Raw genomic sequence first — 72,089 nt, 5'->3', positions numbered from 1 at the left:
ACCCATTTTCACTGTACCAAAATCTCCAGCTTGGTACGTACTGAAGAACTCCTTCTGGGATGTAGCGTGGTAGGAAGCTGCTGTATCTACCACCCACTCGGTGTCGTTGTCTGACATATGGAGGCATTCTTCTTCTTCAACAGAGAATAATGCAATATCCTCTGAGACAGAAACTGCAGTGGTCCCATCTTCGGTCTTTGGCTGTCTATTGCCTTGTTGTTGTTCTCCCTTCAAGGCATAGCAATACTTCTTTATGTGACCCTCCTGGCCACAATGGTAACATTTGAACCTTGGCCGGCTCGTTCCTTCTTTGAATTTCCCTCTGTCTTGAGATCTTCCTCTGCTGCGTCCTCTACTTTTGCTTCTTCCCCTGCCCCTGCCTCTGCTTTTATTTTCTGTGACGAGGGCATGGGATTGATCTCCACCCATTTCTTTCTTTCTTGCCTCTTCACTAAATAAGGCATCTGTAACCATGCTCATGGTCAGTTTCCCTTCTGGGGCAGAGTTGCTGAGAGACACCACCAATGTCTCCCAACTGTCTGGCAAAGAACTGAGCAGCAATAGGGCCTGCATCTCATCATCTAACTCCATTTTGACAGTTGTTAGTTGGTTCACCAAATTTTGAAACTCACTGGTATGTTCAGCAACAGAGATACCGCCTTTCAACTTCAAATTCACAAGTCTCCTCATCAGGAGGGCTTTGTTCCGAGCAGTCTTCGACTGGTACATGCCTTCTAACTTTATCCAGAGAGCATAGGCATCAGTCTCCTGGGCGACATGGTGGAAGACACTGTGATCAATCCATTGTCTGATCTGGCCAATGGTCTTTCGGTTCTTCCGCTTCCAGTCTTCGTCTTTTTCCGTTGGTGGTTTAACTCCATTAAGCTCAATGGGGTCAAACAAATCTCGGCAATACAAGACATCTTCCATTCTAGGCTTCCAAATGGCATAATTGGAAGCATTTAACTTTATCATAGAACCTGAAGTCGACGTTGATTCCTCCATCATACAATAATGATCGTTGGCTGAAAAACAAGTTTTGCTGTGGAGTCCGGACTGGTCAAATTAGCCGGAAAAGCACTTCGGATTGCCAAAATAAAAACTTCAAATTTTCAAAACTTATTTGCAAAATCTGACCGTACGGATGTGTCCGGAATACTCCAAATAGTCGGAAACCACTATTGGATCACCCAAATCGGATCTCAAATGGCTTAGATCAAGCCAAAACAGATTGAATGGTTCAGATCGGCAGAATCTGGTGCGCCTGCGAAGCACCAGATTATTCCTCCGGTTCTGCTGACGTCAGCGGCTTGGTCAGCGGCTTGGTCAGCGGCTTGGTCAACTCGACTTCGGCTCGGCTTGGGGCGCGCGTGCTGATGGCGCGTGTAAGGCACGCGCTAGTTCCTCAGTCGTCTTCCTCCTTGAACCGCGCGTGGAGCGCGTGTCTGAGAGTGGGATCACGCGCCGGCTGCCTGAACGGCGCGTGTGGGCGCGTGATGAGAGTGGGATTAACGCGCCAACTTCCAGGGGCGCGTGGGAGCGCGTGCGGCCTCCGTTTGGTGTCTGTTTTATATTTCTGGACTCCTCTCGTCGAGTCCTTGCTCCTGGTATGCTCAAAATCGGATTTCGAGCAATACGATTTCTGGGCAGTTTCGAAACAATACTCTGTTTTTCCGAAAAACGTACAATTTGGCTCTGATACCACTTTGTTAGGATCAAACACACCCAGAAAAATACACAGAGAACACAATATTTACGTGGTTCGGCCCAATGCCTACATCCACGGACAGAAATGAGAATTTTCACTAAAATGGAGCAAAATACAAAATACAGAGGAGGAGATGAAACTCACTCAACTCACAGCTCTCACTCTCCAATTTCTGATGTCTCACATCCTCTCCCTCCCATCTCTATTTATACACAAAAGGAGTAGGTGGGAGAGCCTTCATTCTTGACTTGGGTAGCCTCCATTCTTGACCCTTGCTATGGTTGGTGGCTGCCAAGCTTGACTTGGTTGGTTCCCATGTTTTTCATGCATGTGGGTTGGAACAACAATAAAGCCTATAATGGATGTGGTTTTAGGATTCAAATAAACAAAATTTCAATTATTAAACTTTCATAAAATGTTAAATATGGTATTTTGCTTCATAATGTCAATTTTCATCTTTCAAGTCGGTTTTCCGAAATGACCCTTTCCTTTGAAATATTCTTATATATAATATAATCTTTTTGTCTTACATATTTCATTTTATGTGATTTTTATATAATATTCCTACATTATTGCTCCATGAGACTAGAAGTTATCAAATTTAGCAATTTTCTTTAATATAACAAAATGACCATTTCTTGTCACCGTGGTAGGGTTACTCCGTTGCAATTTGCGCATCATGAGTTAAAATTACAACGTAAGTTTGTGATCAATGCTCGATCCCACAATAGCAAGAGATTTGTGCCCTAAATCATATCTCTTTTTTAACTGTTTATTGAGTTAATTTGGTGCAACATTTCTTAAATTAAAAGTTGATAATTAAAAATTATAATTTAAAAGTACTTATTCTCCTACTTCCAAGTAAATAGTATTTTTCAACTTATTTAAATTATTTATACCTTATAGGTTACAAACAAAAATTGCATAAAAAAATACTTTGCATTCTAAGAGTTTTAGGGATCAATTTTTGTTGTTCCCAAAAGTAAAAATTTTATTGCAAAAAATATTTGGGGGCCAATTTTTGTCATAGCGAGGATTGGATGCGCCACGGGCGTCTTCATATATAACTTGGGTGCACCACGGGAAACATGTTCCCGTGTCTCATCCTAGTGTATCAAATGACCATCGTGGAGGTAGTGGCGAATATATGTCAGATATCAATCATCCGATGATGGGTAAATTGCCTATTATGTTGGAAGAAATTTACATGAGTGATCTTATGGATGATCATACCGACAAGGAACCTAATGGTTTGGAGAGGGAGGATTTGCAGAAGTTCATTGGGTTATTCGAAGATGCACAATGCAAATTTCATAAAGTTATATATATCTATGTTGTATGTACTCAGGTTAAACATCAAATAGAGCAACTAGATTCATGTGTTTGAATTTCTACTTATTATTAGGATTACTTTTATAGCAACATTAATTTAACAGCAATAAGTTACACTAAAATTTACTGCTGGTGCACTAGGCCTTGTTTGGGAAGAAGGTTTTGGACTAAACTAGCTAATAAAGATAATATAAGCTAAAATACCTAATATAATAAAATGTCATATCCAAACCATGATCAACTACAAAAAAAAAAAGCCAATTATATTCCCAAACACAACTTTTTTAGCTAGGCTAAAATGGTCAAAAAGCCAACTAAAATGTCATAAACTTAGTCGAAAAAAAGTGTTGGGGACAGACGGTACGTAAATATTACGGGAAGCTTTCCGGTGCCAAATGTGACTTGTAGAGACAGATGGTATGTAAATAAGATACGTAGTTTGGGAGTTAGAGTTGAAAATGTCATAAACTTAGTCGAAAAAAGGCATTCGGGGGGGTGAAATTGCGAAACATCCCTCCAACCACTATTTTGATGTTACGGGAAGCTTCCTGGTGCTAAATGTGACCTGTAGGGACAGACGGTACGTAAATACGATACGTAGGTCGGGAGTTAGAATTGAAAATGTCATAAATTTAATCGAAAAAAGGCGTTCGGAGGGGGGGAAATGCGAAACATCCCTCCAACCACTATTTTGATTTTACGGGAACCTTCCTGATGCCAAATATGACCTGTAGAGACATACGGTAGGTATATAGGACACGTAAGTTGGGAATTATAGTTGAAAATGTCATAAACTTAGTTGGAAAAATGCGTCGGGGGGCGAAAATGCGACTAAAATTTTTAAAAACAAAATTTTAAAAAGGTTGCTAATAAATAAACTTTTACAAATAAAATAATTGGTCTGAAAAAGTTTACCTTTTTTAGATAAAAATTTTGATCCAAAAAAGATAATAATTCATTACTAAACTGTTCTATTTCATCATTAAAAATATAATAATTATATTTGTAGCAATAAAAATATTTTGTTTCTAAAAAGTTATTTTGTACCTAAATTTTTGTTTCTAAAATCTTAATTTGTTGTAGTGATTGATTCCAAGCTTCAATATACCGCAACAAACAAGATTATTAAAGTTTTTCAGGATTATACAATACAGCCGTGATCCATACACCCAGTGGGGGTCACGCCCCCAGTGACGTGGCGCGCCCCCACTGGCTGAAAACTTAAAAAAAAAAAAAAAAAAAAAACAGTTTTTTTTTTTGGACCAATCCGGGGCCGACACCTCACTGGGGGTCGACCTCCAGTGGGGGTATGAAGCTTTTTTCTTATACAATATAGGGAAATTTATTGGAAAGTCCTATAACAAAATTTTAAAAAGGTTGCTAATAAATAAACTTTTACAAATAAAATAATTGGTCTGAAAAAGTTTGTAGATAAAAATTTTGATCCAAAAAAGATAATAATTCATTACTAAATTGTTCTATTTCATCATTAAAAATATAATAATGATATTTGTAGCAATAAAAATATTTTGTTTCTAAAAAGTTATTTTGTCCCTAAATTTTTGTTTCTAAAATCTTAATTAGTTGTAGTGATTGAGTCCAAGCTTCAATATACCGCAACAAACAAGGTTATTAAAGTTTTTCAGGATTATACAATATAGGGAAATTTATTGGAACGTCCTATTTCGGGAACTTTTATACCAATTGATCCCACGTTTTAAATGGTTGATTGATTTGTCCTTATTAGGTGTAGTATGTGACCAGTAAGTCTTTTTTCAAACGTGAATGGGTATTGGTTAGATAGATATGCCTTTACTAGTTAATTGGAAAATTTTTTTTTTTTTTTTTTTAATGTGTGATAAGTATGATGTGATACTCCAATATGACGGGTATTAATGTAACACTCCAACGATGGGATAACGTGGCAGGTATGATGTAATACTCTAAAATTTTTACTCATTCTTAGTATATTTTTTGCAAATGTGACAACGTGATAGGTATGATGTGACATTAAAAAAAATAAAAATTCCTTAATATATTTTTTTCAAATGTGACAACGTGGCTAATATGTAATGACACTCTAAAAAAAATTAAAAACTTCTTAGTACACTTTTCTTAAACGTGACATGTGATACTCCAAAGTGGCAGACCCAATTTGATTGAATTACTGCGTGTCTTCACGTCACGTGCCAAAAAACAATTAGTAAGGAATTCACGTCTCACACTGCGCGTGTTAAAAACAACCAAACTTTAAAAAGCTACTAGTGTACTTATCGAACAACGTAACACACAAACACCCCATCACATTTCCTATATATAAAAATTCCTTAGTGTATTTTTCCTAAACATGACATGTGACACTCCAACGTGGCGGACCCAATTGATTGAATTACTATGTCTTCACATCACGCACCAAAAAATAATTATTAAGAATTCGCGTCCCACAATGCACTTGTTAAAAACAACCAAATTTTAAAAAGCTACTAGTGCGCTTTTCAAACAGCGTGATACACAAACACTCCACCACATTCCCCATACATAACCAAGCCACCTGTCCCCCAACTGTACTAACAATGGCAAAACAATCAATAAATAGTTTAAGGGATCACTTAGTCACGAAAAAAATATTTAGAACCTTATAGATTACAAGTCTACAAAACGGGATTTACTGGTCAATTGCCCCAAAATGTATATCACCGTCAATTAAATGAAATAATAAGGCTCACTGATGTTTTAGATGATCTTCTTTGCATATGTCACTTTCATGATTCAAAACACATCAAGCATGCACTACAAATAGAGGAGAGATTTAAGTTGCACACACAGAGAAAAGAGCGGAGAAAAGAGGGGAGACAGAGAGAGAGATATAGAGAGAGAGAGAGAGAGAGATGGCAAGCCTGCAGCAGCAACAAGTTACTAGAGGAAGCAATCGCATCACACAGGTCGATGTTGAGGAGTTGGAGATGAAGACTCAATCCAACAACACCTACAAAGACTTTGATCGTGAAGAACAAAAGCACCAGGTACACACTATACTCTTTCTCTAATCTTTTGAATTGTATTTTTGCTTTAACTCCTGAAGATCACATGTGTTTTTGTTTTTTTTTTTTTTGGTTTTAGACACCTAGTTGGAGAAAGTTTCTGTCATTCGTTGGCCCAGGTTTCCTTGTTTCATTGGCATATCTTGACCCTGGAAACTGTTAGTCTCTCTGTGACTCTCTGTCTCTCTCTCTCTCGCTTGTTTTTTTTTTTTTATTTGTTAACTTTATAATTCCTGGTTGCAATGTCACAGTGGAAACTGATTTGCAAGCAGGAGCTAACCATGGATATGAGGTAATAAATTATAACAACAAAAACCAACAATTATCAAATTGAAGCAAAGAAACAGTTTATAAATGATGAAAGAAAGAAAAGACTAGAAAAGAAAGGGAAAAGCCTAATTAACTTCTAAAGTTTGTGTTATAGTGGATAATTTGCATGCAAGACTGGGAAACTAATGAGTCCCCATTTCATATACTATATATGCAGTTACTTTGGGTGATCCTTGTCGGAATGATCTTCGCTCTCATAATTCAATCACTCGCTGCAAATCTTGGTGTAAGCACGGGTAAGTAACATGCAAAAACAAAAACAAAAAAAAAAAGCCTATAAAGTAACTGACAAAACAAATACAGATTAATACTCCCTCCATCCCAAAATAATAATCTCTTTTGAAGAATCTAACTTTTTTTTGATAGAATAATTATTTCACTTTAAAATTTTTGATTTTGTCAAAATTACCCTTTGATGATACATTTTTTAGAAATATCAATGGTTATAATTATACTTTTTGTGTTGTTAATGAATTTAAAAAAATGGCAAAATAGGAAATTCATATTATTTTAGTCATCGATTTTTTAAAAGGAACTAATATTTTAGAATAATGAAAAAATAAAATAAGAGGCTAATATTTTGAAACGGATTGATCACTGAGTAAGTATTTTTGGTTTTTTCAATCCTCGGATTGCCAGGCAAACATTTAGCAGAGTTGTGCAAGGCCGAGTACCCCAAATATGTGAAGTATTGCCTGTGGATACTGGCAGAGGTTGCTGTCATAGCAGCAGATATTCCTGAAGGTATGACCTATGATAAATAATATTTATGTTCAATAAGAAAAGGTAGGATCTGAAGTTCTATTTTAGCGGGATTACTTATTGGAAATGTGAGATTTTGAGTCTCACTTTTTTGATTTGACAGATTATAATTAGTCGAGACCAAAAAAAATTTCTTATTTGTTAGGAGGTCTTTATGTTCATATGATACTTAATTTTTGTTAATGTTTATTTTGTGACAGTGATTGGGACAGCTTTTGCCTTAAACATACTGTTTCACATCCCACTCTGGGCCGGAGTTCTCATAACTGGTTTGAGCAGTCTCCTACTTCTTGGTCTGCAAAGATATGGGGTAATATTATGATTAATCATTCTTTTTGTGGCCTTTCTACATACCGAAAACTTTCTATTGGTTGTTTGATGGTGTAAATATTTAGACAACCAATTAAAAAAATCATGACAAATCATTGACTTTTTTTTTTTTTTTTTGGTGGCTAATTTACTTTTTGTGCTTTACTTTTGTGATAATATTCTCCTTATCTTGGTATATCTTTCACATACCTTCCAAAATCACTACTCATGTTCAAGGATGTAAAATATATATGAAGAGATTATTATTTATTAGTTAAACAAGATACTTTTGTAAACATCATTATTTATGCATATGAAGAATCCATTGTAAGTCTTCTTCTTCTTTGTTTCTTCTTCTTCTTCTTCTTTGTTTCAAATAGAATATAAGATGTATATAATTCCTGCAGCTATGATTTTTTAAGAACTTCATATTGAATATTAAATTTTTTATCTTATTTAGTAAGCGCTGTATTTATTAAGTAGGGTAAATTATTAATAGGTACTAATAGTTAGACTTAATTTTCATCAAGTCTTATTAAAAATAAATCATAATAAAATCATCTTCAAAAATTTTTGTAACGATTTTTTGCATATATCCCTAAAAATTAACAATTAGTGACTTTTTTTTTTGTCATGGTTTTCATAAATTATCTCTAAAATTTACAATTAATGACATTTTTCGGTAACGATTTTTTCAAACTATCACTGAAAGTTAAAAACTAGTGACTTTTTTTGTGACGATTTTTTTAAACTGTCACTAAAATTTATAATTAGTAATATTTTTTGTGACAATTTTCAAACTGTCACTGAAAACAATTAGTGACTTTTTTAGTGGTGTTTGATAAAAACGTCATTAATTCTTATATAATCTATTGGACAATAAATTTACCTATTATGACCTACAAGTAAGTCCCCTTATTACGTATGGCAACATAATTTACTTACCAGGCCCGGCTGTTGATAATTTGTGGCCTAAAACAATAATAAAAATTGAGGCCTTTTATGTAATAATTATTTTAAATAAAATATTTATTTAAAATTTATTTTTCTAGCTTTTTGAAATAATAAAAATAGAAAAAAAATATTAAAAGGGTAGAACAATACAACCTGATGATGAATCAAGCCTTATTGATGATGAATAGCAAAATTGTTGATAATGAATCAAGTCTTGAAGAATAGTGCAAATAGTGAATCACAGAATAGGGCAGATAGTGAACCAAGAATAACATAATTGTTGATGATGAATCAAGCCCTAAAAAATAGTGCAAAGAGAGAGGAAGTTTTTTTTTTTAATAGAGAGCGAGAGAGTCGAATATCGAAAAGAGAGAAGAAAAGAGAGAGAGATAGAGAGAGAGTCAAATATTTGAACGAGAAAGAGAGAGAGTCAATCGGAATATAGAGAGAGATATCTCTACGATCAAGGAAAATTATTTCACTTCCATTAGAACTCAACTGTTCCCATCCTATTTAAAAAAACAGCAATGATAGAGGGTCCGACTTTTCCAGGCTCGAATGGCTCGAATTGACCAAAACGACGTCGTTTTGGACACAAAACAACACAAAACGACGTCATTTTGATCAATTCGAGCCATTTGAGCCGCGAATATTGTGGCCACCAAACATTTTTCTTAAAAAAAATCTATAACACTGTTTTTGTGTGTGTGTGTGTTCTCTGACGCGGAACCTAGGATATTTCATCATAGACCAACACAAAACTTACCGAAGATATTGCAAAAACACAAGTGACGTCAGGTTTTTTAATCCAAACTTTCCTCACTTTGTCTAAACCCACAAGGCCAATCTTAGCTCGCCAGGCAAGGCTGCTAGCCTAAATCGTTAGAATTATAATTCTAGGACACTCTCTCTCTCTTAGCCCTTTTGTTTTGAGCCTTTTTGTTTGGTTATGTTTTGTTTTGTTTTGTTTTAAGCTTTTTTATTCAAAAAATAAATAATAAATCACATAAACTTATTACATTATATCAAAAAATTAGGCCTTCCCAAATTTAGGGCCTAAAGCTTGGGCTTGCCTAACCTTATAATAAGGCCAGCCCTGTTACAATATTTTGGACATTAGCATTGCATGAACCATTTATTGAGGTACTCCTGCAATTGTAGCGTAACTTTCCAGTGTGGGTATAGCAAATCCAGCTTGTTTCTCGAGAAAGGGAAAGAAACTGAAGGAAAACTAAATTACAAATCATCTAAAACTAAACAAAACATTAATTTTCTAGATGCATTCTTCCTAGACCCTTTAAATGATGAGTGATTTTCCACAATATGTTAAAAATATGGACCACTTTGATAGTTTAATTTACAAATATGATGAATGAAGAAAAAAAAAAGAAAAAAAAATAGATCTAATTATAATTTTCCTCAATTTTTTTGGGTTAAATAGGTGAGGAAGCTGGAATTTGTGATATCGGTGTTGGTGTTCATGATGGCAGCATGTTTCTTCGGAGAAATGAGTTATGTGAAGCCTCCAGCAGTAGATTTGCTTAAGGGGTTGTTTATCCCTAAGCTCAAAGGTCAAGGCGCCGTTGCCGACACCATTGCTTTACTTGGCGCCTTAGTTATGCCGTACGATCCCTATCATCTTTAATGCGACACATTTCTTGATCTAATATCAAATTTCTATCAAAGTTTCACTAACTAATGTTTTTGTTTTTTATTTATTTTTTTTTTTTTTTTTTCCTCTTTTGGATGTGCACTAAGTTATTCATTTTATTTATTTCTCAACAGGCATAATCTTTTTCTCCACTCAGCTCTTGTCCTCTCCAGAAAAGTACCAAATTCTGTCCGAGGCATAAATGTAAGTCAACAATATGAACCATAAATTTTACAGTTAAAACAAATATATTCTATACGTATATATTTAAATAGGTTATATACACACAAATGTAAAATATTTTCCAAGAAAATTTTACCACGACCAAATTCAACTATATATGCACACAAATGACTAGCATTAATTTCAGCAATGCAGAATAGTTATCTTGTTCCTGCATTAAAAAAGAAAATAAAAAATAAGTTACGGATTTTCGAACCATAAATAATTCTTGCAATCGCATAAAATAATGGATACATTTACCATCAAATTTGAAAAAATAAATTAGCTAAAATAGATGTCAACACCTTATATCAGCTACAAGTCCATGAGTAATTTACTTGTCTTTGGATTTCCTAATTTTGCAGGATGCATGTCGATACTTCTTGATAGAGAGTGGTTTTGCATTCTTCATAGCATTTTTAATCAATATTGCAATAATCACCGTATCAGGAACGATTTGTACAACCAAGAACATTTCACAGGAAGCTTCAGATCAATGCAGCAATATCACCCTCAACTCAGTTTCTTTCCTTCTAAAGGTCTAAATCACTCTTTTAAAAAAAAAAAAAAAATTTAAAAAGTACATATGTTTGGCAAGGAAAAAACTCTAATTACATAATTTCTCAATTTCAGAATGTGTTAGGAAAATCAAGCTCAACCTTATATGCCATTGCGTTATTAGCCTCGGGGCAAAGTTCCACTATTACAGGCACATATGCTGGACAGTTTGTCATGCAGGTTGCAAAAAATTTCTTATTATTTTATTTTCATTAGAAAATATTTTTGCCCATTTGCACAATTAAAGTTAGTATGCAATATTAATGAGTTAATTCATGGTGAAATATCTAGGGTTTCTTGGATCTAAAGATGAAGAAATGGATGAGGAACCTATTGACAAGGTGCATTGCCATCACACCTAGTCTTATTGTCTCAATTATTGGTGGAGCGTCCGGAGCTGGCCAGCTCATCATCATTGCATCGGTTTGTTACTCATTGCATTAAAAAAAAAAATCGTTTTTATTTACTAATTCAATAGACATTAATGAATTAATCTTTTCTTTTCTTGTTTTTTTTTTTTTTTTTTTTTTTGTGTGTGTGTGTGTAGATGATACTGTCATTTGAACTTCCATTTGCTCTCCTCCCACTCCTAAAATTCAGTAGCGGTACCGCCAAGATGGGGCCACATAAAAACTCAATATATGTAAGTTTTTTTTTTTCTTATTTTTATTTTGTGGTCTTAAATTTGTAAATTTTTTTATTTATTATATATAGTCTTAAGATTTGCAATTAGTTGTTAGTTACTTAGGGTGTAGAAAACATTGTTAGAAGAGTCAATTCATTGTTGGAAGAGTCATATCTTTATAGAGTTGATCTACTCTACAAAGCTGATAATAACAAATTCACAAATACAAGATATAAAAATGTTGGAAGTGAACCTCAACCAAACTTAAATAAAATAAAACAAAAAGCTCAACCAAACTTCCCCACAAACATTAATATATATATATATATATATATATAAATGCATGTGTGTAGGATTCACTACATTCAAAAAATAATATTGAGTCCCATTTACATGTACACATAGACTAGAATGTATTTTCAAGTGAAAAAAAATGGTGAAATTTTTTTGATAACATACATTATTTTTCTATAAAATACAGAGCTTTAACAAAAGATCCTACCCTTTGGAATCTTCAACTAATCCATAGATTTGAGTCTATTGGGTTTGCAAGCCTGATCGTTGAAATGAAAACTAGGATTTGGATTTAACAACTTGTATTTAACTAACCATATGAAGATCATGCAATGCAGATTATTATCATCTCATGGATTTTAGGGCTTTTAATCATTGGCATAAACATCTACTACTTAAGCACCGCGTTTGTTGGGTGGATAATCCACAGCACTTTACCCAAAGTTGCAACTGTGTTCATTGGAATCATAGTTTTTCCGGTAATGGCTATCTATATCATAGCAGTGATCTACTTAATGTTTCGTAAGGACGTTGTCGTGACATTCATCCAGCCAACGAATATAGCGAATATGGAGAAAGGGCAAAGCAAATCCGAGGGGTTGCCAGAATCCAATGACCATGTTCCTTACAGGGAGGACCTCGCTGATATCCCGTTGCCTGAATAGGGATTGTGAAGTCAAGGGGTGAACCCTTCGAATTAAACAGCCAATATGGATTGGCATTTGATCAAAGGGCTCCTATTTGGTAATCATGAAGAGTGCAGTTGTTTGTTTAATGATGTCAAATTTTCTTTTTCTTTTTCTTTTTTTGGATAAATAAATGTAATCAAACATTCCTACATCAGTTCACATGTACAAGAAAATTCAGTCATGAAGTGCATGAAAGACCCTTTGTTTAAGAAATCAGATTCCCTGAAAAGTTAAGACTTACTTCCATGCAATGACTGCAAAGTTCAAGCATCAAGCACCAAAACGTATCTAAGTTATTTGACTTCAACTCTCTAGAAGTTTCAATATCTAACATTCAATGTATGAAAGTTAAAATCGTTTTGAAATTTGTTAATTTTTTAAGCCCAGCTTGACACTTTCAAGACTATATAAGAAAATTGAACTACAAGAACTCAGGTTGAATAAAGCTCATTTCAACAGTAATATAAACCAAGCTCAAAGCTCATTAAAGTTTTCAAACCAAGCTTGAGCAACTAAATAATAGGCTCGGCTTATTTACCACTTAGATTACCCTGGAACAGTTATCATTTTGTAGAACCAGAGGAAGCATTCAAAGCTATAAGCATTAACAATACCACATTCCCTCGAAAGAACAATCAACATCAAAACCATTGATGAATCATATTGGATTTATAAAATTCTAGAAAAAAATTTTACACTATGTTTGGGTTGAATGATTTTGAGAGAAAAGAAAAGAAAAGAAATAGAGTGATGTATTTTTCTTACTTGTTTGGATAATTTAAGTGAAGAGAAATTTGGAGAAATGAATTCATTTCTCTTATAACTCTCATTTTTAGTCTTTCCAAAAGTGGAGAGATTGGGAGAACAAAGAAACCAACAAATTTTATATTTTCAAAATATCAATTGTCCCTGTAAAAATAAAAGAAATAAAATGATTGACAAAATATAAAAAGGTTATTTTGGTAACATAACATAAAACAAGTTTCTTTTCTTTTCTTTTCTTTTATGAAATCTAACCAAACAAGAAGGAAAGAAATTACAATCATTTCTTTTCTTTTGTTTCTTATTTATCCAAACAAAAATGAGAAAAATTACAATTATTTCTTTTCTTTTCTTTTCTTGTCTTTTCTTTTCTCTTATAACTTAAGTAATCATTTCTTTTCTTCTCTCTCTTAAGTTCTAAACATAACATTAGTGAAAATCCATTAAAACTATTGCAACGTAGTTTGCGTTATTGTAGTTTAAAATTGAAAGGCCCTAGTGTTATCATTAGAATAAGACTAATGATCTATACTAGACAAGATAAAGATGATATTGATATTCAACTTCAAGACCTTTTAGACAAAAAGTTAATTGAAGAAACTAAAAGCCCTCACTCTAGTCCAGTTTTTATGGTAAGAAACCATGCGGGAATTAAAAAAGGAAAAGCCCGAATGGTAGTTAACTATAAACGGCTAAATGAAAATTTAGAATTTGATGAATATTTTATTCCACAAAAAGATGTTTTGATTAACTTAATCAAAGGATCAAAAATCTTTAGCAAATTTGATTGTAAAAGTAGATTTTGGCAAATTCAATTAACTGAAGAATCAAAAAAAAATTGACAGCTTTTAGTACACCTAGAGGACATTACCACTGAAATGTTATGCCTTTTGGGTTAAATATAGCACCACAGATATTTCAACGATGGATGGATACAATTTTTAAAGATCTTAAAGATTGCTGTGTAGTTTATATTGATGATATACCTATCTTCTCTAAAACGGAGGAGCATAAGAAACATTTAAAATTAGTTTGTGAAAATTTCTAAAAACATGGAATCATGTTATCTCCAAAAAAGATTGAATTAGAAAAAGAATCAATTGAATTTTTAAGAATAATTTTAGACCAGAAAGGTTAAAATTACAAGAACATTTTCCTAATACTTTTGAAAATATAACAAAATTACAAACTTTATTTGGTATTTTAAATTATGGATGAAATTTTATCAAAAATCTTTCAAAAATAGAAATTCTTTGGTTAACTAAATTAAGGAAAAATGTTATTTTCAAATGGACAGCAGAAGATGTTGCTTTAATTAAACAAATTAAAGAAAATGTTAAAACTTTACCAGATATTTATCTTCCTAAAACATGTGATAAATTAATTTTAAAAACAGATTCCTCAAAAGCATGCTGGGATGTGTTCTTAAAGCAATACCAAGTAACTTATGGCATGATAAAGAGATACCTTTATCAGAAAATGGGATTAGATCAAGAAAAAAAATTCAATACCCATAAAATTACAAAAAAGAAGAACTAATTTATGGATATAATTCTGAAACATTTAAACCAAATGAACAAAAATATATTATTTTTGAAAAAGAATTACTTGCAATAAAATTGGCAATAAAAAGTTTTTATATCTTAGAAAATTTTATTATACACACTGATAATAAGACAGTAAGAGATTTCTTGATCAATAAAAAACATATTGAGCAAGAAAGAAGATTAGCCTGTGTGGGGATGTATTTTCAGAATACCAACACGTGGCATGGTGACGCCGACGTGTCAGCCGAGATGCCACGTGCCCTTGTAGTTAAGCCGAGGTAATATCGGAGAAGCCGAGGTCATCTCCGAAGATGTCGGAGCCCGAGATAAGGGGCGAGAATCCTAGGGCAAAGAGGATTGAATCAAGATAAGGATTAAACTCTTAGGGAGTTTATCTCTATCACTTAAAAGAGTCCAGAGTAAGCAATGAACTAGAGTTCATAGAAGTCATACTTCTAGTGGGACTTGGATTGAGTATATTATAAAAGAGAGGCGCCCCCGTGGGTCTAAGGTATGTAATTTATACTTTGAGTATTCAGTTTAGTACTTGATTATCTTTGAGAGATATACTGACTTGATCGTCGAAGTGTCCCCGGGTGGAAGAACCACCGCCGTAGCTTTTTCTGTCTGTCTCAGGTTGCTTAAGCCATCTATTCCGCTTGTGCTCTCCAGCTGATCATTAGACGGGCAGTGTGGTCAGATTTTCACCCACACAATTTGGCGCCGTCTGTGGGAACGAAGGAAGAATAGATGGCCAGTAACGGACAGCAAAATATTGGGGAGGACGCTCCCACTGGGAGTGACAGCCCAATTGATCTTGATATCGAAGGAGATAACCGCAATACAGAAGCCCGTGACCAGGGTCACAGAGAGAACGACGTCATCCCAGAAGGCGACACGTCAAAAAGAGCTAACCAAGGAAAATACTACAATGAAGATAACCTCCAGGTATGGAGGGACAGGTGCCTACGGAGGGATGAGGAAGTAAAAGAACTAGCAAACAAGTTGGCGGACCTCCAGACAGTCGTCAACTTCATGATGCAGAATAATGTTATGCAGCCACCATACCCGCTGCATGATACGCCGATGCCAGCGAACAACACTCAGAAGGAGGTAAGAAAAACAATCCCCGAGGTCCCCCAGCATACCAGAAGCGGAAGGCATTCACACCGGCCTTCCAGGGAAGTCGGACGGGAAAAGCCGAGGCAAGAGGAGTCCCGACGGACACACCACATGAAGAATCCAGACCCCAAAGAACATCGACATGTTCAGGGGCAAATACTCCATTTTGACACATCCCACGAAGAAAGATCCAAACGACCCCACCACGAGGCCGAAAGCAGTGTACCAAAAAGACTAAAATCCAAAGACAGCCGAGCTCCAGGGAGGAGCAAAGAAGACTTGAGGGACTACCTCAAGAGGAGGCAACAGAATGGAGAAGCCGAGGTAAACTCCCCAGTGAAACCGAAGACAGCCTTCTCGGCGGAACTGGACAAATTCGAACCGCCCAAAAGATTCAGTATGCCGAGGTTTCAAATCTATGACGGTAAATCAGATCCAAACTTTCATGTTGGGTTGTACCTAAATTCAATGGCGCTATACAGCGGAAACGAGCCGTTGCTCTGCAAAGTATTCCCCTCATCCTTTGGGGAAATTGCATCTGATTGGTTCCACAAGTTACCAAAAGGAAGTATAAAGACATGGGAAGGCTTGGCCGAGATGTTTGTGGCCAGATTCGTGACCAACAAGCTGCAACCCCTGAGGGTTGATGCTTTGATGGCTCTACGAATCACCAAGGAAGAAGGCCTCAGGGCCTATGCGAAGAGGTACTACGAGGTGTTCAACCGAATACCTGAATGCAACCAGGAAGTAGCAGTCGTATCCTTCAAGAACGGCCTGAAAAATGACTGCCCTCTACGGAAGTCTTTGGCAAAAACATTACCGAAAAGCATGGAAGAACTCATGGCAAGAATTGAGAAATATGCCAGGGCCGAAGAAGATACATCGGGAAACAAAGAGGTGAAACAAGAAAAGGGAAACGGCTCGCCAAAGCGAGGCCGAATCAACAATGGGCCGACCAAACAAGAAATAGAATTAAGAAATAAACAGGCGGTAACCACAGTATTCCGGATCCCAATCCATAAAATCTTGGATCGGATTCGAAATCAACCTTATTTCAGGGCTCCGGCAAGAGCACCAGGGGAATTCATGGGAAGGAACGTTGGTAGACGTTGTGCCTACCACAATGAAGAAGGGCATCCAACTCAAGGTTGCAGAGCCTTAAAAGCACACTTGGAGGACCTAGTAAGACAAGGCCTTCTGAGGGACCTGGTCGATGAGGCCAGAACAAGGGAAGAGCAGGCAAGGCTGCCCCAAGCACCAGCAGCACCCCCTCCCCCAGCACAGCTACCACAAGCAGGAGAACCAAGGGTGGTCAATGTAATCCACTCAAGGGTCAATGAAAACGAAATCAGAGGAGAAACCCAGAGGGTAAGACATTTACAGCATATTTATCAAGTCGGGGAAAAGAGACATCGGCCAGAAGAATGCCAAGGGCCAATAATAGCCTTTACTGAAGCCGACCTAGAACTGGTCCAACACCCGCATAATGATGCCTTGGTAGTATCCCTACAGGTCGGGGAGTGCCAAGTTAAACGCATCCTAATAGATCAAGGCAGCTCATGTGACATCATGTATGTCAGATGTTACAAAGAGCTAGGCCTTCACCCCGATGACCTAGAACAATCAAGCGGCCCGATGGTCGGCTTTAACGGAACGCCGACATGGCCACTGGGTGCAACAAGCTTAGAAGTACAAGCCGGCACTAAGAAGATCAGAACGGAATTCCTGGTAATTGACACACCCTCACCATACAACATCATCCTGGGAAGGCCGTGGTTACATGCAATGGGGGCAGTCCCCTCGACATTACATCAACTACTCCGGTTCCCAACAGAGAATGGGATTGAAGAAGTCAGAGGGGATCAACTACAAGCTAAAAATTGCTCCATGGCAGCAATAAAATCCACCTGTAGTGTACAGGAACCAAAGAAAGCAGAAGTTGAAGATGAGGACATGGAAGTCCTGGAAGATGTTGGGAAAGAGCCAGCCGAGAAAAGCGAAGAAGCGCTAAAGAAAATCCTCGTCCAGGAGGGCGACGAAGAACGATTTTTTCTTCTTGGCTCAGGCTTAGCCAGAGAAAAAGAAAAAGAACTGGAAGATTTTTTAAGAGCAAACATAGAGGCGTTCGCCTGGACACCTTATGAAATGCCTGGCATTGACCCTGAGGTCACTTGCCACAGTCTGAATGTCGACAGATCGGCAAAACCTGTGATTCAACGAGCCAGAAGGCCGACGTTAATGCACGTCGAAGCAGTCGAGGAAGAGGTAAACAGACTCCTTGAAGCCAGGGCCATCCGAGAAGTCCAGTACCCAACGTGGCTGTCCAACACAGTAGTAGTAAAAAAGAAGAATGGCAAGTGGAGGGTTTGTGTAGACTTCACCAGCCTCAACAAAGCTTGCCCGAAAGACAGCTTTCCTCTGCCCAAAATCGACCAACTGGTAGACGCCACCTCGAGACATGAAAGGATGAGTTTTTTAGATGCATACAGAGGGTACCACCAGATTGCTATGTACCCTCCAGATGAGGAGAAGACCGCGTTCATCACCCCGAAAGGCCTGTACTGTTACAGGGTAATGCCTTTTGGGCTAAAAAACGCAGGAGCAACCTATCAGAGGTTAGTGACAAAGATGTTTAAACACCTGATTGGCAAAACGGTAGAAGTTTACATCGATGATATGGTCGTAAAGACGAAGAAATCAAAAGGTCATCTTGCCGACCTAAAAGAGGTCTTTGACATACTCAAAAGATATCGGCTACGACTCAACGCCTCAAAATGCGCTTTCGGAGTTGGGTCAGGTAAATTTCTAGGATATCTGGTAACAAGAAAGGGCATTGAAGCCAGCCCAGACCAAATTAAGGCCATCCTGGAACTACAGAGTCCAACATCGGCAAAACAAGTTCAAGTGCTCACTGGAAGGGCCGCAGCCCTAAACCGATTCATCAGCAGAAGCTCAGACAAGTGTAGACCCTTCTTTAACCTGGTAAAAAAAGCCACAGACTTCCTATGGACGGACGAATGTGAATCTGCCTTAGCCGACCTAAAAAAGTACTTGACCACAACCCCGGTCCTTTCTAACCCAATCCCAGGGGAGGAATTGTTTTTGTACTTAGCAGTCTCTGAACACGCAGTCAGTGCAGTGCTAATCCGAGAGGAAAAAGGGGAGCAAAAGGCTGTCTATTACGTAAGCAAAACTCTGGCTAACGCGGAAACAAGGTACCTACCACTGGAAAAATTGATGCTAGCCTTGGTAATGGCCTCAAAGAAATTGAGCCATTACTTTCAGGCACACAAGATTGTGGTTCTAACAGAGCACCCACTGAAGTCCTTATTACAGCAAGGAGACTTAACAGGAAGAATAGCAAAATGGGCAGTAACACTAGGCCAGTTTGACCTAGAATTTAGGCCAAGAACAGCAATAAAGGGCCAAGTTTTGGCCGACTTCGTCGCAGAACTCACACCTGAAGCCATCACACCTCGGGCTCCGACGAGCCAAGAGGAACATTGCCCCGACAAGCAAAAAGAATCCCAGTCAAAGACAAAAAAGCAAGAGAAAGAAAAGCTCAGACCATGCAGCATCTACATCGGCGATTCATTTAGACTATTCGTCGATGGAAGTTCAAACCGCCAGGGAGCAGGAGCAGGAGCAGGAGTACTGCTGATATCTCCAGATGGAGAAATTATAGAACAGTCCATCCGTCTGGGGTTCAAAGCCTCCAATAATGAAGCAGAATATGAAGCATTAATTGCAGGGCTAAAGCTAGCAGCAGCAGCAGAGGCAGACGAGGTAATTGTTTTTTGTGATTCACAATTAATTGTTAACCAGTCAACAGGAGAATTTGCAGCCAGAGACGAAAGAATGTCGGCATATGCAAAGGAAGTCATCCGACTGGCAGCCCTATTCCAGAACTGCAGATTACTCCAAGTAAGCCGAGATGACAACACCCACGCCGACGCGTTAGCAAACTTGGCCAGCTCAATTCAAACTGGAAAAACAAGGACAATTATGATCGACTACATGTCGGCCCCAAGCATAGATAAACAGAGCATTGAGCAAGAAGCAATGTGCGTGGGCCTTGGACCAAGTTGGATGGATGCAATCATTGCATTCCTAAAAGAGGGGAAGCTGCCAGAAGACCATAAAGAAGCACATAAAATTAGGCTGAAATCGGCCAGATTCAGTCTAACAGCGGAAGGCCATCTCTACAGGAGGTCCTTCACTGGACCACTTTTAAGGTGCGTACATCCTTTGCAGGTTGAAGATTTCCTTTACGAGATTCATGAAGGAATTTGTGGAAGCCACGCAGGGGGCAGATCGTTAGCCCACAGGGCCATTACCCAGGGGTATTGGTGGCCCTACATGCAAAAGGATGCCGAAGCTTATGTAAAGAAGTGTGAACAATGTCAAAAGTTTGCACCTTTGATACATCAGCCAGCTGCCGACCTAAACCCAGTATCCAGCCCCTGGCCGTTTGCCCAATGGGGCATGGATCTAGTTGGACAACTTCCCCAGGCAACTAGGCAGAGAAAATACTTGCTGGTAGCAACAGACTACTTCACAAAATGGATAGAGGCAGAACCTCTTGCCAAAATCCGAGATGTGGATGTCAAGAATTTTATTTGGAGAAACATAATCACCAGATTTGGGATTCCAAGAGCTATAGTTGCCGACAACGGAACACAATTCGACAGCAAACTTATCAAAAACTTTTGTGCAAAATTCAAGATCAAGAATTATTTCTCAACACCAAGTTTTCCTCAAAGCAATGGGCAAGCAGAGGCATCCAACAAAGTAATCCTGGATGGAATAAAGAAGAGGCTCCAGGCAGCAAAAGGAAAGTGGGTGGACGAATTGCCCAACGTACTTTGGGCATATCGGACTACGCCGAGAAGATCAACAGGAGAATCCCCATTCGCCATGGCATATGGCACAGAAGCAGTCATCCCATTGGAGATCGGCATCCCAGGGATCAGAACCCAGGGAGTAGAGAATGGCACCAATGACATACTCTTAGCCCGAGACCTGGATTTATTGGAAGAACGAAGAGAGAAGGCTGCAATTCAGCTCGCAGTATACCAACAACAGCTTGCCAGAGCTTACAACAAGAGAGTCAATCCAAGAGATTTTCAAGTTGGCGACTTAGTCCTAAGAAAAGTCGTCGGGAACAAGAGGGATCCCAGGGAGGGCAAGCTTGGCCCAAACTGGGAAGAACCCTACAGAGTTACTTCAGTACTTGGGAATGGAGCATATCGACTTGAGGACAATGAGGGCAAAGCATTGCCCAGACCTTGGAATACTTGTAATTTGAAATTTTTCTATCATTAGATAAACATCATTGTTTGGCCAATATTATCAATAAAGTCTTTTCAGAATCCTTTCAACATGTTCGATTGATGCATGGATGTTTTCGAAGACATATCAACCTCAGGCAAAGTTAAGCCGATGTTATTCCTTAATTCACTTGTTGAAATTTGTAGCAATTTACAAGTTGGAATTAAGCTGATTCCTTATCTTCACTTGTTGAAATTTGTAGCAATTTACAAGTTGAAGTTAAGCCGATGTTATTCCTTAATTCACTTGTTGAAATTTGTAGCAATTTACAAGTTGGAATTAAGCTGATTCCTTATCTTCACTTGTTGAAATTTGTAGCAATTTACAAGTTGAAGTTAAGCCGATGTTATTCCTTAATCCACTTGTTGAAATTTGTAGCAATTTACAAGTTGGAATTAAGCTGATTCCTTATCTTCACTTGTTGAAATTTGTAGCAATTTACAAGTTGAAGATAAGCCGATGTTATTCCTTAATTCACTTGTTGAAATTTGTAGCAATTTACAAGTTGGAATTAAGCTGATTCCTTATCTTCACTTGTTGAAATTTGCAGCAATTTACAAGTTGAAGTTAAGCCGATGTTATTCCTTAATCCACTTGTTGAAATTTGTAGCAATTTACAAGTTGGAATTAAGCTGATTCCTTATCTTCACTTGTTGAAATTTGTAGCAATTTACAAGTTGAAGATAAGCCGATGTTATTCCTTAATTCACTTGTTGAAATTTGTAGCAATTTACAAGTTGGAATTAAGCTGATTCCTTATCTTCACTTGTTGAAATTTGCAGCAATTTACAAGTTGAAGTTAAGCCGATGTTATTCCTTAATCCACTTGTTGAAATTTGTAGCAATTTACAAGTTGGAATTAAGCTGATTCCTTATCTTCACTTGTTGAAATTTGTAGCAATTTACAAGTTGAAGATAAGCCGATGTTATTCCTTAATTCACTTGTTGAAATTTGTAGCAATTTACAAGTTGGAATTAAGCTGATTCCTTATCTTCACTTGTTGAAATTTGCAGCAATTTACAAGTTGAAGTTAAGCCGATGTTATTCCTTAATCCACTTGTTGAAATTTGTAGCAATTTACAAGTTGGAATTAAGCTGATTCCTTATCTTCACTTGTTGAAATTTGTAGCAATTTACAAGTTGAAGATAGGCCGAGGTTATTGCTTAAGTTCTCATAGCAATGTGTGGGTCGTTTAAACCCAAGGGAAGATGCTTAACACTTGTTGAAATTTGTAGCAATTTACAAGTTTATGTTAAGCCGACGTATGATCACCCGCCGAGGTATACAGTAAGTTACAGGTTAAAATAAAGGCTAAGTATATTGTTCATTACTTGTTGAAATTTGTAGCAATTTACAAGTAGGTAGGACTAAGATTACTATTTAATACTTGTTGAAATCTATGAAAAGACTGCAGGACAGTATCTTGCCGAAGTAAAAGTCTCATGGTTATACCCGAGGTATAAAACCCCGAGGAGATTGCATAAAGGAAGCAACATATCACAAGATTGAAACATTCAAAAGAAAGAACTGTTGCAGTTACATATTGAAGAAGCCACGTCGGCCAAAAGAAAGAGTTCTGCATTACCTAGAAAAGTACAAAATGCAAAAAAAAAAAAAAAAAAACAAAAAACAAAAAACATTTTCAAGATTCTTCAGCATTAGCCACTACAGGGACTGGGATCTCGGACGATTCAGGTGGAATCTCCTCGGCCACTTTCTCCGCTTGTATTTCGGCATCTATCTCTGCCAATGTTGTGTCAAGACTTCTTTCAGTCAGAAGGAGGTCAGATGATAGATACCCTTGAACAGACTCCCTGGGCACTTCCTCAGCATCATCACCCCCCTCATCTTGAGTTAAGTCCATAACCAGCTCAGCAGGAGGAGGGGACTTGACTTCGGCAGCATTCTTGGGTTTTCTCACCAAGGCCTCACCATCATCTTTTTCTTCATCTTCCTCCACGGCCTCGGCCTCAGACTCTGATTCACCTTCAGGAGGAGGTGGAGGAAATGGTAACGGAATAGCGTCGGCCTGACGCAATGGCGAGTCAGCAGGAAGGTCAAGCTTCTTTATCAAGGACATCCAACCAAGGGAAAATCCCCTGTTACATGCCTGCCTGACTTGAAGCTTGTAGTCTTCTGCGACGTCGGCCATACCTTGAGCATAGGCCTTTTCATCGGCCTCTTTGATTTCGGCCTCTTTAGTGGCCAGAGCTTGCTGGAGTTCTTTCTCCGCTTGGGCCTTCTGAACCTCGGCCTCTCTTTTCTCGGCCTCAGCAACCTTTTTAACGGCCTCAGCAGCCTCGGCCTTCTCAAGAGCAAGAGTTTGAACCTTAGTTGCAGCCTCGGCTTGATCCTCCAATTTTTTCATTTTTGCTTCAAGAGACCTGATCTCTCTCTTCATAGAAGATGCTTCCCTCTTCATATCAACCAACCTTTGACGATTTTCAAAGGCTTGCATGGAAAATGAGTGGGCATGCTGAATGGCCTACAAAAAGAACAGAAATGTGAGACAGTACTCTCAGTGAAGAACGGAAGAAAGAATCACAAGTACAGACAGAAATACTTACTTGAGCAGAGTGTTGGAGCATCAGAGCGTAATTTTCATACTCACTAAACTTGGCATTTCGCTCCAAGTCATTTGGTAGAAGAAGAGCAGTGCTAAGGGCAACAGCAACGTTGATATCATCAGCACTTTCACTAGCCATGATGGGCCTATCCTCCAGGGATAGATCAGGGGCCCAGGGGACGTCGGGCTTCTTCGAAGCCGAGGTCATTGCAGACGATGACCTTGGCCGCTTTGACTGTGTAGACCTTGAGGGTTGGCCCTCAGCAGATCTCTTTGTTGAAGTAGAGGCTGATTTTTTACTTTCAGCTAACTTCGAAATCGGCAAAGCATCCTCAGCCTCGGCATCTGTAGCCGTGGCCTTAGGCTGAGCCTTTTTTACTCTCTTTGGTTTGGGTGGAAGCATTGATTGCGTTGGTGCAGCTTCGGCGTCAGTTGGGAGATCGGCAAGAAGGTCTTGGACAACAGGCCTTTGACGAACCATTTCGGCAGTCTTTACGAGCTTTCGTTGGCGTTTACGTTCAGGAATTGGTATTAAGTAGGGGGCCGAAGTTGATGGAAGATCGGCTGGGTCAGATGTGGACTCTTGATCTGTTCGGGATGTAGAAGCAGTTAAGGTTGTGGCTGTGGGTGGAAAAAGACTCTTCTTCCTTTTTCTAGGGATGTCGGGTAAGGTGGATTTGTATGTAGGGATGAAGTTTAGTAATACTGGGGCTTTTCGTTTATGGATTGGAAGGCCAAGAAGTGTTTTCAGATCTGTTCCTGGGAAGAAGGATTGGCGAAAATTTGTCGGTGGCTGATGAAGATCTGCAGAGAGACAGACGTCAGAAACAAAAAATATTAAAATCTCAGATAAAAACAACTAAGTGTTGACTCAGGGCTCTTACTCTTGCCCTCTGTAAGTGTTCGAGGAAGAGGGTAGAGGTGGACATCTTCATCTGGGCCAAATTCCCAATTTCCAGAAGCAATGAGAAAATCATCTCCAGCCCCCTTGTTGGAGTCTGGAAGGTCGGCTATAATTTTGTACTGAGTAGATCTCGGCTTAAGGTAATAGACAAAACCCCTATCCTTCAGATCAAGAGGGCACATGGTATAACAATATTGAAGGTCGGCTAGGGTGATTCTAAGGTTTTCTTGCCTAGCTAAGGCAATAATACCGTTAATTACCCTATAGGAATTAATAGTAAGTTGCATAGGGTTCAGCTTATAGAAATGGAGAACTTGACGAAAAAGGGGATCGAGTGGAAGCCGAAGTCCACATTCGGTAAAAGCAACTATTGGAAAAGGCATTGTGTGGTCTGTGGGCACGATGGTATCATTATCCCCAGCCAGCTTAAGATAAACATCGGCTGGGATAGAGAATTCTTGCCTAAAGTATTCAAGTTTTGTCGGGGTATTCACCCTATGCCTCCACATACCCATTATGTTGGCTTAAACTAAGAGGAATATGTTTCAGAAGGTGGGCGTTTTTCAGGTTTCCCTAAAGATTAAGGGTTCTACAGACAAATCCCAAATCTATAAGGTATGAAGATAAAAATCGAGGGCACAGATCTGGGGCAGATACAAAAAAGAGAAAACAAAGATGAAGTTTCAGATTCAAGAACAGAGGTATAGTTCTCAGAAACAATAGAAATACAGAAAAAATCAAGGACAACGGCAAAGAGAATGATGAAAAAGCATAGAAGTTCAAGGTAAAAGCCACAAATTCAAGATACAAATAAATCCAAGACCTCGAACAAGATCAGTAATGGCAACAGACAGACAAAAGCACATAAAGAAAATGGAAAAATTAAAGAAGAGGATCTTACCAGGACAAATGAAGCCAAGGCAGTGCTCGCCGAACTCCGAAATTGATTGCAACAGCAAAGAGGGCTTTTGCAAGAATGAGGGATTAAGAGCAGTTCCAGAAGAAAGAACGAGGCAATGGCAGATTCGAAGAAGAATAAGCTTTTCAGAGAGAGAAAACAAAAAGATGGAATGAAAAAGTGAAGAAAAGATAAGAGGCAAAAGAAAAGTTTTGTCAAAAATGTGAAACGGCGGCAAAATTAGGGTAATCATTACGCCTAGGGTAACGCACGCGTCAGGCGGCGCAGACGAAATGAACGGACAGCTTCAGGCGCGTCACTGACACGCCCCAATAAAAACGAAACACGTAAGAGAAACAGTTAGATATGCATGACAGCTCATGCGCATGGGAGAATACGATCGAAGCCTTGTTTTCCGAAGAAGACACGTCGGCTGAAAATAGGTAATCTTGGCAAAATAGTTTTTGAGCCATTACTCAGAATAGAAGTGACAAAATTTCGGAATAGGTTCCATCACCTCAGAATGCCGAGGTAATAGAACCTAGGGGGCAGTTGTGGGGATGTATTTTCAGGATACCAACACGTGGCATGGTGACGCCGACGTGTCAGCCGAGGTGCCACGTGCCCTTGTAGTTAAGCTGAGGTAATATCGGAGAAGCCGAGGTCATCTCCGAAGATGTCGGAGCCCGAGATAAGGGGCGAGAATCCTAGGGCAAAGAGGATTGAATCAAGATAAGGATTAAACTCTTAGGGAGTTTATCTCTATCACTTAAAAGAGTCCAGAGTAAGCAGTGAACTAGAGTTCATAGAAGTCATACTTCTAGTGGGACTTGGATTGAGTATATTATAAAAGAGAGGCGTCCCCGTGGGTCTAAGGTATGTAATTTATACTTTGAGTATTCAGTTTAGTACTTGATTATCTTTGAGAGATATACTGACTTGATCGTCGGAGTGTCCCCGGGTGGAAGAACCACCGCCGTAGCTTTTTCTGTCTGTCTCAGGTTGCTTAAGCCATCTATTCCGCTTGTGCTCTCCAGCTGATCATTAGACGGGCAGTGTGGTCAGATTTTCACCCACACAGCCTGGTATAATAAAATTTCAGAATATACTTTTGAGGTAAAATAACTTAAAGGTACTAACAATTTTCTTACAGATTTTCTTAGTAGGAATTGTTTCAGAAAATTAAATTACTAAACAAGTAATTTTAATTTTTGCAAAAGACCTATAGACCAAGAGGAAAAAATGAAAACAACCCACTCAAGGAGATTGGGTGACAATTCCAAACAAAAAAAAGTTTATATTGTGTTTGCAAGAAGACAACCTGAAATTTACACAGAATGGAATGAGTGCAATAAGCAAGTTTGCGGATTTCTAGGAGCAAGTTTTAAATCCTATGATAGCTTGACCAAAGCTAAAAAAGCTTTTTACAGTGCACCAGCTATGCCTGTTTATCAAAATAATTTTTATCAAATGAAAACTAACACAATTCCAACTAATATTCAGACATCTAAACTAGATGAATCTGAAATAAAAGATTTTTTCAACCCTGATATATCTAGAGAAATTTATACAAAACTCAATGGAGTGTAGAAAACTCGTATTGTAGACAACGAAGTGAAATTTCGAAAACATATAGGAGTTCTGGACAATAAATTAGCTGAGCAAACAGCTAAATTAAAATATTTGCAAAATCTTTGTTTCAATATCCTTAAACAAATAAATTGGGATGAAGAAGTTAATTTTGAAAAAAAAATAATTTTCTTTAGCTATCAGACCTCATATCAAATGATTTTTCTGACCCAATTTTTGAACAAATAAAAAGAATTTGTCTTTTTGAAAAAATAAGAACTTTGCTTCCAAAAAAAAAATTTCTATTAATCAAAAATTGCGTTGAGGATCATCCTGATAAGATTAGACAAATCTTAGAACGATCTTATGATAAATTAAATTTTAAAAATGAAATTCTCAAAATAACCATTATGGCAAACCATGACATGTGGTTTTTTGAAGACATAGATTGGGAAATAACTAATCAAGTTATTTTTCAAATTTTAGATCCAATCCAGTGGATAGAATATCCAATGATCATAAAAGCAGTGTTCTCATGGGTAGTAAAAGACTTCCGATAGCGTAAATATTTTACTTTCTGGATCTCCAACACAATTGGTTGGCGAGAACGATAATATTTTTTCCAACCATACCAAAATTCAAAAAAACTGAAGATTTTGAATTTGAAGATAATTATTTGGATGAAGATCGCCGGAAGGAGCGATTAGAAAATATTCAAAAACTTCCTTTAACAGAATATTAGATTAGATAGTCTAATAACTGTTTCACAGGAAGCTTCTAATATCCATGGCTCAGCAAAATTGCCATTCATGGGTCACAGATGGTAGAATACTATTTGTAACTCATTTTCCCATAACATATCAAAAGTCTCCTAGAAAAATTAATGAGGCTCTTGACATGTTATTAAATCTTAAAAAGAGAAATAATTTGGATCTTCCGTTGGAACTAGCCATGACTGCGGATGATGTAGAACAAATTCAGAATGAGCGATAAGACCAGGATCTTGATTCCCCTTCATCAGAGACTGATGAAGAATATCACAATCTCATCAATAGGATGGAAGCATAGTGGACCCCACTATCACATGCAATTGTCTCATGATCGACTCCAACCTTATCCAGGACACATGGAGCAACCTGCATTATTAGGCGGAAAGTGGTCAGACAAATCCTTCCAGCCGACGCTACACGACAAATAAGATCAACCAAATCTTATCTATATCAGTCTATCTCTCTGAACCACGGGGAGGGTCGACAGTGTATATAATTGGTTTTTGTCAAAATATGACAAATAATTGTAATTTTTCATTTATTTTTCTAAGGACTTTTTTGTCTTTGCATTTATTTTTGTATGGAAACTTTGTATAAGCCTATGCCTTGTAGACTTTTGTAGAAAGTTGGAAAGTTTTTGGCCTTATTGGTGTTGTAAATGTCAACAAATTAGATATGTAATAATATTATGATAGACTTTTTGGATTAGGATGACCTTTGGTTTTTGTTTGTATATACAAAATGTATTCTATAAATTGGCATTCAAGCCAACGAATGAAGCAATGTAAATTTTCACCATTCCTTTGTTGCCTACATCTTTGCCTAACTTCTCTAATTTTCTCTTACTCCATAACTCCACAATAAAATAGTAGAAAGTTCATTTCCTTTTTGTTATTCTAAAATTGGTATCAGAGCCTGGTGAAGAGCTTTTGAAAGCAAGATCAAACTGCGTAAGTATTTCTGTCTATGTATAAATTTTGATAAGTGTGTTTGGTGTGCTTAATGATATTAATAAATAAATAAATAAATAAATAAATAAAAAGTTTAGTCTTTAATTGTGTATCCTTTGTATTTTATATCTTCATCATTATTTGTTTTATTTATAGTTATTGTAAAGCCTATATGCTTAATATATGTCAAAACCTATATACTCATTAAGATCTTTTGACTATTAGCCATGATTAGGCATTTTTAAGTCTTTAAGATCATAAAGAGAAGTTTTAGGCACTAGATAAATACACTAAGAGGGTATTAGGTATCAACAACAATCTATAATGGCAATTAATCTTGAAGATATAATATGCTTTGGAAATATAAAAAATAATGTTAATAATAAATATGACCATAGTTTGCACATTACTAAAGAGTCAGCAAATATAAATAGTGTGTGTTCTAGTTTAAATAATATTAACGATATTATGTGCTCTTGGTTTTCTAAATTAGATAAAAATCAAAAAATAAATCAAAATTATCTAGAATCTAAAGGGGAGTCTATAGAATCTAAAATAGACAATTTAGGTTCTATAATAAATATTGACTTAAACAAAGAAGCAAAAACCCAAATAAACAATTTGGTGACAAAATTAGAAAGTATATCCTTCATAAACAATGATGAAATGAATAGTCCAGGAGATAACTCCATTCCTTGGCTATTTTATGGTACATAAGATATTATGATACTTCAAACTAATACATATAATAGGACTGAATATGAAAATATTGTTGAAATATTGGATTATTGGAGAAAATTACATAAAGACTCAGATTTAGGTATTGATGAAAGAAATAGACTACTAGATTAGATAAGAGAAACTTATCTAGAACATGAACTCTTTTACAGAACTTTAATTATGATATTAATAAGTCAACCAATGATAATGATAGTCAATCATCCTCGTCTAAAGAAACAAAAGATCAAGATGTTTCATCAAAAATAAATAACAAAAAAGAAAGGTAGATGAGCCGATTGATCCCCAATTGTTTGGCACATGGGGAGATGGAAAAAATTTTGACTTTATTCAAACAAATGAAATTAAAAATGATACTAACACTGGAAGTTCCTCCAATCCTGCACCTGAGTCAATAATATCTAGAAAGGATAATAATCATAAGTATCCAACAGCTCAAAATGGTACTTATTTAGACTTGTTTCATGTTTCATTTAAGGATCAGCCACAAGTAATTGATGATTTGGCACAATCATTGTCCATCATTATTACCAATTATAAAAATAGTTGGTCAAAGGAAAAATTCCTTGATTATATTGCAACACCTCTCCAAGGAGATGTGTTGTAATGGTTAAGACAGTGAGAAAAATCTGAAATTGAAAAAAGTCAAAAAACAGTCTTATTGGCAAATTTTCTCACCCTTGACACAATATTAGCTGAGTTTGCAAAAATCATAAAAGAAAATTTATGTGATTTTGCAAGAGATACGAATTTGTAAGCAGACGCAAATTATATTTTGATTAAATTAGAATTATGTAATATTTGTCTTTTTAAAGACTGTGTTCAAACATTTAAAAAATATTATTATCTTATTGATCCACCAGCAAATCAACCCTGATTAGATCAATTTTTTCATAAACTCCCTAATCCATGGGATGAGTTATGTATTAAAACATATCCTGACTTTCTCAAAAAAAATGGGAAAAGAAGAATATGATAATCTTGATTTTCGCATTATTTATGTTCTAAAACTGATTGCAGATCGATATCTAGAAGCAAAGGCGAAAAAACAAATAAAAAATTAAATTTTCAACTCACAATATAATCAAAAATGTTATGATAAAATTTTAGAAGAAAATTGAAAAATTAGTTGTAATAAATTTCTCAAGCGAAAATGATTTTTCAAAAAACGCAGAAAATATAAATGGAAACCTTGGAAAAAGAAAAAAAAAATTCAAAAAAGAAAAAGTATATTCGAAAAAACAAACCAGCAAGTATTTCAAAAAAGGAAATTTGTAAATGTTGCATTTGTAACGAAAAAGGTCACTATGCACCCGAATGCTCAAAAAGGGGAAAAAGTGCAAAGAAAATTATCAAAGTTCTTGAACAACAAGATTTTGAAATAATGTAAGGTGAAGAAATTTATGATGAAGTAAAAATCTTATACGAAATTTCTAGGAATAAAAAAAGTTCAGATGAAGAACTAATCTTTATGATGACTAATATAGATAGTCAATAAATATCTCAAGAAGGAGATAGTATATCTCAAGAAGAATTACAAACAATTCGATTTGGAGATGTAATCGGAGAAAAAAAAACTTTTATCAAAGAAGAATTAGCAAAATTCGAAAAAATGCAAGAAATTGCTATGCCAAAAATTTACAAACTTTCAAAATTCAATTTCTTTTCAGCAAGAGTGTTTGAATAATACAGTGGCAACACTCAAGCAAAATGGTCAAAAGAAGAAAATATTGATATTTCTTTTTTTGAACAGAAAAATGTTACAAGATAAAAAAAAATATATATATATCCCTAGATTCAATATATTTATATTGGATTAATACAGGTAACCATAACAGCCTTATTCCGTCAAATGATAGATACTCCTATTTTGACAGTAATCTTTGATAAAATATTTTCCGACCCAATGAAAGCAATTATCGGAAGAATTCAATCTAATTTGGTTAATAGAGTAGTTTGGTTTAATATTAGACCAAATTTCTTTATTTCCATAAATGATCCTAATCTTGAGGACACAGTTAAAATAAGAATTAAAACACAAGGATTAAGAATAAAATTGAATTCCCATGATTTGACTATTCGTTGGAAAACAATTCACGAATTGACCAAATTTCCTGAAACAAAAACAAGATCAAACAATAATAAAATTGTTAAAATCTTTGAACCTAGACCATTTGACACGGTAATCCAACCGCGTCTAATGAATTGGAGTGATTTAGAAGTCCATCGACAATGGTTAATCCATGACCTAATGGAACAAGGAGAATCTTCTAAAATAAAAAATCCTGCCCAACTGCAAATACAATCGTCAGGAAAAAAAAATTATATATTCAAAATACAATTCTAAAAATTAAAAAATCAACTTCTGTATTTGTGAAAAAAAAATTCCTAACAAATCATTTTCAAAATTAAGCATTGATAAATCAAGTAATAATTCTATTCAAGAATCTGTTGTTTCAACAAATGTTCAGATTCTTATTTTTCCAAGAACAATAAGAGAATCTTAACATATTAAATCTGCATATATGTATCATTTTCAAACAAAAAAAATAATGATATTATTTTTTCTCCTAGCCAAGGAAAAAGAAGATACATGTATTGAAAATATTTAATTTTGCAGGTTATAAACCCAGTGTCCTCAAAAATACAGGAGTTACAATCAGCTCATGTAAATGGAATGACATAGCAAAAGAAAAATGAACATTAATGAAACATCCAATTTTAATTATTGGAATTGATAGGAACCATATTATCATACAATTCAAGGCTAAAAATATTACTTGGTTAGATAATAGCAAGTTCATTATACCAAAAATTCTATATTTCCCTTACATGAATGAAGATTTCCTTCTTGAAAATAATTTTACATATAAATACCTTCTAATGCAAATGCAAGAAAAAATCATTTCATTAAGCATAAACAATGTCTTAATTCATATTCTCTTATTAGAACAATATAAATATATTTGTGATAAAGAATTTGCACTCATTCCGCGCAGTGATTTAACTCCCATCATCAAAATTAATGATAAATCACATTGGATTTATAAAATTCTAAAAGAAAATTTTAATAAAAATCCATTAAAACTATAACAACGTAATCCTAGTTTAAAATTGAAAGACCCTAATGTTATTATTAGAATAAGACCAATGATCTATATTAGACAAGATATAAATGAATTTGATATTCAACTTCAGACCTTTTAGACAAAGTTAATTGAAGAACCATTCATCCACCAATCTACTAGCATCCTAGGCTAGGAACAATTAATTTTTGGAGAGAGAACTTCTATATTATGAAGTAAACTGAACACTAAAATCATCAAATCAGCCTTAATTGCCCTAATTCCTTGCATTATCTGTACAACACCTAGCAATAATTTTAGCATCTTACCTACTCACAAAAAAAAAAATTAGCATCCTGATCAATTTCTTCATCTTTACAATTGAATGTGAAGACTAACAATAAAAATACAAATAACAATTAAGTGCTACATGAACCAACCAATTAACTGTGCCTCTGAAAAATTGGTTCGTTTCGCAATAGATCCAATCCCTACCGCTCCAAGTGACTCCTTCCAAATTAAAACTTGAGAATGTGACACAGACTAGTTCACGGCTATTTCCGTATCACCCCATCTTACTCCCTTCTTTAACATGGAAAAGGAGAGAGAAGACTTAATAAAACCAGAGACATCCAATACTGAATTGCTTTTACCTAATTTTCAACCTAAACCAGAGCTAGTCCCCGATACAGGCCTCAGCATCGAATGATTGAGAGTGGGCTGAGCATTTGTTGCAGCATTGAACATAGCATTAGGAGCCGCTGATGAGGATGGGTGTAAAGCCGAGAGTGGCAGTCGGGGCCCAAGTCCATACATTTGCTGTCGAGCCATGAATTGGGGATGGATGGGTTGGTTATTCCCATACCCAGAAATAAATGGCTGTGAGGACGTACCTGCGATGACAGGTTGTCTGTTATTGGCAGTGTTATTAACCATGGAAGGACCGACGATGCCTGGTAGGCTTGTAGATGAAGTCACTGCAGCAGGTCCAAACTGAGCCGATGTCATGCGGGTCCGCTCAGCAGCAATCCTCTGCCTCGCCCTTTCCACTTGTTCACATTCTTTCATTAACATGGTTTCCACCTCTGCAAATTGCTTCAGCTTGAGCTCTAATCTCTTCAACTGTAACAGAGAAACAAAAGTTGCAGCAGAAAAATGGTCACACAGGGTTATTTAACGCCTAATTAAGATTTTGTTTCCAGCCCAATCAAGAGAATATTTTGAACAGTGTAACATGCCATAAATTTTGGGCAGTAAAGCTGGCAGAACCCAATGAACTCTGAATGAAAGAGGTTTTTTTTTTATCCACATTCACCTCCTAACTTCGTTAGTTGATAAATTATGCAGAACTGAGATAAAAATATCACCATAATGAACCAGAACAATAGAACATGAATAGTGGTGACAATCTATTAGCATACCCTATAAGCCAAGCTCACATTCCCTGAGAAAAAACAACACACAAAAGCTCAAAAAGGATTTACACCATCTATATAAGAATTTTATTGGAGTGACTAATAACATCAGCAAATTATCTGGTAAAATCTAACAGAACCTACTTCATCCTAACACGAACAACTAAAAGCAAACTAGTATGCAGTAATTCGAACTGAAATTGGATATGTTATCATCAGTCTTTATCTTTCTTTCTTTCTCCTTTTATTTTATTTTATATTTTTTTTATTTTTGAAACGGTGCATCATCAGCAGTCTTATCAGCATCTGAAAGACAACTTACCAACCATAACTGATTCTATAGACAGAATGTCCTACCCACAAGACTTCAGGTCCAATGTCTCAATCGATCATCAGGTAATAATGCCAACAAGCAAACCACATCTTACATTACATTAACCTTACTACAACCAGCAAACCACAAACGTAGGAATATATCTGAATACCAGTAAAAGAAACTCTAATTTCATTTTTTGTTGGTTAATCCTGAAAGTGGTAGGTTAAACCTGAAAGAATAACTAATTTAAATTTAATCATAAAATCATCAATAATCACCTGCTAAACTAAAATTGCTTTTTGAAAAGGGAAAAAAAAAATGCCCTTCGCCATGTTGAAGTGAAGAGTGATGAAATGAAAAAAAGAAAGGCATAAAAGGTGACAGACAGGCCATTCTTTCCTTTCTACAACCCAATAAGTCCTACATCTACTTTGGCAACTTCAATGTACATCATGTACCTAAAGCCCAACCAAAACGGCAACCATTTTATTGGTCAGAATTCAAAGTTCTAATTGTTAGATAGCTTAATATACATTGTTGGGCACATTTTCTAATAGCTTAAGTTTTTGAGAAAATTAGTAACTTAACATCAGGGCTCAGGTTGAGAGAGCAATCTGGGGTTCAAGTCTCTCCGCTGGTATTTCATATTCTTTTCCCGTTTGGTTTCTTTTTCTTTGTTTGGTTGTTTGCTTCTTCTTCTATTTGGTTCTCTATTTGTGTCTCCACATGAAAGACGGGGTCGCATGTGAGGGAGGGATGTTAGATAGCATAATATACATTGTTGGACTCATTTACTAATAGCTTAGGCTTTTGGGAAAATTGGTAGCTTAACACTAATATACCTGGACAAACAAGGAAAACCAAGGAAGAAGAAAAAAGTTGCAACCAAATACAATAATTTGATATACACCAAGGATATAATTGTAGAAATTACGAAAAACTAGCTTACATTGAAGCCTAAAGCAATGCCCATGCAATTTAATCAGAAGAATTGACTATTCATTGAAAACACTAGAATTAGGAAGAGCATAAGGTAATGAATCATTAAAGCTTTCACAAAATAAGAGCATCCCAACAAATATACCTGATGATTTATAATATTAGCAGATAGCCTTTGAATTTCACGCTCTTCATGATCTGCAAACAGTTTTGCTTTTGTTGCAGCAGCAGCAAGACCAGCTTTGGCAGCAGATCTCACCTTTTCAGCAGTTAATGGAGCAGCCTCACCATTCTGATTCCATTGACCATGTACTTCCAAGTTATCTTCTGAAAATTTTAATTTACACGAACCGTTAGGGAAGATAAATTAGATCAACAAGCAAAATTAGCGTTCTACCTTTTTGTTGACTTGAGTTTGTATTTTCTCCATGAGAACTGCCTTCACTATTGCGCGTACTCTCCATATTCATCCTTCATAGGTCAAACAAGAAGCTTTTAAGTTTCTTTTCAAGTTCTGAAACTACACACATCACATAAATACCGCATTTCCAATCTAAAGCTTTGACAAAGTTTCTAATGAGCTATAGAAATTAAATGTTCCTCTATACTTCCAAATCATTTTAAAAAATTTCTCACAGAAACTAGAAGCACAAAACACTCTTGAATGAAAGCTTAAGGATTTGCAAAACAACAGCGAGTAAAAATGCAAGAAAAGTGCAGGTGTAAACATATGCCTTTTTTGTAAATCTTTTATTTATATGCTTAATTGCTGAGGACATTGGGGGCTATTTGGAGCAGCTTATCTGAGCTGCTTATAGCCTTTTTTAAGTTTCTGCTTATAGCTTATTAGATAGAAATAGATGAAAAAAAGATGATTATCTAGAAGTTGAGGGAGGATGGTTTTGGCTTCTGCTTTCTTATTTACAATTTTTACCTTAAAACAATAAGCTGCACCAAACAGGCCCATTACGATGACGCAGAAAAGCTGAAATGGAGTATTATCTATCAATGCTGCACAGGAAATAAGTGAAGAGACACTCACCTATTACCATGCCCAGATGCTGTTTGCGAATCCTCAGATAGTACTGCCAAGGACACATGGGCACATGCTGCAGCAATTCTAGGGCCCACAGCTGAGGCCAGAAAGGCAACCTAGTGGAATATTCGAACAGTTAGATTTTGGGGGGGCTCAATTGGTAGGAGATTAATTACAAATATGAAAAGCATTACATCAAACTGAAATAGCTAGAAAGCCAACAGTGACCAAGCCTAACAACCACCACAAGAAAATTTCAGAAGAAATAAACTATATAAACGTGCATAATGGGGGAGAAATAGACACCACAAAGAATATCAAACTCCTCTCCGTTGGAGTTGAACCCACAATCTCACACCACAAAATGGTACTACACAACCACTAGGCCAAAGGCCTTGGTTCCAACAGTTTAGATCTAAACAGGGTCAAATTGAGTAAAAGAATAAAGAACATATATCCAGAACACTAACAAAAATAAGATTGAAAAAACCAAGAAAAAGAAAACATCACTCTCACGCTCAGTGTTTCAACACTTCAATGGATTCCAGCCAGAACACATCAAAACTGGAATATACACATGATTCATAAGATGAAAATTTTGGCGAGCAGATGTTAATGAAAGATTAAGACATGAGATTATAGATTCATAACAAAATTTAAACTACTTTTGCACCAAGCAAATTAATACAGCCCTTCATGAATAATTTGGGCTCAGCATGCTAAGAGGCTCTCATTCATTCAAAACAAATTTAATTGAAATCTCATCTAAGGTGGTTGATAAAACTGAAAATTCAGTACTAAAAACTGAATGCTGATCTTTTCAAGCTGAAATTTTGTTTGATAAAAGTGATGAACTAAAACAAATTGTCTGGTGTACAAGATAAAATTTGAAATATATTATTTTCAAATTTTCTCTTCCAGTTTTTATATTATAGCGGTGGTGAGGTGGAGGTGGAGGTGGCTAGGGCGCCAATGACAATGGTGGTGGATGTTGAGGGATAATTGTGGTGGTGGTGGAAATGGAGGTGGAGGTGGAGGTGGCTATAGCACCAATGGTAATGGCCGTGGATGCTAAGGGATAGTGGTTGTGGTGATAGTGGAGTGGTGTAGTAGATAGAGTGGTGGTGGTGGCTATAGCAATGATGGCAATGGTGGAGGTGGAGGTGGAGGTGGAGGGTTGTGGTAATGGTGGTGAAGAGGTGTCGGTAGTGCCAACAACAACAACAGGGTGGTGGTAGTGAAATGATAGTGGTACATGTGGTGATGATGGCAATGAAGGTGGTGGTAGGGGTGGAGGTGGTGAATGGATGGTGGCAGTGGCAACAGCCATGGTAGTGGTGGCAGCAATTGGCAATGGTTGGGGTGTAGTAGTGGTGGTGAACGGGTGATGGAAGTGGCAATAGCCATGGTAGTGGTGGCAGAAATAAGCAGTGGTGGGGGTGTAGTAGTGGTGGTGATAACAATTGCAGTAAGGTCATAACGGTGCACGTCGATACTTATGCTTAAGTAGTTATGAATTCAATAAGCATTAAGTAAGAACTTGCTACTTGAAAAAATTTTAACTTTTGGCCTACATTTTAAGTGATACGAATTGTGGCTATCAAACACTTTAATTGATTTTTACTTAATACATCCATTTTTAAATAAGTAACAAGCTGAGGTTGAGCAAACCTTAGCTCAAAATATATCAACTCATGAACAAGGAAATTTGATCGCAAACATGCAATCACATTTAACTTCTTTTTAAAATAAATGTAATCACATTAAAAATTTAAAGTCGTGTCACCCAAATCATAGCATTTACAGTGTTGGTATATTATCAAAAATCCTGGGGTGCCGTATCTGTGATCCGGCTCACTAATCCTGGGAACCAAACTGACATGATCTCCTCAACCAAATAACTGATCTTTTAGGAAAAATAGTTGTAGCCTGACAGTCCGAGTGAGGTAATCATCTATGTTGATATATATATATATACCTCCAATCTCAAAAAATCTGTGATGTTTTCGGCGGAGTCGGACAAGCTTCGTCGGAGATTGATTTTTTTGGGTGATCGGTCTTATGAGTTTAAGGAGGGGCTGGCGGATGCGATAGGTCGACGTCATGTAGATATTGTTGAACGTGGTCAAGGGGTTCGGCGAGCGATTGAGTTGTTCGGTGCAAAGATCAAATGGGTTGCGGATCAAATGAGGAAGGCATCCAAGATGAACACTATTGGGGTGTTTTTGGGTCAGGTCTCTGGGGGTCGGCGAAGAGTGGCGTGTTGGCTTCATCCAAAGGAGGTGAGGGCGGCTGTTTAGATTGTGGTTCATATGGGTGATCTTCGTACTGAGATGTTCCTTCCACAATCATCGTTTGGGGATGGATGGGAGGGTGCTGCTCTTGTTTTGGATGGATTTTCGATAGGGAATGGCTGGGTCATAAAAGGCCAGGACTTTTGAGGGGGAAGAGGTAAGTCATGGCCGATTGGGAAGGCGATGGTTGTGCCCGGGGTTGGGGGGGAGGATGTGGTGGTGAGACAGGAGTCTGGTGCCGAGTGGGTATCCTCTTTGAATTCGTGTCTGGTGGGGCGTGTGGGAGAATTGGGGGAGAAGGGGATAGGGGTATCTTGCCTATCGGCGTGGGTTAACCATTGTGGAAGGTTAGTGGAGGTGTGCAGGTGAAGGTCATCGGAGGACAGTACGTGTTGTTTGCTTTTCCATCTAAGGTAGAAGCTATCAGAATTTTGGGAGGCAAATGGATGGTCGAAGGTCGATGTCTGAGTCTTGACTGGTGGCCACCAGAGGCGTTGTGTGCCAGGGGAAATCATCAATCACTGAGACAGAGTTTTTGGGTGCAGGTGCTGGGACTTCCACTACATCTTCGTGGAGAGCAGGTGTATCGTGCAATTGGTGATCATTGTGGGGGTTTCCTGGAGGTTGATGTTGCAACAGCGATGGAGGGACCTCTGGGTTGTGTTCGACTCAAAGTTTGTGGAACAGCTAGGGGTGCTCCGGCGCGAATCACCATTCGTTGGGGTGATTGGAGATACTCGTTGCCTATTTGGTCGGAGGATGGACCGGGGGTGGAGCCTTGTGGCCTGCAGGAGCAGCGTGATTGTCGTGAGTTGGTTATGGAACATCGGAATTTGGTACGATCTACTCTGCGTGATGGTCGCCGTGATTTGGGAAAGATGAAGATGCAGCCGTAGATTTCCCAACGTTGGGTTGGCCCAAGGAAGGCCTGGCAACCAAAAAGGACTGGGTAGTGGGCCCTACACTTAAAGGCACAATTTTAGGATGGCCCTGATTTGGGCCGGGGTAGGAGAAATATTAACAAAGTTAGTGGCCCATCTTTTCAAGGACCCAAGGAAGCGGATATCAACCTATTGCAACGTAATAATGGGGTGGGCCAAATTGAGGTTGGGGCCTAGGGGTTAGGCTTGGAGAAGTTGGCCCATTATGTGAAACGAGCTAAAGGCCATTCTGGGTTCACTACCCAGTGGCCCAGGTCTTTAACAATTTGTGTCGCGTTTTGGATCCAAGTCAGACGGGTCGGATTTCGACTCCAAGATCTACAGCAGAAGGGAAGAAGGTTACACTGCCGACGTCTGTCACTGGTCGCGACGAGGAGCAGGGTGGATTGCGCGATGTTTCGACAGACGATACAGCATCCAGCCAGTCTTTTGATACAAATGCGGATATACGCCAGCACTGGGTAAATGACGATGCAATGAATGCCGCGACAAATTGGGTTGGGAGGGAGCTGCCTCTTGTGGTACATCCTATTGACATCTCGACTCCCGCCATTTACGATGAGGCCTCTTCCGATCAGCCCCAAAGTTAAGTCGAGCGTCAGGTTGATTTGAATGGGTTAGAGGCTCCTTCGGAGGACACTCTTTCGGAGTGGGTGCTCAATAGGATCAGCGAGGTCAGTCGTTTGCTCGATGTATCTTTTGAAGGCCATGAGACTGAGGCTATGAGTTTATTCACAGCAGTGGAAACCTCATAGTAGCAAGGAGCTTCATCACAGGAGGGTGGCTCTTCCAGAGTGGTGCAACGTAGAGGTTACGGGAGTTCAGAAATTTGAAGTGTTCTGTTAACTATGACCATGAAGGGGAGATGAGTGGACGGGGCCCAAGGAGAGAGCAAGGAGGTCCTCTGTTATTGAAATGAAGTTAAAAGTGTTATCATGGAATGTGCGTGGCTTGAATGAGAAGGACAAACGCCTAGCAGTCAGCTCACTGCTTCGTAGTGCGAAAGCGGATGTGGTATGTTTGCAGGAAACAAAAATGGAGGTCTTGGGTGGAGATGTGGTGAGAGAGGTCTGAGGTGGTCGGTTTGTGGAGTGAACATACTTACCAGCTGTGGGTACGACAAGAGAGGTTCTTCTCTGTTGGGATAATAGAGTGGTGGTGAAGGAGGATGAGAAGGTAGGAGGTTTTTCGGGTGTTTGTTCCAATGTGTGGAAGATAATTTCAGGTGGGTGTTTTCTGGGTTGTATGGGCTGGTTCGAAGTTCAGAGAGGAGTGCTTTTTTGGGGGAGTTGGGGGATGTTGCGTATCGATGGTTGGAGCCGTGGTGTGGGGGGGATTTGAACATGGTTCGATGGCCGACAAAGAAGTTAGGGAGTAGTAGGGCGAATGGGTCCATGCGGGCTTTCTGTGCATTTATTGATAAGTTGAATTTGGTTGATTTGCCTCTTCATGGGGGGAGTTTCACTTGGTCTAATGGCCACCAGATGTCCCGGATTGATAGATTTCTAGTTACTAGTGGTTGGGAGGAGCACTTTTCAGAGGTCATTCAAAGTCGCTTACCCGTCCAGTGTCAGATCATTGGCCTATTTTGCTTGATAGTGGAGGGTTTCACAGTGGGCCAATGCCTTTTCGATTCGAGAATATGTGGCTGCAATAGGAGGGCTTTTTAGAAAGGGCCCGTCAGTGGTGGAGTAGCTATTCAGTTAGTGGCACACCCAGTTGCACGTTGGCTCAGAAATTAAAAATGCTCAAAAGGGGTTTGAAACTGTGGAATAAGGAGACTTTTGGTTAGGTGGAAGTTCAAAAAGCAGAAGTGGTGGACATTCTGCAGTCCTTAGATGCGCAAGAAATGTCTAGTGGGCTTCTCAGGGTGGATGTGGCTAGAAGGGAGGCGACACAGCAGGATTATGTTCGTTTGGCTCATATGGAAGAAATTTCTTTCCGACAGAAATCCCGTTGCTTATGGTTGAAGGATGGGGACCGAAATACCAAATTTTTCCACAGGATAGCAAATGGTCATAGAAAGGCTAATCAGGTTGTACGTATGCGGGTGGATGGAAGAGATTTATCTACGGATGACACGATTCGGGACGGTATTGTGGGTTTTTATCAGCGGCTTTTTCGGGAACAAGATGAGGCATGGAGGCCGGGGTTGGACGGGGTGCTGTTTGATATTCTTCATGAAAGGAATAGGGAGGGTTTGGAGCTGGCCTTCACAGAGGAGGTGTGTGGGGCTTTGAAGATGATGAGTGGTGACAAGGCTCCGGGTCCATATGGTTTCACTTTGGCTTTCTTCTAGCATTGTTGGGAGGTGGTCAAAGCGGATGTGATGGCAATGTTTGAGGCCTTTTTCACCACTGGGCAATTCGAGAGGAGCCTTAATGCGACCTTCCTAGCTTTGATTCCGAAGAAAGGAGGGGCTAAGGATGTGAGGGATTTCAGGCCTATTAGTTTGCTTGGGAGTGTGTATAAGTTGTTGGCGAAAGTGTTGGCAAACAGACTTCAGGGTGAGTTGCAGGGCGTGGTGTCTGAATCCCAGAATGCTTGTGTAAGGGGGCGGCAGATTTTGAATGCGGTTTTAGTCGCTAATGAGTGTGTTGATTCCCGACTCAGGGAGGGCAACCTGGTCTGGTCTGTAAATTTGATATTGAGAAGGCTTATGATAATGTCAATTGGGATTTCCTACTTTATCTTATGTGTTGGATGGGTTTTGGGGCCACATGGTGTAAGTGGATAAAGTTCTGTGTATTCATGGTGCGGATGTCTGTTTTGGTGAATGGTTCACCGATTGGTTTCTTTCCGACTTTTCGAGGTCTTCGGTAGGGGGATCCTTTATATCCCCCGTTGTTCATCCTAGTTATGGAGGCTTTTAGTCGTCTATTGTTTAAGGTTGTGCTTGAAGGTTTGGTGGCGGGTTTTAGTGTGGGGTCTCCAACTGGGACACCAATTGGGTTGTCTCATTTACTGTATGCTGATGATGCTTTGGTTTTTTGTGATGCGGATATGGAGCAAGTGGGGTTCCTTCGTTGTATTCTAATTTGTTGTGAGGCTGTTTCGGGCTTGCAGATTAATTTAAGCAAGTCGGGGTTGATCCTGGTGAGGGAAGTTCAGCGAATGCCTGAGGTAGCGGCGGTTTTAGGCTATAAGGTAGCAACTTTACCAGTGACTTACTTGGGATTGCCGTTGGGTACTACCTTCAAGGCGACAGGGGTATAGGGATGAACTGGTGGAATAGGTACAACGTTGTTTGGCCGGATGGAAGCGGCAATACTTATCAAAAGGGGGACGGTTGGTTTTGATTAAGAGTGTGTTGAGCAACATTCCGACTTACTTTATGTCCTTGCATGTAATTCTCACATCTGTGACTGTGCATCTACAAAAACTTCAGAGTGACTTTCTATGGGGAGGTGGGGGAGAGGATTTTAGATATCACTTGGTTGAGTGGGGGCGGATTTGCCTTCCTAAGGAGGTGGATGGTTTGGGGGTGAGGAGTTTGGTGTAGTTTAATCAAGCATTGTTAGGGAAGTAGTTGTGGTGGTTTGCTGGAGAGCGGGATCATTTATGGCGTAAGGTGGTGGCTTCTAAGTTTGGGGTCGTTGAGGGGGATTGGCGATCGGAGGAGGTGATGGGGGCTCATGGGAAGGGCTTGTGAAAAGGTATTTACTTGGGGAAAAGGGAGTTTTTGGAGAGGATGCATTTCCGTGTGGGGACTGGGGAGACTGTTCAATTCTGGAAGGATAGGTGGTGTAGGAAGATGGTGTTGGAGGTGCACTTCCCTTTGATCTTTAGCATTGCACGGGACCGCGAGGCTACGATTGCTTCTTATCTGGGGGGTGGAGCGGTGGTGGTTTGGGATATTCAGCTTCGACGTGAAGTTCAGGATTGGGAAGCGGATCAGTTGGGGGAGTTGTTCAGTTTCCTATATGGGTTAGGTCTATCGGGTAAGGGAGAAGATTTGTTGGTTTGGAGTGTGGAGGGAGCTAAAGGTCAGTTCTCTGTTCGGTCCTTTTATCGGAGTTTGGTGGGGGTAGTGGGAGATGCATTTCCTTGGAGGAGTATTTGGGTGCGGAGTTACTGAATTTCTCACTTCTCGAGGTGTAAAAGCAATTTCAGGAGAACCTCGAATGCCTTCGAAGGTGGTCTTCTTTTTATGGATGGCTGCTTTAGGTCGTAATCTTACCATTGATAATCTAGTTCGTCGAGGGCATGTGTTAGTTAACCGTTGTTGCATGTGTTGTGTTGATGCAGAGTCAGTTGACCATTTATTCCTCCATTGTTCTATTACTTCTCGCCTTTGGGGGCTGGCTTGTTCTCTTTTTGGGATTTCGTGAGTGCAGCCAAAAGGGGTGGTGGATATGTTGTGGAGTTGGAGGGGGGCTCAGGTTGGGCGGGGTCGGCGGCGGGTGTGGACCTTGGTGCCTTTCTGTTTGATGTGGTTGGTTTGGCTAGAACGAAACAAGATAATTTTCCAAGAAATTGAGCATTCGGTGGGCTTGGTTGGAGGATCAGTTCTTAGTTACCATGTATAGTTGGTTGGAGTGTAAAGTTGAGCCGGGTCTTTTTTCTTTCTTAGATTTTTTGGATGATGTAATTGGTTAGGCGAGCTTTCTTTCTATCTCTTGGTTGTTTTGTATTTCTTGCATCATCTTGATGCTTTTTCAATAAAACACATTATTTATCCCCCAAAAAAAAAAAAAATCCGGGGGTGCCATTAGAAAAGTTGCCTCTTTCCCAACAGAGTAACATGATATCATAGATCATTTTTTCATTTCAAAAAGCTTCCATGCTTCGTTTGATCGGCATCAAAATTATCCAACCAACTGATGACAGTTGCATGGTAAAGAAGCTAAAGATTTTAATTTTACTTGCGTCATTTCTTGACACTTAATTGGTAAAGAAGCTAAAGTTTTACATGAGCATACATCTCCACATGGCATGCATTGACTTGAATCAACATTTGTTAGCATTCAGAGAGACAAACGTGGAGGGTATCACAAAAAAATATGGAGAATCAGTTATATGTCTCAATGTGACTGAGGACGTGTGCAATGGAAGAGTAACTAAAGTGAGGAGCGTGGAAGAGAGGACACGTGAATTCTCAATGACAATAGACTTATCTCAAAGATCAGCACTGACTGAAAATTTAAAAGGATAGCTCATTCTCATAGCGTGTGTCATTTGTTTACAACAAGCTTTAGTTGACAAAAAGAACTATGATGAAATACTCTAGAATCTTAAGGTCTAACGTTACATGGAATCATGCCAAGAACCTTCAAACATGACATTGAGCTTCATAAACCTTATATCACACTATACTATATATATGGCATACAAAAATTTCCCATCATTGAAAAAGTTCATCAAAAGAAGAAACAAAAAAATTATTAAAAAAATGTAAAAAAAATTCTGACTACTAATTAAGCAGGAACTTCTATTTGTTTGTCCGGTCTCTCTTGGTTAGCTGTTTTCTAAAATTCTGCCACTACAGTGAGAGAAATTCTACTAGGTGAACAAGTGGACAACTCAGAGAGTGGGAATAAAGGAATTCATAAAAGGAAACAATGTATATATGTAAAAAGGTATGAATACATGCAAATTGCACATTCCCCTCCAATATACTAAATGACAAAGATTAACAAAATGCACATATAGAGAGAAATAGGATCCCAATCACTATATAGCATACCTATTGACAAAATTTAGAATACCAATAATAATGTTAATAATGATGATGAGATGATGTAGAAACCATTTACCAAGGTTTCAAATGATAAACAGCGATCAAGGTACATGAAACCGCATCAGATAAAAACACAAGCAGATCAATACATCATATGCTATGACTGAACATTTTGATGCAATAACCATGTAAAGCATAGAATTTAAAAATCCACCTACCAAGGCCATAACTGGATTAGCAAAATTTGCAAAAGGAAGCCTATGCCCAGAATCAGGGTCTTCAAGACAGGATCCTAGCAGAATAAATGAAAAGCGAAAATACAAAATGTTACAATCACATCAATGTCATGTAGAATAACAAACAATAAGTGCATAATTAGTAATTACACCTGCTGAATCTCCATTTGAACTTGAATGTGGTCTTCCAAAATCATCTCTGTTTGACAAATTTGAGGAGAGGGACACGCTTGGAACTGCGATGTTTTCCAGTGGGCCATCCTCCATTGGAAGACGAATAAAATGAAGGATGCACTGTGCTTTTGACTTGGTACCGACATGTTCAGCTATTTCATTCCAGTTTTCATTGTAGATTTCCATTGCTTCAAGCAGTAGTAGTGTTTCCTGATTAGTCCAACTTTCCCCATCCAGATCATCATACTCTTTTGTAGCATCAACCCTTAAAAAGTCTATGCTTGAATGACCAATAACAAATCTTCCATCATGGAAGCAATCCAAGCATAGCAGTACATCAACCTATAGACGAGGAGAACGATCAGCCACAGAAGTAAACCAAAGAAAGTGTAAAAACATTCAGACTTCAAATTTAAGATGATAATCCAAACTAACCCCACCTCCCAACCCCTCCTTCCTAACAGGGTTTTAGACAATAAATCAAGTTCTAATCGCCAACACTTAAATGAGAATATTCTCAGCAAATCAAAAATACAAATTATGGGGACCATGAGGTTGAATAGATTTATAATAAATGAATAAATATATAAAAAAGACAAAAGAAAAACTTCGAAATGACCTTAGCTCCAGAGCATCTTTAAAGAATGAGCATTAATCTCAATATTTATGTAACATACATACAAACATGCATTCACACCCATAGGTTTGTCATGTGTAAGTACAAAAATATCAAATTTTGAAGCAGTAACCACTATGAAGCCACAAAGATTCCACCTTTTCCACTCCAAGTTATGAAAGCATCAGTGTATACTAACCACAATCTATTAATGAAGTACAAATGAAGAAATGGAACGACTCTTTGGAGCCTTTCGCTTCTCAATGGCATACTGACCCAAGACTATCAAAATTAGTGCACCTAAGCTAATTGAAGATGAGGATAGACGAAAATGAATTAAGTTCATTTGATGCACACACGCACAAAGATTAATAGACGTGTGCAGCTATGATGGTGAACAACACCTTACAGTCTAAGCTTCGAAAAGGATGTAAATTATTCAATAAGCCATGTAAGCCCCACCATTGGTATTGCCTAATAAGGGACTTTTTAGAAGGGTTTCATTAAAGAAAACAGTTCTAATGAGAAATTCATATTTGCCTGTTTTGGTAATCATTATGGTATTTCTATCATTCATATTCATCTAATGTCCAGGTTTGTCAGGTTGTTTGGTTGTGAGTTTTGTTTAGTAGTTGAGTATTAATTAGTTTAGCAAAACCTTTGGTTTTAGGAGATAAAATTCTGTATAATGAATCTTTGTACAGACAATTGGACAAATTGATTAATGAAGTTTTCTATTGTAGTTCTCTTTCAATAGTAAAACAATTGTTTCTTCTGAGTCAGATTCTTAAAAGACCTTATAAAGATTCTAACATTTAATAATTCTTCATCCCACATCCGCCGTATCATTATCAGTCTAGTTGTATTTGACATTAGAATTAGATGAATTCGGCACTTAGAAGTTACACATATACCTAAATGTGACACACATACCCCAAGTCCATGTAACAATGTATCATCAACACAAATAATACAAATTATTTGGAACAATGACATTTCATGAGATCATAAAACTTATAGCATACCATCAGCATTGTTGGTCCCTTCATATATTTAATGAGTCCCATTCAAAATTATGCATTTCTAACCTCAAATGCAGACCAAAGTGTGAGGGAGACATTTAATCTCACCCGAAGACTCAATGTGCCCAATGATAATCACTAAGATTAATTTATCATTCCCCATAATCTAGCCAGCAAATATTATAGCATATCTTTGCCCAGTATAAGATTTATTTAACTTATTTTAAAGTTTCAGATTAATGTATACTTAGCAAACCTAGATATCTAATCAAGTAGCTTGTGTGAGGTAGTGGTGGTAACAAACACAACAAAGAATATTGGCTTCAATATAAAAGGAGACAAATAAAATAAACTGGCAGAGAATAGTATGTCCTTCACCTCCTTCTGCGACTGATAGTAGACAAAGGGTAGGCTCCGGGAACAACAATTGCATCGGTTTTCTGATAATCGCTCTCGGATTCTGCTGTCTAAATCAGACTCCTCAACATCATGACATGACAATGATGGATAAACATCTGCTGCCTTGAGACTGCATTTAGGCTTGTCAAACTGAATTAAGCTATTGATGGACTTCAAAGCAGCAGATGGCACCTGAACCTCACCAGTTGAATCCTCCCCCAGATACGAGCCATCAATCCGGTGATCATGTCTGGGAGAAGCCGCACAGTAGTTAATGATTCCCCAGTTATCAAGAAACCTAAAAATTCGAGTTAAATCATCAATATCAACACCAGCAACCAGTCCTTGGCAATCATCAACAGATAATCTCGTCTCTGGGTTTTCCATATACTTGGCAACAATCGAATTCCGACATTCCATGTATTTTTCAGGCATATGGTCAGCTGACTTCCCAGAGAAAAAATGCGGTACTACTTGTCTCTCCAATCTATGCACTGTACTAGGCGAGAACCAGTCTGCCCTCAAAAGAAGCTCAAAACCAAATGAGCAAAATTAGAGCAAGACCCATATATAGCAAAATTGAAGTGCAATGCAATGGCATACCAAAATTCCATAAATATTAGCATATACATTGATTAAGAGCAATGTGCCAAGGCAAAATTCTAAATCAAAAACCCAAAAAATTTACAAACTCACAAAGCAATAAACATAAAAGAAAAAATCAAGCAAATTATTGACCACAAATGCATACATAAATAATCTATAAGAAGAGCTCAACCTAAGCAGAACATGTTAGGGCATGAAAAAAGCGAGATAGGAACAGAGAGCAATGGAGAGCGAAAATGGGCACCTGCGTGCATTGGCACAACATGAACTCGATTACCACCAAAACGCTTCACAACCCCACGACCTTCCATAATGGGAGGAGGTGTGATAACATACGCTGGGGTGGAAGAAGACCCATCCGCCCTCTCCTGATCACCGGCCGCCGGCACGGCAGACAGTGCCTGGAGCTGCCCATGTGATATGTTCTCCAATACGACGCCGTTCTGAAGGTTCTTACCCTCGCCGCACTGAATCGCCCTCTCTAGGGCTACAATTGCGAGCACCGAAGAGTGGGGCCGATTGACTGTGTGCTTGATCACCGGTGGGAAGTCGGAGATTCGAACACCGCCGTCCGATAAGACCTCGCTCTCGCGGGATATTGGAGGTGGATCGGGACCCGATTGGGGATTTTGTTGGTCTTCGTCGAATTCGGGTTGTTGTTGTTGTTCGAGTTCGTCATCGTCTTCTTCATCGTCGTCGATGTCGTCGTCTTGGGGCTTGGATCGTCGGCCGATTTGGGGCTCTCTCTTTCGCTTCTTCCTCCACCTCGTACGAGTCTCTGTTGAAGAATATATAGGGCAAGTTTTAGGGATTCAATTTGAAAATTGTAAAGAAGAAAAAAGAGAGATAGAGTGTGTGAATTAGAGAGGGAGACAGTGAAGAGTTAGGATTGGTTTACCTGAGGAAGAAGCTGGCATTGTCGTTGAGAAACGTAGGGGAGAAATAGAGATGTAGTGAGAGAGAGAGAGAGAGAGAGAGGGGTTTAAGGAGAGATTTGTGGGGTCTGCGATTGGTGGTGGTGTGGTTTGATTGTGAGAGAGAGATATTTGGGAAGAAACTTCCCTGACATACTCTTTTCTTTCGATTAAAATTTGAATAAAAATTTAAAGCTGCCTTTTGCAGAGATTTGTAACGTGTCGTTTGGGAAGAGTTCACTTAAATTTTTTTAATTTTTTAAGTTATAAAAGATAGAATAGATTATTTGAATTATAATAGACAAAATATCATATTTAACTCATAATTATTATACTTTTCTCTCACAAGAAAAGTTAAAAAAGTCAAAAAATTAAAAAGTCATTCTCAAATCAAGCTTTGAGCCTAGGCTTAAAAAGTCAAAAAGTCAACTCACTTTTCTAACGGAGGCTAAATATAATTTGAGAGTATAAGTTGTATTTTGAGTTTGTAAGTTTTAAAATTATGATTTGAGTGTGAAAATTTTGTTTGGTGAAAGAATTTTAAAAAGAGTTTTGAATTGAGTGTGAAATTTTTGATATGATATATGATATTTGATAAAAAAACTTACAACTCATAACCAAATATGCAACTTAAAATTCTATTAAAACACATAAAAAAATTAAAAATTCGAAAAATATTTTTTTCGAATATATAAAAATTAACATATGTCAATTGAAAAAAAAATTGCACTGTTCCAGTCAATCGGATCCGGTGGGACAACCGGTTAGGCCAAATTTGGAAAAAAAATTGAAAATCGCGCCTGAGACAGAGTTTTTTGCAGAGTTTTGGAAACGTGATTTGAGAACTCCTTTCAAACATTATATTTGAATGTGGGTGTAGATTCATTGTTTGGAAACACAACCAAGCATAGCCTGAGTGTTGTAACCGAAAATTTTATTTGTAAAAAAGTTAAAAAGTCACTATCTTATTTAAGTCATATCATCTTATTTAAGTCATATTATTTCTTTATTATATCACTTCAAATCAAATCTAATTCATATTTCATAAAAAGTCAAAAAATATATTTATTTAGATTATCTCAAACCACCCCTTAAAGTAGCGTTTCATAGAGTTTTTTAATTATGATTTAAGAATAAAGTTGTATTTTGAATTTGTGAATTTTGAAATTATGATTTAAGTATGAAAATTTTGTTTGGTTATGAGTTTTGAAAAGAGTTTTGAATTGAGTTTTAAGTTTTTGAAATTAGAAAAGTTATTTGATTCAAAAACTTACAATACATAACCAAACACACAACCCAAAATTCTATTCAAAACTCATATAAAAATAAAAAAAATATTTTAAAATATTTTTTATTTACAATATAAAAATAACAAGTGCCAAAAAAAAAAAATCGAATACTATTCAAGGTCAACAGCCTGGATGTCCGGGAGGACGACCGGGTTAGCCAAATTTTCCTACCTAGAAATGAGTTTTCAAAAGTGGATGTGCAATTATAATTTGAAAGCTCAAAACAAACACCACACTAAAATTAATGGGTGGAAATGTGTTTGGAACACATAACCAAACACAGCCTTAGGCTCTGTTCGGTAGAGCTTCCAAACTTTAGTTCTACCTTTTGTTTTCAACGTTGTGTTTGTTTACAACTTTCAAAAATAAATTCTACACTCACTTTTGAAAATTCTGGCCAAGGCGGGAAAATTTGAGCTAACCAGTCGTCCCACTGGACATCCCACACGTCGTCCGGCCGGTTGATCGAAACAGTGCAAATTTTTTTTTTTTTTTTTTCCAATTGACCCATGTTAATTTTTATGTATTCAATAAAAAAATATTTTCTGAATTTTTTTTTAAAAAAAAATTATGAGTTTTGAATAAAATTTTGAGCTATATGTTTGGTTATGAGTTGTAAGTTTTTGTATCAAATATCATATGTCACATCAAAAATTCTCCACTCAATTGAAAACTCTTTTCAAAACTCATTCACCCAACAAATTTTTCACACTTAAATCATAATTCTAAAACTCACAAATTCAAATATAACTCTATTCTCAAATCATATTTAGAAAACTCCATTAAACGCAACTTTAAATTTTCATTAAACTATCGATCAACTAAGAGGACGATCGGGAAAATGTCCGGTTAATCGATTAATTAGTATAGAAGAGATTGTCTAGGAGACAACCATCCAGATAACCAGATAGTCATCTAGTGTATGGGCCCAAGGGCTATCTATAGTAATTTAAGGAAAGGCTCTGAGAGGGAAAAATATGGTCTAGATTGGGCCACGGTAATACCAGGCAAATTGTGGGCCGAACAAATTTGGGCCGTGGCATCCCGGGTCCACACAGAAGTGATTTTTTGCTCGGCAATGGCAATGGCATGTGGAACCGGGCTACTTCACCTTGTCGGTACAGAGGCCAGTCAAGTAAGGGTTCCACGGTTTATGCGTTGCAAGGTTGTAAAGCACGCATCCATAGCTCGGCGTGAAGGCTCATGCCTGAAGCTCGACAGAAAGGACTTTGGTTGACCGGTATGACCAATCTCAAGCTTGGCTTCACCGGAATGCAGTTGAGCATGGCTGGAAAGAAGCTCGGTTGTTGGGGCACCTGGGCATGAAACGCAGCATACCCGTTGACATCCGAGATGCTACAGCCCGGCTGCCGAGCTCCCAATGCAGTGGGCTGGCAGTCGGGTTAGGTGATGTTCAGCAAGATTTGTGCTGACAGATGGGATAACAGAACCACGTGTCGAGAGATCACTAGGAGTGGATTTGGGGCGTAGAAGGTATATAAGCAAGTCTGCGTCCCCCATGCTGGGGACACGAACATTTGGTAAGAGAAATACTTACACTCGACTCTCTCCTCACTCTCTCTCTCTATCCTCAGGTGTGTGATAACTTGATCGTCGGAGGGGTTTTCCGGCCGCACACTGCCGGGTAGCTCACTGCTGATTGTGCATGTAGGTGATCGGATAGAAACGGAGCTTGGAAGAAAGGAGTGCGGGCTTGCCTGAATATTTGCTCCCCGTACAATTGGCACCGTCTGTGAGAATTTTGCAGACAAAACCTTGTCTTCCAGGCTCGTTTGATCACCGTCCATGGCAAATAACGAAGAGATTCCGCTGTCCGCCGTCGACGGAGTTACCCCGAAGTCGAGCAGACGGAGAGAAGGGCATCCCACCATCGTTCCTCCGATGGCGGACCTGGAGACTTCTCCAGGAGGACATTCAAGAGATGCGCGGGATAAGCACGGAAGAAGTTATGGTCATTCACGGAGTCCAGACGATCATCGGTGGCGGAGAGAATCACATGCCAGACGTCTGGAACACAAGTTAAGGGACCAAGACGCCGTCATCCGGCGAATGGCGGCGGAGATGGAGGAGCTGAAACGGCATGTTAAAAGGAAGGGTGTAGCTGGAGTGGGAGACCACAGTGAGCGCACCCAACCCCGCCATTCAGGCAGTCAAAGTCAGCGACACACTGCGTCTATTTCCATCACCAGAAGTTACAAGGTTGGAGATTCCGACCTGCACAAAGAAAAGTCCAGCGCGCAAGTTTGTACCTACCGACCCTCACGTCCCGCGACGACATCGAGGTATTCTTATTCTGCTCATTCAGAGGATTTGCGGGCAGTCTTGAAGAAACGAGCTCGCCGGCGGGAAGCTCAGAGGGTGCCGGCTTTTCAACGGCTATCCTATGGGGTTCACGCCAGTGAAGAGGTCGGAATGCCTCCACCCCGCCTGGCTGCGCCTCTCCTTTTAGACACAGACTTGGCGAGGCTTAGCGCCACTCCTTTCTCCCTGGAGATAGAAACAACACCGCTTCCGGCAGGGTTCCATCAGCCAAAGTTCACGCTCTATGACGGAAAAACCGATCCTTATATGCATGTAAGCCACTTCCGACAGGTCATGGCCGGACACAGGTGAAATGACGCCCTTATGTGCCTAATCTTCCCGTCAAGCTTGGGCGAGCTAGGCTTAAAATGGTTCGAGAGGTTGCCGGAGGAAAGCATTGAAATGTGGCATCAGTTAGCCGAAGCCTTTGTGACGCACTTCAAAACCAACACCAAAACACCAAAAGAAGTTGATCACCTCCTGAGTGTCAAGATGGAACCGAGCGACACATTGAAGGCATACAACTCCAGATATTGGGAGACTTTCAACGAGATCTTGGATTGCCCGATCAACCTTGCAATCACACAATACAAGCGTGGTCTCCCGGTCAGACATAGACTGCGGGACTCGCTTATCATGCACCAGCCGACATCCATGGGCCAGCTAATGCAGCGCATCAATGAGCACATCCGAGTGGAGGATGATGCGTCAGCATCTACCGTGAAGACAACTCCGGTAGCAACAGACAAGCAGTCAGTTGGCAAAGTGCACGCGGTCGGGCAAGAGTCCTACCGATCCCGCGACCGCGCTGAGGAATCGGACCGTGGCACTAATCGCAAAAAAGGGAGTAGGGGACGTCGGAATGACCGGGATAACTACCCCCGGGATGACGTAGCCGATGTTAACAGAAGGTTGAAAGCAAGGACAGGCATCACCACGGTCTTTAAGATTCCAATCAATCGCATACTTAGTGAAATCCGTGACGAGGAGTATGTCTGGTTTCCTGCTAAGTTAGGCGACGGAAAGAAGGGCTTCAATCCGCGGTACCGTTGCACGTTTCACCGGGAGCGAGGCCATCGGACAGAGGATTGTTTGCCTTTGAGGCAACACTTGGAAGAGCTAGTCGCAGCCGGACACTTGGACCTTTACATTGATGGCGGTGTGAAGGCCAATCAAGCTCCGGTTGACCCGCGGGGACTGGATGACCGAGATGCGCCTCCCCAAGGGGTTATTAATGTCATCCACGGCATAGTGGAACCGGCGCGTGTATGCGAGCTTCGAGGAATGATCAAGAAGGCAGAACACATGAGGGAAGTTTTGTCGGTTCAGCCTGCGATCAAAAGGGAGAAGACCAAAGAGAAAGACGTGATCAGTTTCTCCTCAAGAGACCTAGAGCGCATTCAGATGCCACACAACGATGCCCTAATGGTAACACTCCGCGTCAAAGAATTTGATGTCAAACGGATCTTGATCGATCAGGGAAGCTTAGTTGAGATCATGTACTATGACGCTCTCAAGCAGTTCCAGCTCCGGGATACAGATTTGGCCCCGACAATTTCGCCATTGGTTGGTTTCAACTCACAACCGGAGTGGCCTTTGGAAAAAATTATCCTGCCGGTCAAAGCGGGATCCGTGGTCAAACAGGTGGAGTTCTGGGTGTTGTAGGTGCCATCCACTTACAATTTGACCCTTGGAAGGGGATGGCTTCACGCTATGCAAGCCGTAGTGTCAACCTACTACCAGGTGGTGAGATTCTCCTCGGTTATGGGGGCAATCGAGGAGGTTTGGGGCGATCAAGTCATTTCGAAGCAATGCTTCGTGGCGGTCAACGTGAGCCGAGCTGCCAAAGGCTTCGTTCAAATGATTGAGGGACCGGAAGATCGGGGAGTCCTTGACGACGTGGGCACCAAGGCCGAGGACAAAGCTGTCGAGGAGTTGGTGGAAGTGTGCATTAATACAAAGCATCCGGACAAGTTCTTTTTGCTCGGCTCAAGCCTTACAGCCCAAGAACGGACCGACATGGTTGAGATTTTAATGGCCAACATCAAAGTTTTTGCATGGTCACCTTACGACATGCCCGGTCTCGATCCGAGTTTTATATGCCATCATCTCAATGTCTTCCCCGATGCCAAGCCGGTCATTCAGCAAACAAGGAGATCGGCCCTGCATCACGCCGAGGTAGTTGTGGAGGAAGTGAAGAACCTGTTTGAAGCACGAGCAATTCAAGAAGTGCATTACCCTCGGTGGATTTCAAACACAGTCGTGGTGCCCAAGAAGAATGGGAAGTGGCGAGTTTGCATTGACTACAAGACCGTCAACCGAGCTTGTCCGAAAGATAGCTTCCCTCTGCCTAGAATAGACCAGCTTGTGGACTTAATGGCTGGACATAACAGGCTCAGTTTCTTGGACGCCTATCGCGGCTACCATCAGATTGCCATGCATGGGCCCGACCGAGAGATCACCTCGTTTACTACACCAAGGGGACTATTCTGCTACCGAGTCATGCCTTTTGGTTTGAAGAACGCCGGGGGAACTTTTCAAAGGATGGTGACCAAGATGTTCGCTCCTCTGCTAGGCCGGACAATGGAGGCTTATATTGACGATATGGTGGTTAAGAGCTGGCATCAAGCAGACCATTTGTCCGATTTGGCCGAAATGTTCGCCATTCTCAAAAAGCACAAGCTACGCCTGAATGCGTCTAAGTGTGCCTTCGGCGTGGAATCCGAAATTTTTTTGGGTTTCTTAGTCACGAACCGAGGTATCGAAATAGACCCTACACAAATCCGAGCTGTGCAAGAGCTAAAACAGCCTAGCTTGGCTAAGGATGTGCAGCATCTGGCCAGAATGGCCGCCGCGCTTAACCGATTTATAAGCCGGTCATTAGATCGCTGCCGCCCTTTTTTTTAAGCCTTGAAATCAAAGTTCTCATGGGATGAAGAGTGTAACCGGGCTTTGGCTGAGCTCAAGGAGTATTTGTCTTCCGCGCCGTTGTTGGTAACATCGAAACCCGAAGAAGAACTTTACCTTTATCTGGCCATATCGCAGCATGCAGTCAGTATAGCACTTGTCCGGTCGGAAGGAATCAAACATCTACCCATCTTCTACGTCAGCAAAACCTTGCTACCGGCAGAGTAGAGGTACTTGCCGCTGGAAAAACTTGCGTTAGCGTTGATGATGGCTTCAAGGAAGTTGGCACACTATTTCCATGCCCATACCATTATCGTCTTGACCGAGTTCCCTCTCAAAGCTTTGTTCGAACGGGCAGACTTCTCCGGTCGGATTCTTAAGTGGGCGGTCGAATTGGGACAGTTTGATGTGAAGTTCCAGCCGCGCACAGCCATAAAAGCCCAGACTCTGGCCGATTTCGTTGCTGAATTCTCACCTGGAACTCATCTGGTATGCCCGATTGATATTGTCGTGGCAGATGAAAAGGTGAATGCAAGCTCGACCGAAATACCACAGCTTGGCGGCATTGGCGACGCGAAACTTGCGCGCCCCGCCGAAACCCCTTTAGTTAATACGATACTACAGCCCGGTGATGCGATGACGGAGTTGGCTATCACTAACCAACCCGCTTTGTCCGACACCACATCGTCGAGGAGAGGAGAAATGGAACCGCTCAGCACAGAGCCTGCGACCGGCATAATACCGCAACCTGGTGATTCACCTACGGACTTAGGCATTGTGGATCAACTTGCTGAGTCCGGCGCCGAATCACCAAGGGGGCTAAAGTGGAACCGCTCAGCACGGGACCGGAAGCCGAACAGCCGAGCAACCGTGATCCCATCAACCTTCAAGCTTCTCAGGACCCCTCAGAGTGTTGGAAGCTCTTTGTCGGCAAAATGTGGAAACTTTTTGTTGATGGAGCCTCGATTTGTCACGGTGCCAGGCTGGGTATAGTTCTGATTTTGCCAGACGAACTGACTATAGAACATTCTATCACTCTTGGCTTCCCAGCATCCAACAATGAGGTCGAGTACGAGGCATTATTGGCCAGTCTCAAGAGCGCCCTTCAGATGCAAGCATCCAAACTAATGGTTTACAGTGATTCCCAGCTTGTGGTTAACCAAGTTTCTGGGGTTTACGAGGCAAAGGATGACAGAATGATGAAGTACTAAGCTCTGGTCAGAGACCACATCAAGTGATTTCAGGCGATCAGGGTCCAACAGATTGGCCGAGAAGAAAACGGCCGAGCAGATGAGTTGGTTGGCATTGCTTCTATGTTCGACAGCACATCTCCCAACCCTCTTTTTATTGAATTCCTTCCGAGGCCCAGCATTGAGGAAGCCGGGCAGACAGAAGTACTCTGCGCCGAGCTAGGTCCTTTTTGGATGGACCCCATAATCCTCTTTCTCAGAGAACAGACCCTTCCAGCCGACAAGAAAGAAGCGTATAAAGTGCGGGTGAAGTCTGAGCGGTTTTGGCTCTCTCCATCAGGTGCTTTATACAAGAAGTCTTTTACCGGCCCCTACCTGAAGTGTGTGCACCCTAGCAGCGTGGAAGCCTTCCTTTGCGAGATACACGAAGGCATCTATGGCAGTCATATAGAGGCCAGGTCCCTGGCCTACTGAGCTATTTCGCAAGGCTATTAGTGGCCGTGCATGCAAGCCGACGCCCAGAAATATGTTCGCAAGTGTGAGAAATGCCAGAAATTTGCCCATCAGATCTACCAGCTGGCTAGGGAACTCCTTCCCCTCACTAGCCCTTGGCCCTTTGCGATGTGGGGGCTAGATATAGTAGGGCCGCTCCCAACAACACCAGACAACCGGAAGTTCTTCATCGTAGCCATAGACTACTTCACCAAATGGGTTGAAGCGGAGCCTTTGGCAACAATCAAGGAGAAAGACGTGAAGCGGTTTGTCTGGCAAAACGTGGTCACGCGGTTTGGCACCCCCAAAATTCTGATCTCTGATAACGGCACCCAATTTGACGGTCGCCTATTCAGAGGGTTTTGTGAAGATTTAAAGATTGAATTCTATAACTCTACTCCGGCTTACCCACAGTCCAACGGACAAGCCGAGGCTTCGAACAAGACCATTCTTGATGGACTGAAGAAGAGGCTTGAGAAAGCCAAAGGAAAGTAGGCCGAGGAACTCCCCAGTGTCCTTTGGGCATACCGAACAACCCCGCGGCGATCTACTGGGGAAACTCCTTTTGCTTTGGCATATGGCATGAAGGCGGTCATCCCTTTGGAAGTTGGTATGCCCACCCTCAGAAGTGAAAGTTTTGAGCGCGAGCTGAACGCCGAAGCCATTGCCTTGGAATTGGACCTAGTGGAAGAACGCCGGGAAAAGGCTTTTATCCATGTGGCCGCCTACCAACAGGAGCTTTCAAGGAAATACAACAAAACCGTGCATCCCAGACCGTTCAAAGTGGGTGATTGGGTCTTGCGGAAGGTCATGGGCAATACCCTGGTGCCAGGCGAAGGCAAACTTGGGACAAATTGGAAAGGACCCTACAAGATAACCGGTCTGGCGGGCAAGGGGACATATCACTTGGAGGACTTGGATGGTAGAGAAATACCCTGGCCATGGAATGCAGCCAATCTCAAGTTGTATTATTTCTAGCTTTTGCTCTCTTTTTTGTGCAAATGAATTTTTTGCCTTACACTTCATGTAATATTCATTTTTGTCAATATATAGAAGTGACTCATCTTTGCCTTAGCATTTTTTGTTGCTTTAAGTTTTGCGTATTATCAACCGAGATGTTTATTCCGGTTGAAAGAGTTGATGTTTTGTTCAACTTAGGAACTCACAACCGAGATGTTTACTCCGGTTGAAAGAGTTGATGTTTTGTTCAACTTAGGTACTCTCAACCGAGATGTTTATTCCGGTTGAAAGAGTTGATGTTTTGTTCAACTAAGGTACTCTTAACCGAGATGTTTACTCTGGTTGAAAGAGTTGATGTTTTGTTCAACTTAGGTACTCTCAACCGAGATGTTTACTCCGGTTGAAAGAGTTGATGTTTTGTTCAACTAAGGTACTCTCAACCGAGATGTTTACTCCGATTGAAGGAGTTGATGTTTTCTTCAAAATAGTTCACCTCAACCGAAGTGATTATTCCGGTTGAAAAGTTGATGTTTTGTTCAACTTAGGTATTCTCAATCGAGATGTTTATTCCGGTTAAAAGATTTGATGTTTTGCTCAGCCCTGGTGTACTACCGAGATGATTTATTCCGGTTATATGAGTCAATTAATGAAATTTGTCTTGCCGAGATATTTTGTCTAGTTGAAGTTACTAAGCTTTAGGACTGTGCAAACACTTGGTAAAACTAGATCTTTTTCATTAATTAAAAAGAAAGGTACAAAAGGAGGGGCAAAGAGCCCGGTTACATGTGCAAAGCAAAAAACAAAGAAAAAAAGAAAACTACACAAGGGGGGAAAGATTAGTGAATCCGTCATCAGCTGCCTCCAGGTTGACTGTTGTTTGCTCTTGGACACCGGTCTCAGTTTCTCCGGGCTGCTCTTGGCTGCTTCCGTCCTCGGCATTGGCCTTGGTTTCTTTGGCAAGCTCTTCCTCGGCCTCAGCTTGCAACGCGCTGAAGATGTCGTTGGCATAGAGCACGAGGTACACCGGTAGGAAGGCAGTCAGCGGAGAGGTAAATATGTCGGTCTCGGGACCTTGACCGAGCTGAGCACAGGCAGACTTCCTACCCGCTTTGAAATAAATGTCTTGAGTTGCGAAGACCTGCTTCTTGTAGCTATCCTCGGCTTCCTTGAAGCCGGCGTTGTTGGCATCCTCACACTCCTTCTCCCTTGATTTCTTGAGTGCGTCCAGCTCGGCCTGGAGCTCATCCCTCTTCTTCTCGGCTTCATTAAGCTGGCCAAGCAACCTGTTGTTGTCAGCATTGGCGATTTGAAGTAAGGACTTTGCTCGGCTGAGCTCGATTTGAAGACTCTGGACTTGGCCGACAGTGTCATTCGCCTTCTACCGCAGTCGATGGATTCGCTCCATGACCAAGTGTTGCTTCTGGATGGCTTGCAAGTAGAAAGTCTGATCAGAGAAGAAACCGTGCAAACACTTCGTAAAAATTTCAGTGAAAGATTGAGACTTACCCTGGCCATGGACTTAACAGACGATTTCACCAACCGGGTGTTAGGAACGTGGTCGCTACCGACCACGTCGCTCGGTAGGAGAAGGGCTTTGGAAAGGTCAAAGGCGAGCAGGTGCTCTTTGTCGCCCTTGATGGAAGTGGTAGCCGGTATGTCCTTTCCCCGGTGCTTTAGCTGCGGTCGCCACGGTGGTGTTGGGTCGACAGTGATGGTGGGTTGCTCGGTGGTTAGCTCAGCAACCAGCTCGGCGGATGGGTATGCGCGAGGCCTTTTGCCAGCCCGGCGGGCTTCTTGTCTGGGTTGCCCGGTACCTGGAGATGCCAAGGCGACCACGGGGTCGCTTGATTGTCCGGCAGCTTGAGAGTGGGTGGTGATGCTCGGTATCTCGGCTGAGGTTGCTGTGAGGAGGTTCTTGATGCGGCTTCGTTTTGCCATCTCTTGTTCTTCGATCAGCCGGATTAGTGGCACGTCCGGTAGAGTTAGATCCGGAGGAGGTGTTGGAGCACGGAGAAAGTCTGTAACTTTGCCCCGGTATGGAGCTGAGTATCTGTAGGTTGGAGTGTAGCCGAGCAACTCGTTACAATCCCGGTGGCTGTAACGGAGCACGGTCCGGATGGCTTCTACGTTGGGATATTGGTAGTTGGATTGCAAGGCTTGAATTGCTGCAAAAGAAACAGGAAAAATGGTTAAGTACAGACTGTTGAAGGCAGAAAATTAACCGAGCAAATTAGCCCGGCTTACATGTGGAACCAAAGTTCTTGCTGATGAACCAGCCCGGTATGTCGGCTATTTCATAATTGCCAGACACCCAGAAGAAGTCGTCATCATGTAAGTCCTTCTCCGGGGTGCCAGTCACTATTTTCTCTTTGCCCGGTCTTATTTTTAAATAATAGGCCAGGCCGTCGCCGGTGTGCCCAAGGGTATATTGTCGTAGTATCTCGGCTAAACCTAATTTTGTTCCTAGCCGGTTATTTAGCTCGTGCACGCCATTGATTATTTTGTAAGTATTGGTCAAAATTTGGGTGAGTGCTAGCCCGGTGCGGCGTAGAAATTCGGTCATCAAAGGGTTGACCGGGAAGTGGAGGCCTCCTTCAATTACTGACAGCATGGTGAAGGGGCATTGGTCAAGCCTGCCCCAAGGGATTGTTTCCATCTCGGCGAGCTCTAAATGGACATCTGCCGGGATACCGTATTCTTCCTTGAAGGCGGCCAAGGCAGCAGGTGTGTCCACAAGGAAGCGGAATTTTTCCATGTGTGACTGACTAATTTAGCTCGACTGAGGTGGTTTGGCACAAGTTGGGAATTAATGGCTGCTCGGTCCTTGATAGCCTCAGAATTGGTCTTTGGTCCCCTTGGACTCTGCAGGAAAACGGAGGGTAATTGTAAGTGGGAGCGCGGTCGCGCAAAACGAGCTAGACTTGAGCTCGGTCATGGATTGTGCCAAACCATATCGGTCGTAAAGGTTAGCCAAGGAGCTCAGTCGCCCAAGCGAACCAGAGATTAGCCCGGTCGAGCGACCAAGTCCTTTTTGCTACCCCGGTTTCTCCTAAGGTTGGGACAAACTAAAGATTTGCTCGGTCTGAGTGATTTTTTCGATCAGATGAAGATCTAGAGCCCGGTCCGCCCCAGATCTTCATTGTTCATCAGGGAAATTGAAGAACAGCGAAGAAACTAAGGGGCATTAAAGGTTTTGGGTGGGGGAGGTCCTAAAACCTACGGATTTGGTGCTATAAAGAAAAAAATATGAAATGAAAACAGTAATAACAAGGGCTGGGGGACTTACCAGTGAAAGGAAGAGGCTTCTTCTTCGAACGCGAGTTCAGGGATGGCGAGAGAGAAAGGGCAAGAGCTCAGAGACGCTTGAAATGGAGGAATGTCAGTGAGAATGAATCAAAGAGGGAGGGGGCATGTTTATTGAGGAAGAAAAACCGCCCAAATTCAAATTTGAGGGGACGGTTGGGTTGGCTGCTCGAGGACCAATAGGAGATTGACACGTGCCCCAATTAATGGCGGCGTCAGAGTTGAAGAGACAGGAAGGCCAGACGAGGCGTCGACCGAGCAAGACAAGAACCGAGCGCGGAAATTAGCCCGGTTTGCCTCTTGCAAATTATCAGCCGAGGAAGAGTTTATCCCGGTCGGAATAGGTAATCCCGGTCACGCTGGCGCAGATGGAATTAAGGGGCAATTAAGAGGGAAAAATATGGTCTGGATTGGGCCATGGTAATACCAGGCAAATTGTGGGCCGAACACATTTGGGCCGTGGTATCCCGGGTCCACCCAGAAGTGATTTTTTGCTCGACAATGGCAAGGGCATGTGGAACCGGGCTACTTCACCTTGTCGGCACGGAGGCTGGTCAAGTAAGGGTTCCACAGTTTATGCGTTGCGCGGTTGTAAAGCACGCATCCATAGCTCGGCATGAAGGCTCATGCCTGAAGCTCGACAGGAAGGACTTTGGTTGACTGGTATGACCAATCTCAAGCTTAGCTTCGCCGGAATGCAGTTGAGCATGGCTGGAAAGGAGCTCGGTTGTTGGGGCACCTAGGCATGAAACGCAACATGTCCGTTGACAGCCAAGATGCTACAGCCCGGCTGCCGAGCTCCCAATGCAGTGGGCTAGCAGTCGGGTTAGGTGATGTTCAGCAAGATTTGTGCTGACAGATGGGATAACAGAACCACGTGTCGAGAGATCATTGGGAGTAGATTTGGGGCGCAGAAGGTATATAAGCATGTCCGCGCCCCCCATGCTGGGGACACGAACATTTGGTAAGAGAAATACTTACACTCGACTCTCTCCTCACTCTCTCTCTCTATCCTCAGGTGTGTGCTAACTTGATCGTCGGAGGGGTTTTCCGGCCGTACACCGCTGGGTAGCTCACTGTTGATTGTGCACGCAGGTGATCGGATAGAAACGGAGCTTGGAAGAAAAGAGTGCAGGCTTGCCTGAATATTTGCTCCCCGTACAGGCTCCAACCATCCTTAATTTGAAAAAAAAATTGAGAAATTCTCAATTTGATATTAATTTGATGTTTACATTAGAGTACCAAAACTGTACGTTTTTTATCAAATTAAAATTTGATGAATCAAAAGAGGAAGCATTGGAAATGCTCTAAGATGACAAATGGTCATACCATATTACATATATTTTAGGACTCAGATTTTCTCCTTCGAGGCAGTCTAGGTACAAGTGCCTATGGATCCGATGACTCGTGCATATTTTTAGAATTTAAAAAAGTATATCTTTAATTTATAGAGTTTAGTTGAATTAAAATTTTAATTTCATTTAATTTTGGATACTTGGTTCAAAAGTTTAAATTTGAATTTTCTTTGCCTAAATTTGAATTTTCTTGACCTAAATGTCCACACTCCAAAATATTTTATCCATAAGAACAAATTTATGCAAAATGACCAAATTACCCATTTATATATATTCTATTCACTTAAGCCAAACCAAACCCAAACCCAAATCCAATACCCTCGCCTCTCTCCTCTTCTATCTCTAGATTAGGGTTTCCTCCTCCACATCCTTCTCCTCTTCCTCCTATTCCGCCGCTACAACCACCGTTGGCGACGTCAACCCTCTCCCTCCGTTACACACACACTTTCTCTCTCTCTCTCTCTCTCTCCTCTCTCCCATTCTGGCACTAATGATCGCTACTTTGATATTGGCAATGAAGAAGTGGAGGAGGCCAAACAAAGGATCGGTTTGTCCTGGAGAGCCGCACAACCTCTATGGCGGCTTAAGCAGTGGCCATCGTCATTGATCTCTCCACTTAATCTCTTCCTCCCAATCTCTCTTTTCCAACACTTTTCATGAACTCAAATTAGTTCGGATTTGGAGATTCTGACTAGGTCTTGTTTTTTTATGTTGAAAGTATAGGCTTTTTTGTTGTCTGAAATGTTTTGCTGTTATGACTGTTCGTGTTTTAATGTGTTGTTGTTTTTGTTTTTTTCTTGAAGATTTACAAGAAGGTATAGTTTGATGATCTTTAGGGTTAGGCTTACCCATTTAATGTTGCTTTCTGATCATTATTTCTCTCTCTCTCTCTCTCTCTCTCTGTGTGTGTATATATATATATCCACAAAGATGTGTAGATATAAAGATGATATCAATTGTAGCAGTTTCATAAACACTCATTCAGTTTAAATTTTTAATGAAAATGTATACATCTTGTCTCATCAATCATCATATACTATTATCTGTAATCATCGATCATCATATCCAATTGGACACTTGTCTCTTTCAATGCGATCTATCTTTGAACCTCCAAAAATGTTAGCAAAGAGCTCAATGCTAAACACAAAAAGGTTTGCAAAAACTTTTGGTTTAAGCCTCCTAATTTTTCAATTTTACACAAATTTAATATTTTTAGGTATTGAACTAAGAATTTGTTATTGATTGATTGGTTGGTTTTTTCTGATCCTTCAAATTGTTGATTTGTTGATTCGGATCTTTGTTGATCCAAATATGTTTTTTTTTTTTTTTTTTTTTTTTTTTTTTTATGATGATCTTAGATCTAAAACATATTGTTGTTGTTGTTGTTGATGATCACAACAGATAAACAGAGTAAGTCTGGTTTGATTGCTTTGTAAAATTTGTACAGATAAAAATTATACATATAGAAAATAGTATAGATAAAATTTGGATAAAAAATTTGTATAGATAAAAATATTGAACATATAAAAAATTGGACAGATAAAATGTGGACAAATAAAAAATTTGGACAGATAGAAAATTTACACAAAAATTTGAGTAGATAAATAAAAAATATTGAATAGATAGACAAAAAATTTGAACAAATAGATATAAATTTGAACATATAGTCAATGAAAAGTCAAACAGATAAAAAAAAGTCAAGTGGTAAAATTAAAAACAAAATGTCCTCCGGAATTTCTCACCAAATTATTTTACAAAATATGGATCTCTCACCAATACTAAAAATAAAAATAAATAAATAAAAACCACTAGACCTAATACCTTGGATAATTGTTAGAGTGAATTTTTCACCAATTTTCTCTTTAATTTTTAGGCTAGGAATTAAATACAAAATTTTAAGCCAACATAGTTCGGGCCTTCTATTTATAAAATATGAATATTTATTTTTGTATTAATTAGTTACAAAATTAGCTATAAAAATTATAAAAGACAATAAAATATTGATAGGGTAATTTGTGTGGACAAATTGAACTAAGCTAGTTCATAGTCTTTAGAAGTTGGGGCGTGTTATGGACCGAGGTAAGAACAAAGATAGTCCGATTTTGAGCCAAACAAGTGCTAGGTCACATGAGTGCGCCTAGCTATTTTGGTGTTATTTAAGTCTAAATCGAACTACATGAAACACAGTCAAACAGATCGAGATGCGAGTTAATTGGTTAAAGGGAAAAGCAGAGTAATCGCAGCTCGGTAACACACCATTCTCATATTAAAAATAGCACGGCTTAGCCAGAAGTAGAACAAAGCAAGATAGCTCGGTTGAGCGTGGCGATAGTCGAGCAAAGAGTTGTAGCCATTTCACTTGCCTGGCAGTGAAAATGGTGTTCCAGGGATAAGCATTATCCTTTTAGGAATGTGATTTCTAGAAGGACTGCTATAGAGAATTCGAGTCCTACTAAGAGTGTGCCACGTGGAATCTATAAAAACTCACGACAGAACCTATTCTCAAGTATTGCAATTCTTACTCTCGAATTTACAAAACTTTTTGTCTTTTGTCAACTTGCTGACTTTGGCATCGAAGGGGTTTCCGACACACACTCACCAGCTAGCTCATGTGTGTGTTTTCAGGTGATTGAACGATAACGTTTGGAGAAGTGAAAGCTTATCAACAAGATTATATGAGAGATATTATTTTGTCCTCGTACAATTGGCACCGTCCGTGGGAAAATCACAAAGAACATACCTTTTGATTGAGTTTTCCTTTAACTCATTTCAATGGTGCACAACGAAGAGTTACCTAATCTGCCATTAATGGGCAAGCACCAGAGAGGAACAAAAGGCGTGACAATTTTCCTTTCACTCCGTCTATGGCAGATTTGCGACGGAACCCTTATAAGGGAGCATAGGAAAAGCGAGGCTTAAGTCCTCGTCGCTCTCAAAGCCCAAATGGACAAAAGAGGAGGATGGATACCCAAGTTTTGGAAGTTCGTGTAAGGGAGCAAGATAAATTAATTAAGAGAATAACGGCTGACATGAAAGCCATGAAATACCAAATGAAGGGCAAATGCGTGGTAAGGGTGGAAATCCGCGAAGGCAAAACACGTTCTCGGCGCTTAAGAGATCAGGATATGTAAGCCACACCTACGCATTTTGATAGCAGAAGCCTCTAGACAAGCGATACACATTCAAGGACCTCCAGGACTTGTTACTCCATGTCTGAGAGAACGAGCACTGAAAGGTTTTACATAGAGGGAAGTAGTTATCGACCCTCACATACTCACCAAACGACCTCTTGGCACACCAAGCTACCCAGGTCGGTGGATTTGCACTCAATTTTGAAGGAACGACATGAAGATGCCCAAGCCCATGACCCTAAATGGATCTCAGCTCTGCCGTGGTTGGCACCTAGGACGCACGGAAGCTTCGAGGTTTGAATGCCAGTACCGCACCTTGTCTGCGAACCAACCGATAAGGCATTGGCAAGGTTGTAGAGCTCGTCGTTCGTTCCTGCGATAGAGAATGCACCACTGCCTTTAAGCTTCAAGCAGCCTAAGTTCACGATCTACGAGGGGAAGTCAAATCCTTACATGCACTTAAGCCACTTTCGCCAAGTTATGGCCATATATTGGTGGAACGAAGCTCTAATGTGTATCTTATTTTCGTCAAGCCTTGGCGAATGGTTAGTTGAGAAGAAAGAGGAGAATAGAGGGCAATTTACTATGTAAGCAAGACCCTAGCTAGTGCAGAAACTAGGTACCTACCCTTGGAAAAGTTGACACTTGCTCTAGTGATGTCATCAAAGAAACTGAACCATTATTTCCAAGCTCATAAAATCGTGGTGCTTACGAAGCATCCACTGAAGTCTCTGTTATAACAAAGAGACTTGACAGGCAGAATAATGCGATGGGCTGTTGTAGCCTGACTTTCCGCGCTCCTTTCGGAAGACGAATAGCCCTACAGTTCGGACTCCACTTGTGGTTTTGAATCTGATTTCACAAGTGCAATGTGAAATAGTGAAAACACAAAAAGAGTCCAAATCTGACAATTCTTTTTGGAAAATCAATGTTTGAATCAAATGCCAAAAATGGACTACTTTGCCAGATTATAGAGTCGCCACTTAAATATTTTTGAATAATTTAGGAAACCCGAGACTCGTGCCAAAGGCCATTAATTCATCATCACCAAAGTGTCTCGGCTCGGGAACTTAGGTACAAAGGAGGAAGGTCATGAATTGAGCACCCTACTCGCCCGATCAAAGACTGGCCTCTACTAATCATGATGTGTTTGTTATTTACGTTATATGCTCTTGTTTTGATTTATTAGCTATTTTTACTATGTGATGCGCACACAAGGTATAGAGTAGTTTGCAAGATTTGGAACACTTAATTTCATATTTTGTTTCAAAATTGTTTTGTGAATTTGCCACTTGAAAAAGTAGGCTAAAATGGACATTAATCAAGCCATCCCAATTCAAACAATTAGCCTTCATCCATAGGTATTCAAACAATTATATCATTTAAGTAATTGGCCTCATGGTATTCATGCCTTGACATGGCAACACAAACATTCGATGCAACATGCTAAAGTAATAAAAGCTCACCTAGTACTTCGAGCCAAAACAGGTGAAAGGGTTAGGGAAAATATGCATGTTCCTAACTTATGCAATATGACTAAAGCAACGCACACATTATGTATTTTATAGGCTCGGCTATGAGCATGACATATGATTGCATTCAAGACATGCGAGAGATCACATATTCAAGTAATGAGTTTTGAACATCGATATTGGGTTAGTATGATGAGCCGAGCCTTGGATGTATGCAGGACAAATGGATGGTAAACATGAAGTATGCTAAAAAAAACGTGATGTTTCTAAACTAACCATCATAAGCAAGTAAGTAAAAGGGAGAAAGACGTGGGGTTGGAAGACATACAACTTATTACAACATTGCCCTCATGCAAGAGGGTGCGAATCAAGGTCCAAAAGACCGAATTAAACTAATTATTACAAAACCGAATGAATAAATAAGCGAGGCTAATTAACTGGCTAACTATGCTACTACAACAAGGATAACCACCATAAATAAACTTGCTATTTAAACTAATTAACTACAACAATTACAGAGGGACAATAATAATAATTCCAACATTAATAATTAATGAGACTAATTACAATAAACAATATTGAATAAATTAGTTAAAATGATGATCGTGATGTAAGTGAGGATGCGCAAGGGTTGCATGCATACACATGCACAATGTTCAAGAACAACTCTGTGTGTCCCAAGCTTGCGCTGTTTCACCTCAGCCACTGCCCTCTGTTTTCTGCAAAAATACACTATTAACCAAACATTGAGGACCGGCCGGCCCTTAATGAAGCCCGGTTAGGCCTAAAAAAGGCCGGTTGTGCCTCAATTTTGTACAAAACTCTATTTTTGTGCTCTGAAGTGAAAACAATGCAGACAAAGTTATTCAAGCTCTGTTTGTCCTTTCCTTTCTTCTCCGTCATGGAAAAGCCTTGAGAGAAGGTTAGAATTGTTTCCAAAACCATCAATGAGCAAGTTGATTGCTTGATGATTTCAGATGCAATTTTGGACAAAAATCAATGAATGCAATGAATATGACCACTCCTCCCTCTTTATCATGGAATGAACTCAAAAAAAGGAAGTATAGATGCTTCAAGGATTATCAAAATGCCATGAATTAGCGTATGACCACTCTTGACTCGATAAACTTGGCATAACGTCCAGCCAAGCCCAAGCAATATGACTCATTTTCTTTATATGTGTTGGTTGCTTTTAAACCAATTCTCTTAGTCATTTCCATTATTTAGTCCATTTTTCCGAAGTGATGATTAAGTCCTCTAAAAGGAGAGAAGCGTCAAACAGGAAGTAATTCTTAACATGAAAGAGAGATTATACCGTGGACAATGAATCTCTGTAGAGATTAAGCCATTAAGCGTGAATCTCTAGTTCATGTGTTGAATAACCGTCAACTGATTGAAACAACTCTCAAATGAAAGAAAGGAATGGCAAGTTGATTCTTAAAATGAGGTCATTAACATGAAAGTTAGACAAAGAAAGGCTAAGAATAACATAATACAAGCTATGTACAAAGACCAATGCTACAACAAAGGAACTAATCAAAGCTTGAATCAATTAAATAGATTAGGACAGCCTTAAAACAGTCTCTAATAAGCCAAAATAGTGGTTGAAAATGCAAGAAAAGAACTCAAAAAGCTAAACAAAAGATAAAGACAATAAACCTATGTAAGCAAAAACAAGGAGGGGTGGCCAACCCCTCCAATTTCAAGACTTCGAACTATGTTTTTTGGCCTTAGTTCAACTCTGAAAATCAGTTCAAAAATCAAAGGAAAAGAGTGTAAAGGAACCAAGGGTTGAGCTATGAAGATAAGACCAAGTAAGGGTGTTAACCTTACCACCTTTGGTAGCTTATCCAAAACCAAGTTCCAAAACTTAAACTGGATGCAAAACAGCCCAAGAATACAAGAAATAGATAGAAATGAAGTAAGCAAAAGCAAGAACAAGAGTTGCAAGCTTATACTTCTCAAAATGGAGTAAGCTTTGGTTGATGATCAAACTCACTCTTGACACACTCTCAAACTTGAATTAAGCTTCTCAAGGGTCAACCAAGGCTCTAAGATGATGATTCAAGGTTGTGTGTGGTGTATATAGATGATACAAGGAAGGTAGGTTAGCTCAAAGATAGCTTGCAATGAGCTCTCTCTATGTGTATAGGCTTTCTCTCAATTGTTCAACCCCCAAAACAGAGATATGTGGTCGTTTATATAGAATTTGAGCCAGAAATATCATAAATATCTTCAAAAATGGATAGCTAGTAGCCTCCCACCCAGAATAGTGTTTCTCGCTACCAAGGCCCCACTGGCCCCCAATAGACACGGCTGGCCCTCAATGAATTCCCATGTTTTCTGTTTCAGCCCTAACACAGGGTGGCATAAGGTGCACAAATGAATTTCTTGGATATGATTAGTGGGAATATGGAAGGTCTGGGGTTGTTTCGAAGCTTAAACAAGGCTCCTTCCTTGAGACCTAGAACCACACACAATACCACTTTTATCATCGAGTATACCGGACAAAGCGCTCGAGCCTTACGGTTGGTCAAAAATGGGGTGTCCACAACTATAGTTCTAGATCAGTATGACTTAGAATTCACGCCAATGACAGCAATAAAGGGTCAGGTTTTGGCCGACTTTGTGGTAGAATTCACACTAAGCGCCTGCTCAAGATCGACACCAGTGAACCTTGGTCTAGGTTGCCCATGATAGCTAGAGAAAAATCAGTTGGAACCATAGAATCCTATATCGGCCAGACAGAAGAAAGGTGAAGAGAAGTTAAAGCCCTGTGATATTTACAACGGCGATTCCTTCCGTCTCTTTGTTGATGGTAGTTCAAACTGACAAGGAGTGGGGAAATGAGTGGTTTTGGTTTCGCTAGATGGACGAATGATAGAACAGTCCATCCATTTGGGGTTCAAGGCCTCAAACAACGAAGCAGAATATGAGGCACCAATTGTTGCCCTGAAACTAGCAACAACAATTGAAGCCAAGAAAATGGTAGTCTTCTACGACTCCCAACTCATTGTAAATCAAGTAACCGACGAGTACACAGCTCGAGATGAGAGGATGGTAACCTACGTCAAAGTGGTCATCAAGTTAGTGCACAATTCCATAGTTGTTGGCTGCAGCATGTCAGCTGAGATAATAACAGTCATGCCAATGCCTTAGCAAACCTTGCTAGTGCTATAAAGTCAAACGAGCCAAGAGTAATTATGGTGGATTACATGTCAGGCCCAAGTATTGAACCTCTAATAACAGAGTATGAAGCAATGTGCTTGGAGTTGGGTCAAAGTTAGATGGACGCCATAGTCATGTTCTTTAGAGATGGCAAGCTGCCAGAAGACAGAAGAAAAGTTCACAAGATCAGACCAAATTCAGCTAAATTCTGCTTGCCAACAGAAGGCCATCTATATAGGAAATCTTTTACTAGACCTCTACTGTGATGTGTACACTCATCCCAAGTAGAAGACTTTTTGTATGAGATTCATGAGGGAGTATATGGAAGCCATGCAGAGGGTAGATCACTTTCTCACAGAGCTATATCACAGGGATTCTGGTGGCCTTACATGCAGAAAAATGTTGAAGCCTATGTAAAGAAGTGTGAGAAGTGTCAAAGATTTGCACATTTGATACACCAACCAGCTGGAGATTTGAAACAAGTATCCAATCATTGGCCATTTGCCCAATGGGGCATAGATCTTGTTATCCCAGGTAGGCAACCCAAGAGGGTGGTGAATTGGGTTATTAAACAATTTTACAATATTAAAATTTATAAACACAATATTCAGAATTTTAATAAATAAAAAACAGAATAATAAATATCAATATAAAAGTAAGAGAGATAGGGAGAGAAAATCAAATACTGAGATTTATAGTGGTTCGACACGCCAGGCCTACGTCCACTCCCAAGGAACCTCCTTAAGAATTTCTTTACTATCAAACTGAATTAATACACCACCAAGTCTTCACCAAACTTGTGAATTTTGCACATGACTTACTCTTATCTATTAAGTCTCACTCAACAATAAATGCCTTACCCTTACAAAAATCTCTCACAAAAATAATGAATGAAAATAAGTGGTACTTAAACCCTCTTTTCAAATAATTCTCTCACAAAGAGTAGATATGAAAGTGTAAGAACAAAGGCTACGCTTAGATCTGAAAGTGAAAGAGCAGAATACAATATACTCAAAATTTTGGAGCAACCAGAAATTTTTTTCTCCAAGTTCTTGATTTTTCTCCACACACATCACTTCTATTTATACCTAAAAATATACCCGTTGGAAGAGACAAACACTTCTCAAGACGTCAGCTGAATGTATTGTGGAAGGAAAATTTGCAGTCTTGCAAATCTGAACCCTTTTAGGCTTTAGTCAAGATTATACAAAAA

General features: G+C 39.6%; 2 protein-coding genes across 2 annotated transcripts; one reads left to right on the top strand and one right to left on the bottom strand.

The window, feature by feature from the left end:
• The first annotated feature begins 5,544 nt into the window (after positions 1–5,544).
• LOC114306040 (metal transporter Nramp7.2) lies at positions 5,545–12,688 on the top strand. Its single transcript, XM_028251192.2, has 13 exons — positions 5,545–6,063; positions 6,161–6,239; positions 6,333–6,373; positions 6,569–6,647; positions 7,051–7,155; positions 7,374–7,483; positions 9,878–10,059; positions 10,222–10,291; positions 10,675–10,848; positions 10,943–11,047; positions 11,159–11,290; positions 11,415–11,510; positions 12,125–12,688. Exons 1-13 carry the CDS (start codon positions 5,929–5,931, stop codon positions 12,449–12,451), a joined length of 1,635 nt encoding a protein of 544 aa, XP_028106993.2. The 5' UTR covers positions 5,545–5,928; the 3' UTR covers positions 12,452–12,688.
• A 20,217-nt stretch (positions 12,689–32,905) lies between these two features.
• SWI3C (SWITCH/sucrose nonfermenting 3C) lies at positions 32,906–49,484 on the bottom strand. Its single transcript, XM_028251191.2, has 9 exons — positions 49,272–49,484; positions 48,618–49,151; positions 47,747–48,282; positions 45,709–46,072; positions 45,539–45,612; positions 36,412–36,521; positions 35,767–35,840; positions 35,515–35,696; positions 32,906–33,821 (listed from the first exon to the last, which is right to left on the bottom strand). Exons 1-9 carry the CDS (start codon positions 49,288–49,290, stop codon positions 33,360–33,362), a joined length of 2,355 nt encoding a protein of 784 aa, XP_028106992.2. The 5' UTR covers positions 49,291–49,484; the 3' UTR covers positions 32,906–33,359.
• Positions 49,485–72,089: the final 22,605 nt, after the last annotated feature.

This window comes from Camellia sinensis, chromosome 3, assembly GCF_055761805.1.
Source record: "Camellia sinensis isolate YWXY chromosome 3, ASM5576180v1, whole genome shotgun sequence".
NCBI lineage: Eukaryota > Viridiplantae > Streptophyta > Magnoliopsida > Ericales > Theaceae > Camellia > Camellia sinensis.
This window is presented reverse-complemented; position numbering and strand designations above follow the sequence as displayed.

Coding starts and splice junctions, on each gene's coding strand:
- SWI3C (XM_028251191.2), bottom strand. Junction 45,613..45,708: donor TTCAAATGGAGATTCAGCAG/GTGTAATTACTA, acceptor TTATTCTGCTAG/GATCCTGTCTTGAAGACCCT. Junction 35,697..35,766: donor AAACTCAAGTCAACAAAAAG/GTAGAACGCTAA, acceptor TAAAATTTTCAG/AAGATAACTTGGAAGTACAT.
- LOC114306040 (XM_028251192.2), top strand. CDS start 5,929: ATGGCAAGCCTGCAGCAGCAACAAGTTACTAGAGGAAGCAATCGCATC. Junction 6,064..6,160: donor GTGAAGAACAAAAGCACCAG/GTACACACTATA, acceptor TTTTGGTTTTAG/ACACCTAGTTGGAGAAAGTT. Junction 6,240..6,332: donor ATATCTTGACCCTGGAAACT/GTTAGTCTCTCT, acceptor GCAATGTCACAG/TGGAAACTGATTTGCAAGCA.